The sequence below is a fragment of the Nyctereutes procyonoides genome, unplaced genomic scaffold, assembly GCF_905146905.1.
Source record: "Nyctereutes procyonoides isolate TBG_1078 unplaced genomic scaffold, NYPRO_anot_genome, whole genome shotgun sequence".
NCBI lineage: Eukaryota > Metazoa > Chordata > Mammalia > Carnivora > Canidae > Nyctereutes > Nyctereutes procyonoides.
Genome location: NW_026575082.1, coordinates 20812829 through 20871127, shown reverse-complemented (window position 1 = coordinate 20871127; position 58299 = coordinate 20812829). Strand labels below are relative to the sequence as shown.

At 38.9% G+C, this 58299-nt stretch overlaps 1 protein-coding gene across 5 annotated transcripts; it reads left to right on the top strand.

The window, feature by feature from the left end:
- The first annotated feature begins 23884 nt into the window (after nucleotides 1-23884).
- Nucleotides 23885-54273, top strand: LOC129514539 (DNA polymerase iota-like). Of its 5 annotated transcripts, XM_055333192.1 has the most exons (10): nucleotides 23885-24070; nucleotides 26067-26177; nucleotides 28266-28430; nucleotides 31280-31432; nucleotides 34305-34541; nucleotides 36319-36497; nucleotides 37690-37781; nucleotides 40380-40510; nucleotides 46858-47063; nucleotides 49068-54273. In XM_055333192.1, exons 1-10 carry the CDS (start codon nucleotides 23956-23958, stop codon nucleotides 49869-49871), a joined length of 2193 nt encoding a protein of 730 aa, XP_055189167.1. In that variant the 5' UTR covers nucleotides 23885-23955; the 3' UTR covers nucleotides 49872-54273. The 5 variants fall into 5 exon arrangements, with proteins under 5 accessions (XP_055189167.1, XP_055189172.1, XP_055189169.1 ...); XM_055333197.1 differs by lacking the exons at nucleotides 23885-24070; nucleotides 26067-26177; nucleotides 28266-28430; nucleotides 31280-31432 and adding an exon at nucleotides 32292-32414; XM_055333194.1 differs by lacking the exons at nucleotides 23885-24070; nucleotides 26067-26177; nucleotides 28266-28430; nucleotides 31280-31432 and adding an exon at nucleotides 32306-32437.
- Nucleotides 54274-58299: the final 4026 nt, after the last annotated feature.

Genomic DNA, 58299 nt, shown 5'->3' with positions numbered 1-58299 from the left:
TTCAAAGCCTATGATTATGCAATTCATGATCTATTAAAAAGAAAAATATTAAGCAGAAAGGAAAAATGATAAATTTTACAGTTTTTAAAATAAGTAGAAAAAACTGTATGGTTGCCATATAGATTAAAGATAGTTTTGTTTAATATTGTATCCATTTTGGAGAAAAAACAAAACAGATTTTTTAAAATCAGAATTTCATGAGAAGCACTTTAGGGATTCCTTAAATGCATACTTTCTTAAAAGTCCCAAAGTTTTCTGTGTACCTTTTATTTTAAAACAATCAAGCTTCCAGAAAACTTTTAAGAACATTTTTTCCTCACTTTTTGAAAGTAAATTGCTAACGTAGTGTTGTATAACCTCAAACACTTTAATGTGTAATTCTAAAAAATAAGGACATTTTTCTTTACAACAGCCACAATGAAACAATCAAATCAAGAAATTAACATTGATACACAACCATGAGCACACATGAGCATACACAACCTCAGCATTCAAGTTCTACCAATTGTTCCAGCAATGTCATCTACAGTAGAAAGAACTGGTCCAGAATCAAACAGCACATTTGATTGTCATGTAGTTTTGCTTTCCTTCAATTGTGTTATAGTTCTCCAGTCTTTTGCCAGCTTTCATGATCTTGTAGCTTTTGAAGATTTCAGGTTGGGTATTTTGTAGGATGTCCTTCAATTTGGGTTTGTCTGATGTTTCTTCACGATTAAATTTAGGTAACGTGCATCTTCAGTAAGAGCATCACAAAAGTGACACTGTGTTCTCATTACAGCCTATCAGCTGACACAGGATTTCTTTTTGTCCCATTACTGGTGATCACTTTGATCACTTATCTAAGGTGGCATCTGGAAAGCTCTTTCACTGTAAAGTTACATTTTTTACCTTTGTAATTTATACATTTTAGGTGTGTAAACTAAAATTTTTTAAATGATAATAAAACACACTTGAATATGTTATAAATCAGCTTTTAATTCATTGGAGGCCATTTCAAGTCGGTAGCTTAACTCATGTTTGCGTAGAGTTTAGGATGTTGCTTACTATATCACACGGGTCCCTATATAATTTTGAATACCTCTTCATATTGTTTTTTCTTTATTTGATTTGAGTTTTCTGAGCTGACCCGAGATTACTCTCAGCTACACTTCTGAGCTTAAAGAATTGTTAACACTGAATGATGGCCCTGAAATGTTCATGGTATTTATCTGCCTGGGAATAAAGTATCTGCATTTGTTTCCTATTGCAGGAGAATAAATTACCACAAACTTTGCATCTGAAAACAACACACACTTATTATCACATGGTTTTCATGGATCAGGAGTCTGGGCACAATTGAGCTAGGTCCTCTGCTCTAGAGAGTATTAAAGGTGTTGACTGGGGCCAAGGTCTCAATCTGCGGCTTTGGTCTTTTTCTAAGCTCACTTGGTTGGCAGCAGCATTCTTTCCTTGTAGCCATAGAACTCAGGGTGGCCTATTTCTTCAGGACAACAGAAGAGTCTCTGGCTTCTGTTTCTGATCTCTAGACCCTCTTTTAAAGGGTTCACTTGGTTAAGTCAGGCCTATCAGTTATAATCTCCCTTCTGATCGACTCAAAATAAACCACTCAGGGACATTCATTACACCTGCAAAACCCCTTTGCCATCTGGACTAGTAGATTCTTGAACTTCTTGTGTTACTTCACTGGCTATTGAGTCTGTTACTCAGTTCTGACTCAGCTTTTTCTTTTTTCAGTTTGAATTTAGATTCTCACATGTCTGAACACATAAAACTGTACAAGCAAAAGCACTGTTGCAACATGTGTGCACCATTGTGAAATATCAGGCGAGACTTGGATATGTGTGCTTTACGTGTGCTCACCACAGAGTAGAAGTTGTATGATAACAGGAAACGCACAGCACCTTGGGTTCTGATACTTTCATATTAAATAATTTTAACACTTACTGCAAATTTTTAGTGCTTCTAGCCTGCTTTTTTGGGGTAAGGAATGAAATCAGTTGTTAGATATTATTGGTGATTCAACTTAGAGGTATTTATTAACATCCTCTCCAGCTTCTGGATCAGTTCAGTTGAAGAGAATACTCAGCTTAAATTGGGCACTGATAAAAAAAAATGTTGTTTGAAACTGCTTATCTCTATGATTCTGGAATTTCTGAAAACCCCATAATCCAAACAAGATAAAGAAATAGATGCTGAGGTTGATATATGAACAACAATCATCCACTAACCATAGGTTGAATTCTTTAGTTGCATTGCACTAACTGATAAGAATTACAAAACATAATATTATAAAATAAACATAGAGTCATAAGTTTTTACTTTATAGCAGGGACAATGATTGAGGTGGTGTTTGGGGTGAAATTTTACTTGATTAAAGAGTCTTGCTTTTTTTAAAGTTTTATTTATTTATTTGAGAGAGAGGGAGAGAACAGAAGTGTATAAACAGGAGGAGGGGCAGAAGAGGGAGAAGCAGACTCTCTGCTAAGGAGGGAGCCTGCCATGGGGCTCCCCGGTACATGGGGCTCGATCAGGCTCCTGAGATCATGACATGAGCTGAAGGCAGACACTTAACCAACTGAGCCACCCAAGTGCCCTAAAAGTCTATTGCTTTAAAAGCAAGTTTGAAAATCACAAAAAAGTTTGAACAAAATAGTAATGGGAAAGCTGAGTCTACAGCTAATGAATGAATCCAGAAAATTCAGAACTTATTCAAGCAATAATTTCATTCAATGATTTCTTTAGAAGGACTAGTGGAACTGCTATATAATTTGACCATTTGTACATCCACCGCATGTAACAGGACTACCTACATCACCTCCCCCAGCAAAGGGCTTGTTGTATCCAAGCAAGACCCCGTTCATGCTTTCTTACAAAGATGTACAATAGCTCAACTTGTGTCCCTGAGTAAAGCCTATATCTGAATATATGAGTCTCCTACCACCACCTGACTATATGCATTTTATCAGAGAAGGCCAGTTCCCTCAATGGTCAGCTATGGTTTTACGTAACTGTAGGCTGCGTAAAGTCCACGATACAATTTTCCAAACAGAACAGATTCTTTGGTATATGCCTCCTAAATGACTAAGATTTCCTCTCCTGGAATGGGGCCAGGTAATGACCTAAATCTAAATGTCCTAAAGTGTTAGGTTTCTCAAGGTGTTTTTCTCTCTAATCTTATTGAAGTGTACCAGATCACACACGTATAGAGAGTACACTTTGGTCCATCTTAACATATGCACGTACTACAACCAAGATAATGAACATTTCCCATAGCCTTAGAAATTTCCTTTGCCCCTTGGTAATCCTTCCCTGCCTTCACTCCCTTCAAGAGAGAACCACTGATCTTTCTACCAATATAGATTAATTAACGTTTTCTGGAATTTTATATATGTTTTCATGCAATTGCTGTTTTTTTGCCTGGCTTCTTTTACTCAGCCATTCATTTTAAGATTCATCCATGTTGTAATGAATATCAATTGTCCACTCCTTTTTATTTTTCTAAAATTTTATTTATTTATTCCTGAGAGACATGGGGGGGGGGCGGGCAGAGACACAGGCGGAAGGAGAAGCAGGCCCCATGCAGGGAGCCCGACATGGGACTCGATCCCGGGCCCCCAGGATCAGGCCCTGGGCTGAAGGCATCGCTAAACCGCTGAGCCACCCGGACTGCCCTGTCCACTCCTTTTTACTGCTGAGTAGTGTTCCACTGTATGGATGTAACAGTTTTGTTTATTTATTCACTACAGATTGACATTTGGGTTATTTCCAATTTTCAGCTATTTCAAATGAACCTGATAAGAACTTTCATATACAGGTCTTTGGGCATCCATTTTCATTTCTCTAAAACAAATAGCTAGGAATGGAATGACATATGGCAATATTACGTTTAACTTTTTAAGAAACTGTCACACTAGGGGATCCCTGGGTGGCGCAGCGGTTTGGCGCCTGCCTTTGGCCCAGGGCGCGATCCTGGAGACCCGGGATCGAATCCCACGTCGGGCTCCCGGTGCATGGAGCCTGCTTCTCCCTCTGCCTGTATCTCTGCCTCTCTGTGGCTATCATAAAAAATTTTTTAAAAAAAACTGTCACACTGCTTTCCAAAGTCATTGCATCATTTTGCATTCTCATGAGTAATGTATGAGAGTTTGAGTTGCTCACATCCTTATCTACATTTGGTGTAGTCAGTTTTTAGAACTTGAGTTTTTCTAATGGGTCTGCAGTGGTTTTAAGTTACATTTCCCCAATGACTAATGATGCTAAGCATCTGTTAAGTGTCTGTTTAAATTCTTTGACCATTTTCTTGCTAGGTTGTCCAGTGTATTTTTAATGAATATGTCTGGAAAAGACTTGGACTTTATTTTTTTCTCTCTTTTTTAAGATTTTTATTTATTTATTCATGAGAGACCCAGAGAGAGAGAAAGAGAGAGAGAGAGAGAGAGAGAGAGAGAGAGAGGCAGGCAGAGACACAGACAGAGGGAGAAGCAGGCTCCATGCAGGGAGCCTGATGTGGGACTCCAGGATCATGCCCTGGGCCAAAGGCAGGCGCTAAACCACTGAGCCACCCAGGGATCCCAAGACTTGTGCTCTAAATAACCTATTTCCATATGTTGAACATTTTGGCTCTGCAAATGATAAGTCAATCGTTTTGATTTTCACCAACTTTGAGGCAACTGCTACTTTCCTCTCTTATAACAAGAATCTGTTCTGTGCTGCATGATCTGATCACTTAGTATATTAGATGTCCTCTACCTCTAGATTTATATCTTTCATATCTTGTAACATATATTATTATAGGAGATATGAGCTCTGGAATTGGTACAATCAATGTAGAATGAGAGAAGAGTTTTTGTGTCTGATTTTATGATTATCCCTCCAGGGAGAGTATGTCAACTTAAATGGAAAACTCTTCTCTAACTAGATCACCAAATAAATGAGGAGCACCTGGGTGACTCAGTCACTTGAGCATCTGCCTTCACCTCCATCATCATCTCCTAGTCCTGGGATGGAGCCCTGCTTGGGCTCCCTGCTCAGAGGGGAGTCTGCCTCTCCCTCTCCCTCTACCTTTTCCCCACTGCTCATGCTTTGTCTCTGTCTCTTTCTCTTGAATGAATAAAATATTAAAAATAAATAAATAACGAAATATTGCCAGTAGAAATCTAAGGGAAGCCTTATATTTACCCTTGAATTAGCACTATTTAAAACAAGAGAGATTGAAAACCAGTTTTAGCTCTCTTTGCTCACTACCCTCTTCAGGGTAGATATTTTCAACTCCATAGACAGTGACTGATAGCACTTTACTCTAAATCTTGAATACCTTAAATCTCAAAGCTAAGTTGTATGTATAATTGGACTTTGAAATCAATATTGCCTGATAAAATACAGATAAAAGAATGGAGTCACACCCAAAATAATAGTGGTTACCTATTTTTCCAACTATTATAGATTGGGAGGTGGTGTTAAACATTTGCTTCTAATATTTTAGTAACAAAAAGGACCTCTGCTCTACTCCCCCGGAGGCAATGTATTTACTTTCTCTCTTTTTCTTTCTTTATCCTTTCTTTGCTCTTCCCCAAGGCCAGAAGGTATTTACTTAATTAGTGAGGAGGAGGGCCCAGCAATCTTAAGGCCAGGTGGGGTTAACGTGCTAAGCCTTTAGAATCCCTCCTGGATCACCTCCCCTGAGGCATTGCTGGCACACTGTGCTTCCAGGTTCTAATCAGTCAACTGGCAGGTGAGTTGGGGCTCCTGCATGCCCCGACAGGCCTCTGCTGTCTCAAAACTAGCTTCTTACCCTGTTACTGGGTGGGAAAGTCAGGTTGGCTATTCACATGGGGCTATTTATCTTCAATTCACTGTGGGTAGGGCGATCTGGGAGGTAGAGGGGGAAGAAAACGTCTTTTCCTTCAAACCTCGTTTTGCCACTAATAAAGTTAAGAATGAAAACATCTTCTGTTTCCTCGGGTCTCTTTCTGAGTTAGTAGATTTGGAAGGAATTTGTGCTATGGGCTGTGAGATTTAAAAAAAAAAAGAAAGAAAGAAAAGCTTGAATTGACTTATGTAAATGTGTGACTCTGTTCTGTTGCCTTCATGGAAGTATTGCCCAATTCAGAGGACCCGTACTTGATGTGGTTCATGGTGAGCTCTGTTTTTGCCCCACCCTTTTGGTATATACCTTCAAGACTAAACTCTCTTCTCCAGGCTAATACTAAGGTATTGAGATACTTTGTAAAAAGACTGCGTGTTACACAAGCATTTGCGGAGACTTGTAGAAAATGAGGGAAAGCATAATAAACACAAGGATAAGTAAAAGAATTTTCAAGGTAGAAAGAGCTGATTTGAAAGCATTAAATAAAAGAGTTACAGTCTGAGAACATGATGTTAATGTGAGAATCTACTTAGCAATTTTTCCTAAACAGTGGATAATGGTGACACAGGACAAGGGTGACCCTACTGAAGTAGATATTTAATGCTAGCAAATCTGGTTTGTTGCTAAAGTAGATGCATTCTACTTTATTGAGTTAAACACGTGCATATTTCTTCGAGGTGCATTTGCTCCTCACGCTGTGTGTTCTTTATGATCAAGGTTGTAGCAATACTTTTTTAAATGGCCAGGTCAAAAATCGTGGGCTTTCAAATTCTATCATGTCTTGGAATTTGCCTGAGATATAGAGAAACAGAGCAGTACCAGCCTAAAACTAACTTTATCCTTCTCATGTTTAAACGTCCATGACTAGTGAGCCAGCTAGAGGCACTGACTCCAAAGAGGCCATCTGAGAACTCAATAATTTTCATTTTTATTCTGAATTTATTATCTATTAAAATATGTATAAAATTCTGGATCTGGTCATTGAAACTTCAGTGAGAACCGTGCATGAGATTACAGAAGCCCAACTGACAAAATTTGGGAGGCCTTCTCCATTCTAATATCCTAGGACAACTGTTCTAAACTTTGCCCACTATAGTCTGTTCTGATTTGACACCTAGTAATACTTCCTTATTCACTTGAATTAAAAGTTTGAATTAAATAAGTTATAGAGAGAAGACTTTTGTGGTCAGAATAGTTCAAAGATTTGACTGAGATATAAGAACTCTGAAGCTCACCAGCTCTATCTTAAATTCTACCAGTGAGATTCTGTTCAAAGGGACAAAGAGTGGATTCAATCCAATGTCCAAGAGAGTATGCTTCCAAAATTCAACACCGGAAACAAATTTAATCTGTTGTCTATTTCATCTAAAAATTATGTCAGTATCCCCTTCAATAATTCCAGGTCTAAATTTTTACATCAATTTGAATTAAACTTCAGGCAGGACCATTCCACTATTAACCTGTTACCCCATGTTTAACATCTTTGTAATGAAATCATTTGAAAATGATGATCATTGACAGCTTGTGTTGTCCATTTATTGACCCTGAAGCAAAGGCTAATCTGTTTAAACTTAACATAAATCCTTGTTGTTGATACTTTTATAAAACCTGCATCTCAGTGAGCAAGAATCATTTCCAGACAGATACTTCACAATAATGTCAAAAAAAATTCTAAGTTACCTATAATCCTTGTGCATTTATCTTTGAATTGTCTTGCTCTTTGTAAATTTGTATATTTACTTATGCCCTGCAGAATTGGTGCTTTAAAAGTATTTGGCTCTTAGGATTGTGCTTTTCACACCATCAAAGCATACAGCTGAACACCCTGAGAGGTACATTGTCTAGGAAGAGTTTGTTAAGACTTAAAAAAAGCACTGGTTTAGGAACCAGGAAACCTGGCTCTGCTAAATAGCTCAATGACCACAAGCAGGTTAGTTAATCTTTCTGGTTTTTACTTTCCTCATCTGTAAAATGACCCAGTTGGACTGGATAATTTCTATGATCTCTCCCAACTCGGAATGTTTGAATAAATACAGTTTTAAAATATTCTGGGATTTCTTTTAAAGCCTTTTCACTATACTTTATCATTGTATCCTTCAAAAAAATCACTAAAGTAGGCAAAGCAGGTCTTTACAGGATAGATAGAGGAGTGGGTATCATTTTAGATGTGGCAGCTAAGGTTTTAGGAAGATTGGTGATCAGAAGAGATTACCTATGTGATAAATAGGAGGACGGGAACATGAACTGGGGTCTTCTAGTTCCCACAAATTTCTGTGTAGGCCACAAAAAGCCCTAAGAGAAAGCCTATTTGGAATCACTAATTATATGCATGAATTACTTCTACCACTGATACTGCCTTTAGTTAGTGAGACCATGCTAAGCTCAAAGTAGAAGGAAGTAACACATAAAAGTAATAAAAATCACCAGTGCTCTACTGTAATATGAATATGGGGGTAATTATAAGAGATTGAGAGACAATAGCTGTGCTCTGGGAGGGTAAATTTGAAGTGGCAGTGTGGAGCAAAGTTATGATTCAGTTATGACCACTCCTTACCAGAAATGTAGAGATAAAGCATAGGAGGCAGTAGGAGAACAACGCCACAACTGAAGACAGGGAATTGGGAAACTCACTAGTCAGTGAGGTAAAATGGGAAAACTCATAGACTGAGAGTATTTGAAAAGCAAAAGCATGTGAAAAATATAAAATTTGTACCAGGTTAGAAGAATTGAAACCAGGAAAGGATATAAACTCAAGGGTTAGACTGCAATAAAAAAAGATCGGTGAATACATGCCAAAATGAGTTCCTTGATTTAGGAAATACACACTGGTGTGATAAGGGGTAAAAGAACATGACACATGGTTCCCCTTCTTCAATACAAAATTTTTCTCCCAAAGTTACCAAACCAGCTGAGCTTTAAGAATGATTTCAATTATGAAGTAATGGAGTTCAACTGTTGGGGGGCGGGGAGCTGTATTGTATCAGAGGTTTACAAAGAGGACCCATGGGCCAAATCCAGCTTACAGATGACTTTTGTAGGGTCCAGAACTAAGAATGGTTTTTATTTTTTTAGTTTAGTTTTTTTTTAAGATTTTATTTATTTACTAATGAAAGACACGGAGAGAGAGGCAGAAACATAGGCAGAGGGAGAAGCAGGCTTCCTGTGAAGACCCCAAGGCGGGACTCAATCCCGGGACCCTGGGATCACACCCTGAGCCAAAGGCAGATGCTCAACTGCTGAACTACCCAGGTGTCCCAAGACTGGTTTTACATTTTAAAATGTTTGAGGAACAAAAAGGGAATAATTTTATGACTCATAAAAATTATGAAATTCAAATTTCAGTATCCATAAATAAAGTTAGGAATATAGCTATGCCCATTTGTTTATATATTGTCTATGGCTGCTTTCACTTATAAAGGCAGAGCTGAATAGTTGTGTTAGTCATTAGACATCTTATGTCTAAAAATCTTAGATATCTACTACTCGGCCCTTATAGGAAAAGTTTGCCAACTCCCAGGTTATATAAAAACCAGTCTGGATTATAAATTTCAGGAAACTCAGTGACTTCTGTGCAGACATTCAGTTCAAAAGGAAAGTGGCCTTTAAAGTCAGCTGGATTAGCTGGGACAAGCCCTTGAATTCAATCAAGGGAGGTGACTATAAGCTGCATTTATTCATCCTTGCATTATAGGTATCATTTTTAAGTCGATTGTAATTGGGGAGTTAATCTTTGTCCCTTCCCACAAATCTTTGCCTTTCCCCACACAAGCACCCAAAGGAACTTCTCCTGTCAAATCTCTAACTTCGTGAAGGGATATTTGCCCTGAACAAAGGAAAGGGCTGTACCAGAATCCAATTTCAGGGACGCTGGTAGTACCGTGGAGATGTGAGACGGTGTGAATCCTTAGGTAGTGACCTTCGAATCTCACCATTTCCATACAAAGAGGTCCTTAGGTCCACTTCTCCCTTGATTTGCCAGCCAGACAATTTCTGGACAAACCCGAATAGGTATGTTCTGCTTTCTGTTCCTACCTGACACAACTATTCCCGACCAGGGTTGGGGGGCTGGGTACAATCCTACCCAGTTCCATAAGGATACGGAAGATCAGCAGGGTTTATAGACAGGACGTATTAGTGAAGTTCCTGGTACTTGACTCCATGCTTGAAGATGATGTGCTAAGCTCCCGTGTGGCTCAAGGTTTAACAAATAAGAAAATATTTTCCAACGATAATGAGATCACACAAGTGAAACCATTCCTGAACTGTGGCAGGTAATATGACCATAATAGGTACTATGGTGATAATAGACCTCGTTATGACTCAGCAAAAAGCAAGCCAAGGTTAGATGGGGAAAAAAAATCCTATGGGTAGTCTTGTTGTTTTATACTATAAGCACATTATAGTCAGTTTAGCCACCCTAATCCTGACTGATACAACATCCCTTGCTGTTTGCTCTTCCCAGGGACTCAGGAAGTGTCTGAGTTTGCTAGGGCTGTCGCAACAAAGTGTCACAGACTGGTGGCTTCAAATAGAAAGTTTATTGTCTCACAGTTCTTGACACTAGGAGCCCCAAATCAAAGCCTTAGCAGGGTTTGTTTCTTCTGTGCAGTACAAATATGTCCCAGGCCTTTCTCCTTGACTTGATAGATGGCCATCTCCACCCCATGTCTCTTCACAGTCTTCCCACGGTGAGTGTCTGTGTCTAAATTCCCTCTCCTTAGAAGGACGCCAGTCATATCGGAGTAGGACTCACCCTAGAGAGCTCGTTTTAACTTGGTTACCTCTATAAAAACCCCATCTCTAAGTAATGTCACATTCTGAGGTGCTGAGGGTTAGGACTTCAACAAAGGAATCTGGAGACAATACAATTCAACCTATAACATGAAGGACGGTTTAATTGGTGAATTTAGGTACAAGACCCTTTTAGTTGAAGACCTAATTCTTTGGTGATCCATTGATCCTAGTGTAAGATGTTCTCCCTAACTTTCTCAATTTCTAGACCTGTCTGGCCTCACTACTGAATCTAGCCAACCAAAAGGGAAGAGGGCAGATGAGCTTGCCCTCCACAACACTGCAAAGGATGGGTAGTGATTTCAAAGACCTACATGTGGAATTCAGGAATACTCAACTTAGTATTCAGGTTTTGAATATATGGATCTTTCCCCAAGAACTTAAGAACAACAGATAAGAATGCATCTACCACTCTCTGCAGAGCATAGAAAATATGAGAGGTGTGCTCCTGCTTGAGGTCAGTCTGCAGGCTTGGCTGGAGTATAGTGTAAGCAGAAGCCACCAAGGATGGGCATTCACCTGTGTCACCTGTGGGAAAATCAAAAAGACTATTTTTATAAGAACATAGAAGTGATAGGACACAGATAAAGACCAGGGGGCACCTGGGTGGCTCAGTGGTTGAGCATCTGCCTTTGGCTCAGGGCGTGATCCCGGGGTCTTGGGATCGAGTCCCAAGTGGGGCTCCCTGCATGGAGCCTGCTTCTCCCTCTGCCTGTGTCTCTGCCTCTCTCTCTCTGTTTCTCATGAATAAACAAATAAAATCTTAAAAAAAAAAAAGACACTAGCAAAGACCAGATTTCACTAAGTTCTGTTGGGGAGCAAACTTATGAAGAAACATAAGGCACTGAAGAGGACTTTCTTTTTGTGGCTAGAAAACTATATACATCTGAAAAATAGCCTATTTATTTTTAAACACTAAACTAAGTTTATTTACAGCTTTAATAAAAAAGCATTCCAGCTAAAATGTTAATTGTAGCAGCCGGCCTTTTCCATTGTTCCCTGAGTACACCCCTGACATTTAAAATACAGTCTTCATTTTCATTTGTCATGTACTAACATGTGCTGCTGCGCATCTTAATGCAGGCAATTACTGAAAATGTCTTTGATGCAGTAAGACAGGTTCTACCTAATTCTCCTCTTCTGACTCTGCAGGGTTCAATGACAAACCTGGAATGAAAAAAAAAAAAAAAAAAAGAAGAAGAAGAAGAAGAAAGAAAGAAGCCCCAAAACCTTTGTATGAAACCTTCCCCAATTTCGTATTCAAGCAGTGACCAGTTTAATCATTAACTTAATAGGCCTCCTCCGCCACCAACAATTGCTAAATGGTAGCAAAAAGCTGTGCAGGAAACTCTCAGTGAGGTACACTCGAGAAGCTCTGAAATAATACTTAGGAGACACTGTAAAATGCCTGTTGTCAGCTTCGTGCCTGGGGAAGTGTGAAGGAGCAAACACAGAAATCCTGAGTTACCTTTTGCAGTAGCCCAATTTTAGTCCATGCATTTGTTTATTTACGGATGCCTTTCCACCGGGCAAGGGATGGAAGTGTAGCTGCTGGGCTGAGACTAGCAACAAGAAACGGTGGTGACAGTCACTGAGCCCCAGCAGAACTGAATTATTGGTACGACTGTAACGAGAAGAAAAGAATCTAGCATTTCCTGAACACTCACTCAGTGACTAGGCTCAGAGCTTCACCAACTTTAATGTGCTTATGAATCACCCAAGACATCCTCTTAATAAGCATATACAGATTCAGCAGGTCCGGGGCAGGGCCTGACATTCTGCGTGTTTAATAAGTTCTCAGTGACTGCTAACTGCTGATCACCCCGCCCCCCAAAGAGTCTAGAGCCTGAGCAGGAGCTCGGATCCTTCATCTTTAATACTTACTATAAATTTAAGAGGTAGATGTTATGATTGCTTTTTAAAATAGACATTGGATTCGACATGGATGGAACTGGAGGGTATTATGCAGAGTGAAGTAAGTCAATCGGAGAAGGACAAACATTATATGGTCTCATTCATTTGGGGAATATAAAAAATAGTGAAAGGGATCATAGGGGAAAGGAGGAAAAATGAGTGGGAAATTCAGAGAGGGAGACAGAACATAAAGACTCCTAACTCTGGGAAATGAACTAGGGGTGGTAGAAAGGGAGGTGGGCGGGGAGTGGGGGTGCCTGGGTGACAGGCACTGAGGGGAGCACTCGATGGGATGAGTACTGGGTGTTATTCTATATGTTGGCAAATTGAAGGCCAATAAAAAATAAATTAAAAAAATAGACATTGGAGGAGAGGTTAAAAAATCCATAAACGAGGAAAACTGAAATTTGACAAATAGCCTAAGTTCTACTATCCCTAGGGTGCCGATAACACCTGATAGGGGTACCAGATGCTTTATTTTATTTTTAAAAATTTGAGTCTCAAATATGCCTTGTCATCTGTGATGTTTGTCTAAAATTCAGAACCGTAGGCCCCACTACAATCTATTAAATTACAATTTCTAGGGGCGCCTGGGTGGCTCAGTTGGTTAAGCATCTGCCTCCTGCATGAGTCATGATCCCTTGCTCAGTGGGGGAGCCTGCTGCTCCCTCTCTCTGCTCCACTCCCCCACCACAAACCATCCCCTACGCCCCTCTCCCACCTGTGCTCTCTCACTTCTGCTCTTTATCTCTCAAATGGGTAAATAAAATCTCTCAAGTGGGTAAATAAAAATCTAATAAAAAAATCAGAATTTTTAGAAGACATGCCTAGGAAAAGGTATTTTATTTTTATTTACTTTTTTTTTTTGAAAAGGTATTTTAAATTGGCATCTAGATTATTCTTGTGCTCTGGAAAGTTTAGGGAACCGTGATCATCCAGGTCACATTGTAGTTTTGAAAACTCAGGTTGGGAGTACTGGTGTTCTTTGTTTCTTACATTCCTTGGAGAGAATGTGATCTGATCAGGCAAAGAGGATCTCAGAACCCCTTTACTGCATGTCGACTTCACTGAGAAGGGCTGCTGATGCACAGGGAATGAAACGTGTTGGTTTTTGTGATGTAGGGGATAGGTTTAAACCTGTATCTTATAACAGGGTGCGAAGGTACAGTATCTAATTATGTCGCTTTAATTGTAAGGTGAAAGCCGCAACAGGCACAACGTTTTCCTTCCCTCTTACATCAAGTAAATGATCTTTGTCTACCAATCCAATTATAGAGCATCTGTATTCTAGAATAAAAGCTCAACTGAATAATATTTCCCATGTCCAAAGTCCATAATTAAATTTTTTAGTTGGGACTTTCAAAGAGATCAGAGTAAGCTTGGTTATTTATCTTTGCTTTGAAAGGGTGACTTTGTGCCAAGGAGATTACCCATACATTTTTCACTATAGTTCTGAGTGGTAAATAAAGGGCTAAAGAAGTAGAGGTTTTAAAGTAAACATTGAGTTATTTCTTTTAGATCACTGACCTCTTTTCTAGCTTTTAAAAAACACATTTAAAAAAAACACATTTATTATACTGCCATCCTATACATTATTAAAAGTCACTCTAGGATCTTGATATAGTTAAGTTAATGTATTTATGAAATACATAATTTATTAGCTTAATACATTCCATTACTAATAGAACCTTATAACAACTAGAAGACCTAGACCTTGGATTTCCTCATGTATTTCTACATATTGAAGAAAATATAAATATATAAGACCATTTTCAACTATCACATTTCCTCTTAAAATTAGCAGAACATTGCCAATATGTCATAGTGAAATCTCACTATGACACAACTACACTAAGGGTAGAATTTGTTGCAGACAAATATAAATAGTGAGACATTTAGAGACAGCCCAATCGGAGGTCAAAGCCTAGATTGGGGCAGTGACTTAACATTTCTGAACCTCCATTTCCCTTCCTCTGTAAAATAGAGATGTTTCTTCCTGAGTTATGTATTAGACTAGAGAGAGACAAGTGCGTAAGCACATGCTAGGTGATTACTGAATAGTAATTAGAAAATGGTATATATTATTGCTGAACTGCCAAAAGGACTTCTTTTTAATGATTATCACTTACAAGATGATCTCAAAGAGTAAACTCCCCTAGCACTCGACTAGCAAAATTCCTGGGTATTTACTTCCTCCACTGGACCACAATGAAGTCAAATAATATCTACACTTTACTTATTCAAATTCAGCTATATGCACTTGACAGTAAAGAACAAAATGGAAAGAGGAAAAAAATTTCCCCAATGTTACATTGTCTAGGCAATTTAGCTAAATAACCCACTCAATGAGCCAAAATCTGGCATAAACACAAGATGGGAAATGTGGATCTTTCTCTCAGTTGGTCTTACCTCCAGTGGGCCTCTCCAAGTAGGGACATTTTGCAGTGCAAAGTATAAATCTGGTATCTTGAAATGTGTATTTCTGTACAAAATATTCCTAAAGCAAGTACAGCAGTAACTGTCGTTTATCTACTGCTCAACCAAAGAAACGATGCTCTGTTTCAGAGCTGGAGGGAAAACCAGCTCTATTGGAACTATTGAGAAATAGTATGTCTCTCTCTGAAGTAACAACTTCCTGAGGAATTTTCCAACACAATTACAAAAAAAATTATTTTGAAATAATTTTAGACTTACAAAAGTTGCAACAAAGCTGCAAAAATAATTCAGAAAATTGTTGTCTCCCCTTTAGTCAGTCTCTCTGATGTTAACAGTGTACATAAACCATGATAAAATTATTAGAAGCAGGAGACAAACACGGGTACAAAACTACTAACTGCATAGCTTATTCAAATTTACTGGGTTCCGCCCCCCCAACCTCCTTTTTTCTGTCCCAGGATCTGATCCAGGATCCTAGCTCTCATTTATTTGCTACATTTTCTTAGTCTTCTCCAATCTGTGACATTTTCTCATCTTCCTTAGTCTTTCCTTATTTTGATCTGTGCCTCCATGTAGGAAAAAAAACTGAAGTTGACATTTTTATAAATGTCTCAAGTAAGAATTCTTAGGTAATGCTGTACAAATCCAAAAGTAGGATATTTTCTACAGTGGATTTTTTATTAATTTGTCATTATACAAGTGAATGTAGCAGATGCCACTATCTGAATGAATATAACTGCCTGAGTGACAACAAAAGTAACAAAGTGCTTTTGCTCTTGGGTAGTTACTACCTTATAGTAAGAACCATTCCCGACATTGGAGAAGAATCTGCTGGCAGTACTCCATGTCCATCACCTTAGATGGATTGCACATTCAGCAATTCTGACTTCAGGTTCTCATTACCACTGATTTCTTAATAATCTTGCTGGCTTTTATTCAAAAGAAAAATAAGCTAAAACTTATAGACAAGTAAGAATCATCTCATGTGGAAACTCTTTTTATGGAGTGATGATTTTAACAGTAGTAATTATCTGTCAGGTACCAGTATGTTCAAAAATATCCTTCAATTATAAAAATTAAATGGGCATTAACTACACAGATAGCATCTTTCAAGGAATCTTACATTATGGTAATAGAAGTGGAAAACAATAGTTAAGACCTAGGAGGCTTAAAAATTTTGTAAACATAATTCAGAAGACGGTAGTTATCAATTTATACACATGCTAACTAATAAACAAAGTGTTCATTGCACTTTCGAGTATCAGCAGCGACATGTAATATTCCCCCCCAGCTTTATTGAGGTATAATTGTAAATAAAAATTATACATATTTACGGTATGCAACACGATGATTTAATATATGTACACATTGTGAAATGATGACCACAATCAAGTTAATTAACACAACCATCACCTCAGAGTTAGTTCCCTGTGTGTGTGCGTGTGTGTGCGCGCTGAATCTAGAGGACTGTCTTTATCGTTTTTGTGTTCTTTTATATTTAAATATTTGAAATTCTAGTTTGTGATTTTTTAAAATAAGCCTTTTATTTTGGAATAAATCTATGCTTAGGGAAAAGTTGCAAAGATAATAAAGAGGTCTTGCTCCTTACCAGTTTCCTCAGGTGTTCACATCTTCTATTACTACGGTACTTTGGCCAAAATTAAGAAATCAACATTGATGTATTTCCACAAACTTGAGGTTTTATTTTGAAAGATTTGTCTATGCAGGACTTTTAAAAATCTAACATCATGAAAAGTTAGCCAGCTGATGTCGAAATAATGCCTTTCATTTACTGCATATATATTTTTGGCAAGTATCAGTAAGGTACAAGATATACTGGGTCCCTGCTGCAATGCAATTTATATTCTAGTAGGAGGCAGAGATTAAAATCAAGTAAAGAGGGGATCCCTGGGTGGCTCAGCGGTTTAGCACCTGCCTTCAGCCCGGACTGTGATCCTGGAGACCGGGGATCGAGTCCCAGGTCGGGCTCCCTGCGTGCAGCCTGCTTCTCCCTCTGCCTGTGTCTCTGCCTCTCTCTCTCTGGGTCTCTCGTGAATAAATAAATAAAATCTTAAAAAAAATAAAATCAAATCAAGTAAAGAGCAAATAAAATGTTACATATTTGGGTGTTATAAATGATACGTAATATGTCATAAGAGAATGTGATTCTGGGGGAGGCTATCTGAGAGAATGTGGTTTGGAAAAGTCAGTTGGAGGTGCTGACATTTGAATTGAGAACTGGAGAAAGAGAATAAGCCAGTTAATGTGAAAAAAAACTTTTGAATGATAGAGTGGTCTGGAGGCTGGAGGTTGTCCGGTGGCTAATTTCATGCATCAATTTGACTAGGCCACAGGATGCTCACATATTGGTTAAACACTATTCTGGGTTTGTCTATGAAAATGTTTCTGGATGAGATTAACATTGACATTGGTAGAATGAATGAAGTAGAGTGCCTTCCCCAGTGTGGATAGCCTTATCCAGTCTGCTGAAGGCCTGAATACTGCCAAAAAACGAACTAAGGAATATTTTTTTTTTCCGATACTAAGGAATAATTTGCTTTTTCTACCCACCAAATAGTTAAGACACTGGTCTTCTGCTTTCAGAGTTGTACTCAAACTAGAATTTGCACCACTGGCTTGCCTCATACTTAGGCCTGTGGGCTCAGACTGGAACTATATATCCAGCTCTCCTAGGTCTACAGATTGCTGACTGCAGACTAATATTTACCCCCAGAATAGAAAGGAGGCTGGTGTGGCCCAAGTGCAAGGAAAAATGATAAACAGCTATGAGAAGAAGTAAGGAAGAAAGGTCAAGTGTGCCCCAGTGGTGCCATGAAGACCATGGCAAGCAAGGCGTTTGATTTTTACTCTAAAGGTTGTGGGAAGCCTTTGAAAGGTTCATAGCCAGCAAATGAAATTATAGATCATTAAAATATCATTCTAGGGCCCATATATGGTAAAAGGAAGATGTTAGGAGGCTACTGCCATAGGCTAAACCAGAAACAACTGTATGTGGTCTGGACATGGAGTGCATTGGTGCAAATTCAGAGGAGTGGAGGGATTTCAGAGCATGTCTAGAAGCAGAACTGATAGGCCTCATGTATCACGGTGTGCTTTCACATGGTGTTTTATTAATTTAAAAAGATAAAAATAACATTCTTACTAGATCTTGAGGTTAGATTTGTCCTAGGGAAGGGTGGGTTCACACTCCTGAAGAAGGGCAAAGACAAATGTACAAGGATGTTTACTGCAACAGAAAATCAGAGATGAGTGTCTATCAATTTGGAATTGTGAAATAATGCAGCCACTAAAAAGAATACAGCATATTTGTGTGCATGGAAAATAAATGTTCAACAGATACTAATTGAAAAAACATAGTTCAGAAAGTCTGTATGGTGTGAGCCCACTCACATAAACTAGAAATGATTATCACTATGTCTATCCTATCCTAAGCATTATAATAGAAAGTCTGATGCAATATATATCCATATATATATATATATTTTAAGATTTTATTTATTTGTTCATGAGAACACACAGAGAGAGAGAGAGGCAGAGACATAGATGGAGAAGCAGGCTCCCCATGGGGAGCCCGATGTGGGACTTGATCCCAGGACCTGGGTCATGACCTGAGCCAAAGGCAGACATTCAGCCACTGAGCCCCCCATGCGTCCCTACATCTCTATATTGTTAATAGTGGTTAACTGTTAACAGTGGCTAAATCAAGGTGCAGAGGGGGTTATGGAAAGATATGTAAAGATTTTCACTTTACACCTTATACTTTTTAAAAGAAAATCTTAATGAGAAGAAAAATAACTTTAAAAAAATCAGTCACAAGCAGTACATTTAGGATTAATAGGTACTTTAATAAAGTCTTTGAATCAACTTTAAGAAGTCCTAAACATATAAATATTATTTTTGTTTTTGAGTTTATATTAAACTCAAACCAGGAACATGGAGGTTACTGATTAAACTGAAATTATTAACATCTCCAAGATGATGGTGAGACCATATTTATTCATTTCCTTCAAATTAATATCAAAAGCAAATAAATGTATAATGTTTTTCTATGTCATTTGTTCTGACAATACATCTCACAGTGGTTTTTGTGGTTTGGTAAATAAATAGATGCAGAAATATATTTGTTAAATTAAAAAATATCTTTCTAAGTTGTGCTTTATGAAAAGACTATTAAAGGACGGTTATTTCTGAGCACCCAAATTATGGATTCTTATGGATTATTTCTATTTTCTTCTTACCTCCTTTCTATATTTTCCCAATTCTCCATAATAATCATGAATTACCTTTGCAATCAGAAACAGGGTTTCTTTTTTTTTTTAAAACTGTTACATTAAGGGTGCCTATAAATATAACATAGTAAACATGATATATTTCAAGCTGCTTGCACTTTCTATATGACATCCAGTAGTTCTCTTTCCCACAGTGGCTGAAGTTTGCAGACTTTATTTACAAACTGGGACCAAATCACTTGCATAGTGATCACCTTGATCCCCATCTCTCTCCAAAATGACAAAGCAAGGTCCACTGAGCACAACCTGACAGTGTTTTAAATGGCATTACTAAAACAACTATGCAGGCTTTTCATTAGAATTCTACAGAACCACAAAGAAAGGTCAAAGCAAAGAGAAGCTGACTGTTAGAAAAACTGTAGCCTCTTACACCTTCTCATAGCCACAATCACATGGTATGAAGCAAATATTTTTAGGTTACATGGAGAAAATCTGAAGCTGCAGCCTTGGTGTGCAAAGAGAGACAGAGAGAGAAGAGGGTTTCTTAGTGATTAAAGTTTTTGTGCAAAGGGTTTGAGATCCTTGGATAAAAGTTGTTAAGTAAATACAGCATGACATGCACATTGTATGACAGCAAGTCATAATTATAGTTTGCTTTCAACCAACTGAAGCCTTTCTGTGTTTTCTGGTTTCAACTTCTAAGACTTATAAATTATTTCTGACTCATCAGCTTTTCACCCTAGGGGCAACTCACAAGCTCCATAAAAATGTCGATATTTTTCTTAAATCTCTTTTCTAGCAAATGCATTCATTTTTTTAGCCTCAGAATGTAAATTCCCACAATGAGGGGCAATTAAATAATACTTCTCTCCCTCTCTTATCTTCTTTCTCTAAAAATGTCTATTTTTAATTAAAAGCACATATCCAAAGATTGGTTCTTCACTATAACTGGGGACCTGAAGCTGAGGAGACAGTTGGGAGCAGGATGGTAACAATGCTACTACTAGGTCAAAGTGCCCAACCTTGGCCCAACCGACACTTTGGGCTGGATAATTCTTTACTGTGAAAGGCTGTCCTGCACATTTTAGGATGTTCAACAATATCCCTGGCCTCTACACACTAGATGCCAGTCCCCAGATGTGATCACCAAAAAGTTTCACCAAGATATTGCCAAATATCTCCTAGCACCAAAATCAATCCCAGTTGAGAACCACTGCACTAGGCCCCGAACCCTACAAAACCAAACGCTTTGTACCTTTGCGAATTCAAATTGTTCCTTTGACCTCAGAGTCAACCTCTACGTACCTAACTACCAAACATACAATGAAGACACTCACAAACACCTTCACACTTTTCAAGTAGAGGCCCTTGAACATTGTCTAGAGCTCTTCCTCTGAGCCCTATGTAGCCAATTTGGCTTGGAGGAGAGAAGCAGGCACTGGTAACTTTCCCACCCTCCACAGACATCAGTGTTCATGCTTGTCACTTGCAATGAGCCTAAGTTCATGGTGTCTTGACTACTGAAGCTTACAAATACCCAGGTTTTTTTTTCATCTGCTAGTCACACTGAGACCCCAACCCATGCTCCCATGTGAATATTGTTTCAACCATAATTTTAATTCAATATGTTTATTTTGCCTTGCAATTCTCTCATTTGGTCCTTAAGTAGGCAGTTATGATCTAGGCTCAACATATTTATTTCCTGAAATTATCCTAGATTAGAACTAGGTAATGAAAACTGAGGATGGGATTTATAGAATAAAAAAAAATCACTTCCTAATTCATTGCACAACAAAGAAACACATATCAGCTCGAATAAACTGTATTTTATGCATCTTAATATATGCAATGGATGTTTATTTTCCCTACTTCAAGTTACCTGGTATTTGAAGCACCAAGGAAAATGGGCAGAGGAAGTGATTCCTGTATGGAAGAAACATTATTAGCAAATTCTTCTCTATGGGTAGCCCGGGTGGCTCAGCGGTTTAGCCCCGCCTTCAGCCCCAGGGCGTGACCCCAGTGTCCCGGGATAGAGTCCCGTGCGTCCAGCTCCCTGCATGGAGCCTGCTTCTCCCTCTGCCTGTGTCTCTGCCTCTCTCTCTCTCTCTCTGTGTCTCTCATGAATAAATAAATAAAATCTTAAAAAACAAAAACAAAAACAAATTCTTCTCTATGGAGAATTGTGACAAGTTGATTTACCATTACTAAATTAATAATCTTGAGTAAGTAAGCAACTTAGTCTCTGCTGTCCTGTTTCATTTTTGGTAAAACGTGAATGATGATACCTACCTTCAAGGGCATGTTGAATGAGATCATGTTTTAAGCTTTTAGCCTTGTGCCGGACATACAGGTTTTGTTTTGTTTGTTTTTTTATGATAGTCACAGAGAGAGAGAGAGAGAGAGAGAGAGGCAGAGACACAGGCAGAGGGAGAAGCAGGCTCCATGCAGGGAGCCCGATGTGGGATTCGATCCCGGGTCTCCAGGATCGCGCCCTGGGCCAAAGGCAGGTGCCAAACCCCTGCGCCACCCAGGGATCCCCCATACAGGTTTTTTATTAGTGTCATTTCTATACCACTTCCCGCCTTTGTTCCTAGCACCAAGATAAATAATTTGTGAGATTCAGTGCAAAATAAAAAATTCTTGCTCAAGAATTATTAAGAATCTCAAGATGACAATACAAAACATTAAACCAAGTGAGGGGCCCTTGTGAGCAGGGGGCTCTCTGTGCTACTGCACAAGCTGTACTCTCATAAAGCCAGCCCTGCTTACTCCCCTAGGGTTCTCAACCTTCCCTTTGTTTATTCCACTAAATTAAAACCCCCTCTTCAATCTGACAATTGACAGGGAAATAAATGTCACTAACCAAATAGGGCTTGACTGTGTGTGTTGTTTTTCAATGCGGGCTCACTTTTACTCAAGCTATTGAGTGTCAGTGAGCCTAGTGCTATTATGAAGGACCTATTTTAATTTGCCATAGCATTTTAGGGGTTTGTTTCATTCTCAACACGGAGGAATTGAAAAAAAAAGGGGGGGGGGATCCCCGGGTAGCTCAGCGGTTTAGTGCCGACTTCGGCCCAGGGCGTGACCCGGTAGTCCCGGGATCGAGTCCGATGTCGGGCTCCCTGCGTGGGGCCTGCTTCTCCCTCTGCCTGTGCTTGTGCCTCTCTCTCTCATGAATAAATAAAATCTTTAAAAATAAAAAAACTTCAGTTGTCTATAAGAAATTGGATGCTTGATGAGAGCCCAAGACGTACTTAGTAGCTTGAGAGGCACTTACTTGAAAAGCTCTTTATCCAAATTATCCAACAGCTTTCGCAAAGAAAGCGGCACAGCTCGAAATATTTTAGATCCTGGACTGGAGACTTTTAAGGGATCAGTGTGGCCCGGATGTCTTAGAGTGAAACACCCACAGAGGAAGAGCTGGTCTGCAAACCAAGCCCCAGTTCTGTGGGTCATTCCTTCTTATGTTAAGGATGCACCAGCCTGTCTAAAGGATTTGTCAAGGGTCTCATACCCTATTTGAAAGAACAGAATCCTGCCTTAAATAGGAGAAAAAAGAAAGGCAAAACGAGTGTGTGAACGTAAGCGCAAATACGTCCTCAGCAGACAGAAATGCCCCACCCCGTCTCTTGGAAGTCACGCGGGCGCTCGGGCATCCTCGGGGCACCCTCGGGCATCTCCGGGCATCCTCAGGGCATCCTGGGGCATCCTCCGGCAATATTCGGGGCATCCTCTGGCATCTTGGGGATATCCTCGGGGTATCCTCGGGATATCCTCAGGCCACCCTCGGAGCATCCTCGGGTCACCCTCGGGCATCTTTAGGGCATCCTCGAGGATCTTCGGGGCACTCTCGGGCATCTTTAGGGCATCCTCGGGATATCCTTGGGGCACCCTCGGGCATCTGTGGGGCATCCTCGGGCATCTTCAGGCATCCTCGGGATATCCTCGGGGCATCCTCGGGCATCCTCAGGGCGGCAAAGGGAATCAGCATTTGCGGAGCACCTGCGGGGCGCCCGGGCTTTGCAGACACGGGAATGCGCAAGCATGTGTAGCTTTCGTGAGTTCATTCAACCTCCCGACACTGAAAACACCTTTTTTTCTGTTTTTGATGCCGCGTTGGCCCGGGAGGGCCGCGCGTCGAGCCCACGGCCCGGGTCGCCCAGGTCACGCGCGCAGCGAGGCGGAGGCGGGTTCGGAAACCCCCAGCTGCCACCCGACCTGAGCCGCTCAAGGATTCAGGCCTGACCCGCCGCCGGCGCCTTGACCCCGCGAGGGGCCCGCGAGGGACCCGCCCCACCCCAGGGCTCGCAGGCGCCGGGCGGCTGGGCCGAGGCCTCCTCCTCCCCGGGCTCCGCGGCCTCGCGGCTCCGCCCAGCACCCCACGGGGCCCCAGTTCGCTAAGTTATCCGGGGAGCGGGCCGGCCTCTTTGTCAGACTAAAAAAGGTTAAATCTGTGGGATGGGGCTGACTCCAAAGATCTCACCAAAAACAAACAAACAAAAAAACCAAAAAAAAGCTGTTTCGGCCTGAAAGCCCGCCCTTCCGGCCTGCCCGGCACGTGGGCCCAGCGCGCGCCGAGCCCGCGGCGGCCCGGACTGCGCAGGCGTGGCAGCCGGGGGGGCGGGGCGCGGTTTCCCTGGAGACCGGGCGGAAGCGGCCGGAGGCGGCCGGAAGCAGCGCGGCGGCGGCCCCGGCGACATGGAGCAGCGGCGGGCGGGGCCCGCGGAGGAAGCGGGCGGCGACGAGGCGGCGGAGGCTGGGGAGGCGGGCTGCAGCCCCGCGGCGGCCGCGCCAGAGGAGCCCGGCGGCCTCGGTCGGCGTCAATGAGGAGGGCGGGGCGGGCGCGAGGGAGGGTGCTGTCCGCGGCTGGGCGTTGGGCGGCCCAGACCCCGACGCCGGCGGCGTGGCCTCCTCGGGCTCGAGTGGGCGTGCGCGCTGCGATGCCGCGGGGAGGGGCGGGCGGGAGGCTCGGACGGGCGCATGTGCGGGGCCGCCTCCGACCTCGGGGACCCCGCCTCCTCCGATCTCGGGGGGGGGGGGCTCCGCCTCTGACCTCGGGGACCCCGCCTCCTCCGACCTCGGGGGGCTCCGCCTCTGACCTCGGGGACCCTGCGTCCTCTGGCCTGGGGGGGGCCCCCGCCCCCGACCTCGGTGGGGGGGGGACCGCCTGCGACCTGGGGGTTCCCGTCCCCGACCTCGGGGACCCCCGCCTGCGACCTGGAGGTTCCCGTCCCCGACCTCGGGGACCCCCGCCTGCGACCTCGGGTTGGGAGGGTCCAGCCTCCGACCTCGGGGCTCGGGCGCATAGCGCCCACCCGGCCCGGCGCCAGGCTGCTCTCCCCACCCCCTACCCGCTCCCCCTTTACACGTTTAACTTTTTTTTTTTTTAAACTTTTTTTTTTAATTTATTTTTTTTTTATTTTTTTATTTATGATAGTCACAGAGAGAGAGAGAGAGAGAGAGGCAGAGACACAGGCAGAGGGAGAAGCAGGCTCCACGCACCGGGAGCCCGATGTGGGATTCGATCCCGGGTCTCCAGGATCGCGCCCTGGGCCAAAGGCAGGCGCCAAACCGCTGCGCCACCCAGGGATCCCAAAAAAAAAGCTTTTTATTTACTTATTCGTGGACACACACACACAGAGGCAGAGACACAGGCAGAGGGAGAAGCAGGCTCCATGCTGGGAGCCCGATGTGGGACTCGATCCCGGGGTCACGCCCTGGGCCGAAGGCAGATGCTCAACGGCTGGGCCACCCGGGCCGCCCCGCTGGTTTTCTTTTAAGATTATTTATTTATTTATTCATATGAGAGAGAGAGGCGGAAGGAGAAGCAGGGTCCCTGCGGGGAGCGCGGCGCGGGACTCGATCGCGGGACTCGATCGCGGGACTCGATCCCGGGACCCGGGGGTCGCAGAAGCGCGTCCGCCTCCTGCAGCGCGCGGCCGGGGCCGGCTGCGGTGCGTGTGGGCTCAGTTGGCGGAGGAGCGAGCGCAGGCCCCACGCGGCGAACTGAGGCACAGACGCCACGCAGCCCCGCCGGGTTCCCCGGGAAAGTGCGGGATCCCGTTCGGGGCCACGGTAGCGCGTCGCCCTTGAACCGGTTAAGAGCTGCACAGCCCTGCACCCTCCCCGCGCCTCCCCACCCCAGGACATGAGCTCCTTTTTAAAATTCAAATAATAGTTATTTTTGTGTTTTTTTTTTTTCTTTTCCCATTTAACGAGTTCTTATCGGCAGCCTGTTAGATGCTAGGCGCCGTCCTAGACCCTGCGGATTCAGCCCCGAACTAGATGGCCCTGTTCCCCTGTGGTCCCTAAAGAGGCCTGGGGGCCATGGCTTGGCTTTTTTTTTTTTTTTTTTTTTTTGATTTAAGGACATGCTACTTAGAATGATTTTTTTAGTTGGTTGAAATCAGCGTTTGAACTTCTCTGCCCCTTAGGCTTTAATCTAGATGTTTTGTTTTGTTTTGTTTTACCATGAACTTGCAAACGACGGATTGCCTCTTGGATCTTGCGTTATCAACCAGGATATGATTTTCGGCCTCCAGGTAGCGGGGAGCCTGAGAGCAGTAAGAGTCCGCAAAGAAATAGGAGCTGAACAGGACTGGAGACCCGACTGCACGTGCAGTTTCATCTCTATGATTTTTTTTCAGATGCATTGACCCATGAATCCAGGAAAAAAAAAAAGTCATTCTGCATTCTTCTTTCTCAGTTACAGTTTTTTTTAAAGAACTGCCGGTTACTCAGACACGACCAGCAGCCTGAATATATTTATTTCTGTTTCTTTGCATGTGGCACGTTGCTTCATGATCAAGTGGTGCCCGAAGGAGGCCCTCCAGCCAGAGTCATAGTTCACGTGGACCTGGATTGCTTTTATGCACAAGTAGAAATGATCTCCAACCCCGAACTGAAGGGCAAACCTTTAGGTAACTCTGGGCATTAGCAATAATTCCTTTTTGTATAAGAGTGCTAGCTATTCATTTATGTTGATTATATTCCGATTTATTAATCCTATTAAAGATTTTGGAAGCAGTTCTTGAGGTACTTTGTAAACTCTCACGACCAGGTGTGAAACTGATAAGCCCTATTTAATAAATGCTGGATTTTATACAAGTACTATAGCCAACTGAACGTGAACAGAAAGACCATAATAAACTTGCAGTCTTGTTCTCAATGAAATTTATAATCCTCTTGTCTCAAAGTCTTACTACATTCTAGTGGAGTTTTCATCTATCCAGTTTTGAAATTAACTCTTGAATTGCACAACAGTTGGATTTTGAACAGACCCCTAAATACTTAAGGCATATAGGGCGTAAGCTTTTCACAAAAATACAAGTATCATTTTGAATAAAAGGCAAAGAGAAATTTTATGTTGAGGATTTACTTATTAATATGTTGGGTTTTTTATTTATTTATTTTTTAAGATTCTATTTATTTATTCATGAGAGACACACAGAGAGAGAGAGGGAGAAGCAGGCTCCAGGCAGGGAGCCCAATGCGGGACTCAATCCCGGGATCCTAGGACCACACCCTGAGCCGAAGGCAGGCACCAAACCACTGAGCCATCCAGGGATCCCTATGTTGGCTTGTATTTGGAAAAGTCATTTAAATTTCCAAAAATTTATTTTATGCATGTAGTAAGACTTTATCTTTTAATAGAAACATAAAGGGCAATTTTGGTTCACTGGCTGCTAACCTCTCGTGCCTGGTTTGGTTTTGATAAATCCCAGTTCAACCCAGCCTGGTTGAACAAAGGGATGATTAGTTTTTAGTATGCCAGTACCGGTCTAAGATATTTAAACTTTCCCAAGGGCGTCAAGGAGTTAGGATTGGAGGTTGTAAGTTTTCTCGTAAAGGCATTTGTAATTAGTAGTAGTATAAAACAAAGCTGCTATGTAGATAATGCTCAATAAAAAATTATTGTATGATTAAGACACAGGAATGAATGATTATCTGGAAGTGAGAAATGTGATGCTAAAAGTTTCTAGGAGAAAACAAAAGTAGTCTTTCAGTTATGCTCACCGAATGTGTGACTTTTTGGGCTGGTGACATACAGTGGTGAGTCTACCTTAATTTAATTCTGTATTAAGAGACTGCTTTTTTAGTTGAGCAAGTTACCAGTCCTATTTTTTATATAGTTCACTAATGAATCTTAAATTACTTTGACCCAGAGATTCTGTTTTGGGGCACAATCTGATATATCAAAAATCTTTATGTGAAATAACGTTTCTTGCCCTGTTTATAATATTTTAGAAACAAATGTCTGACATTGGTGGAATGGACGTAACCTTTTTCGTTCTCCCACCTGTTTGCATTTTATGTATGTTAGATGAACATTACTTTTATAATGGCAAACAAGTGGTCAACTTGTGTAAAGAGAAAATTAATTAATTTCATCAATCTTAAGCCACCACTAGTAAGCTAGAATTTTTATGATCTGTAGATCATAATTTAATCATTTTTGATAAGGAGGAGGCCTATTAATGATGCCTCACTGTCTAATATTTTTAGCTAATTACTGTGAAGAATAGTTTGATAATTATATTTATTGGGGATGGGAGAGATCTTTAATGATTACTGTATTTTGACACTTGTAACAGAACATTGCTTTATATTCTTTGGAAAGTTTTTCTAGCAGAAACCAGTAATTAATTGTACTCAGTTATTTTCTTCTGCCTTATTTTTTTGGTGAAATATGGCATACACTTTATATAGAGTGAGTTAATTCAATGTAAATCAATCTGGTTTGTATTGTCTGAAAAAAAAAATCCTAGAAGGGTTTTATTTGTATCTTTTCACTGAAGATTCCAGAGAATATACTGATTTATGATAATTTTTGTTGAATTTTACTTAATAAAACTTTGATGAATGGAGGATTTGCTTTTTAAATGAGTAGAGCTTTTTATTCTTAAAATAGATTGCATTACAACTTATAATATGGAATTAGTAGATTTTATTTTAAAATATTTCTTTAATCCTGCTCAATTTTCTCATAAAATATTTACTTTTTATAGGCGTTCAGCAGAAATATTTGGTAGTTACCTGCAACTATGAAGCTAGGAAACTTGGAGTTAAGAAACTAATGAATGTCAGAGATGCAAAAGAAAAATGTCCACAGCTGGTATTAGTTAATGGAGAAGACTTGACTCGTTACAGAGAGATGTCATATAAGGTTACAGGTACAGATCATGGGCAATGTACTTTCAGCATTAATTTGTATATAGGATGCCCATTCACTACATGAGTCTTTTAATTAGTAAAATGCCATAAATCACTTTTGTTTGCTAATGACTTTTTTTTGGATCTTGCCTGGTTTTAAAAACATTTTATACACATAAGAGGATGACTTTATATGAGCAATATTGACAAAAAAATGTATAGTTGGGAGAAATTTGGAGACTCTTATGACTGATATTTATATACTGTGAGAAAAAATGTAAAATAAAATTTGGAAACAAGATAATGGAAAGATATACCAAAGAAAGTAAAATACTTTTATTTTAAACTTAAATATGAAATTTATTTATTATTTATTTTTTAGATTTATTTATTCATGAGAGAGAGAGAGAGGCAGAGAGGCAGAGGGAGAAGCAGGCTCCATGCAGGGAGCCTGATGTGGGACTCGATCCCAGGTCTCCAGGATCACGCCCTGGGCTGAAGGTGGACGCTTAACCACTGAGCCACCCGGGCTTCCCTTTAAATACCAAATTTAAATGAATTATGAGGAAATAACTGTACTTTCATGCACTGATATTTGGGAGAGGCTTCTCTGATATTTGATTAACTTAATTAAAAACTAGATTTGTGGGATCCCCGGGTGGCGCAGCGGTTTGGCGCCTGCCTTTGGCCCGGGGCGCGATCCTGGAGATCCGGGATCGAATCCCATGTCAGGCTCCCGGTGCATGGAGCCTGCTTCTCCCTCTGCCTGTGTCTCTGCCTCTCTCTCTCCCTGTGTGACTATCATAAATAAATAAAGAAAAAAAATATTTAAAAACTAGATTTGTTAACTATTAGACAAAATAATGATGAGTATATTAATTTTTTCTTGGATTGTATACATACGTGTATATGTACACTAAATATTATAGTATAGATAAACTCTTCCATATTAAGATTTGGGTTTGAATCTTAAGAGTTTTAGTAAAGTATAGGAAAAATGAAAATGCATTTGTACTGGCATATTGCGAATATATAATAACTTAAAAACGTATAAGAATCAGCTGTTCATCTTTTTTGCTATTGTTTTTGCTTGTTCTTTTATAAATTGGAGCAGTTTTCAGATGAAAGTGTTAAATATAATATCCAAAGCCCTTTCAAATTTACAAAAAAAAGATAGTTAAGAAAAATGGATGAAAGATATAAATAGGCAGTTGACAGAAAGAACAAACCCAATGTCCACAATTATGTGGGACAAAAATACTCAAATTCATTAGTAGCTAAGGAAATTTGAATTAGTGAGAGATTGTTTTATGTCCATCATACTTGCAAAAAATAAAGAACGTGAGAAAAAGTAGAAACAAAGCATTATACTTTTATAAAAAAGTACATAAAAACATTTTTTGAAATTAGAGATATATATTGTATGGTGAATTCAAGCCCCATGTTGGTGTAATTGCATAATGACAAATATTCTAAGCATGATTTGTGCATTAATAAAAAATATTTTCTTAATTTTCTCATAGTATTTTCTGAGTTGAAGTAGGAAGATGACTTAATAGTCCTATACTGAATTTAGCTCTGAGCTATTTATGATATATAATCTTGTTTATTTTATATTTTTCTACTATATATATTATATTTTTATATGTTTTGGTCTAGATAGTTTTTTCTCTAATTACAAACTGCTCTCTTTGGCCTTGTATGTTTAATAAATGCATCTTGTTCATGAAGTTTGACAGCAAAAAAAGAGATTAACTTCAGGAATAGGTTAATGATTTATCCCTGTGACCTAGTAATAGAACCTGTATAATCAGTCAGTGCTCAGTGATCCACCAGCTTTGTGCATGGTCCCGTGTTTAATTTGCTTTTCTGCTTACTTAAAAATTATCCATTATTTTTCTTATATAGTATATACTTTTGAAACAAATTGCAGAAATTGATGAGGGAAATGCAGTAGAATCCTTTTATGTGATCAAATATTGTCAGTCTCAGATAAATGGTTTTCTCTAGGTAGATTGGAAGGGATTTTTGGTGGTCACCAGGTCACATTATTAATCATTATTGTTTTCCCTGGATATTATCAAGTTGGCATAAATAAAATGGAGATATTTTTGCTATTTCTGTAAAAAATGATCTGTATGTACTTTTATTTCTGAACTTTCATATTATATAGGACTTTGAGAACTGCATTTTTATATAAGAAGGGACTAATAGTTTTCTGCCATCCTGCTGGTATCAGTAGATGATTCAGAGAGAAGTGAAAATTCTTCTCAATGATTTCAGAGTTAACTAGTTTTAATCCGAAAAATAAGAATTAATTGTCATTTTGAATTTATTTCAAATTTTGGTTCAGTTCAGTTCAGCAAGCATTTGACTTAAGGACAAGGTATTGTGTGTTAGGTGCTGGACATTTGAAGATATGTAATTCATGATTCATATCTACTCTTAAGTAATAAGTTGGTAGATGACTAATCAAAATTTTGCATTGTGTATTTTGAAACTTAAGTGACTTTTTTTTATTCAGTAATTATTGGAAGTTTTATTTATTATTTTTTAACTATTTTATTTATTCATGAGAGATGCAGAGAGAGGCAGAGACACAGGCAGAGGGAGAAGCAGGCTCCCCGCAAGGAGGCCAGTGTGGGACTCGATCCCGAATTCCGGAATCACGCCCTGGGCCAAAGGCAGATGCTCAACCACTGAGTCACTCAGGAGTCCCAGTGGAAAACTTTATTAAAGATATTGTGGAAGTGTGAATATACATAAAACCTTTAACATATTTGATGTATTTTTAAGCACGAAATAGTTGAATCTATATTTTAGTTAGGACTTTAGATAACATCTGTGTGCCAATATTATTTCAATTTAGAGTTGTTGGAAGAATTTAGTCCAATTGTTGAGAGACTTGGATTTGATGAAAATTTTGTGGATCTAACAGAAATGGTTGAGAAGAGACTACAGCAACTTCAAAGTGATGAACTTTCAGCACTGACTGTGTCAGGTCATGTTTATAATAATCAGTGTAAGTGAATTTTTCCTCTGTTTAATAACTAAAAGTACCTACTTTTAAATTTTTTCACTGAATTCAAGGAGTTCAATGAGTTGAATTTATCTTTCTGAAAATTTTATGGCTTTTGTTGTAGGTACAGCATATTTCAGTGATCAATCTCAAATGACTAAAATTAGGTATTGCTATTCCATATTAAGTAGGCAGAAAGTGAGATTTTGATGATCTGTAGCTTAGGGCTCCATGCTCTTTTCATTTCTTTGACACATTTGGTGTTACCATTTCTTTTTTTTGTTTTGTTTTTAAGATTTTATTTATTTATTCATGAGAGACCCACAGAGAGAGAGAGAAGCAGAGACACAGGCAGAGGGAGAAGCAGGCTCCATGCAGGGAGCCCGACGTGGGACTTGATCCCGGGTCTCCAGGATCACACCCTGGGCCAAAGGCGGCGCTAAACCGCTGAGCCACTGGGGCTGCCCTGTGTTACCATTTCTTTTTTTTTTTTTTTTAATTTTTATTTATGATAGTCACAGAGAGAGAGAGAGGCAGAGACACAGGCAGAGGGAGAAGCAGGCTCCATGCACCGGGAGCCCGATGTGGGATTCGATCCGGGGTCTCCAGGATCACGCCCTGGGCCAAAGGCAGGCGCCAAACCACTGCGCCACCCAGGGATCCCTGTGTTACCATTTCTTAAGAGCCATACCTCCTTAGGTCATCCTTAAGTTATAAGAGTTGCCATGATAATAGACTTTTTAGAAAAATTTTTGATTCTCCTCAAACTGTCTTTAAGCAAAAATTTGAAGTAAACTAAATTTGTTTTTTGTTGCCTCTTCTGCTTGTTCCCTTCTATTCCCCCAGGCATCAAGACACTTATGTTGCTCTCTGAGTTCTTGAGTTACCCCTGTGGAAGCTTGTCCAGGCCTACCTGCCATCTTTTGCAAGCTCATATTCAGTCAGTTTGACAATCTTCGCCAGCTCTTAGCAAGAAAACAGAATGGTCCATCTCCTTCACATATTAAAGTATAAATGACTAATGGTATTTCCAGAGATACTTGCATTTGAAAATAAGTGTCAATAAGCCCCAGTGAATATCTGTTAAACTTTAAACACCTTGTAACTCTGCTGGTGACTTCCAAATCATACTACCATGGAAAACATGCTACTCTGCTTTTGTGTAAGACTTGCCCTGACCTTCTTGCTCCTAGGTCTCAGCATATGTGTCCTCTTATCGCTTTTTTGAGAGCTGGTGATCAATCTCCAGTCTAGTTTTCTGCCATTCTGATATTAAAGAAGAAAAGGGGTAGAGCTACAGTTCTCTTCTAGCAGAGGACATGAAGCTTTTCACATCTTTTGTACCATGTCACTTATAAGGACTGAATAGAAGAAGGTTCTAAGTAGGTTTCCGTATAATTTTTAAAGCAAATACAGTATTTGTTAGAACATATTACAGAGAGCTAGGTTTTCTTCTTCTTCTTTTTTTGTTTTAAAGATTTTATTTATTTATTCATGATAGACACACAGAGAGAGAGAGAGAGGCCAGGCTCCACGCCGGGAGTCCGACGCAGGACTCGATCCTGGGACTCCAGGATCACGCCCTGGGCTAAAGGCAGGCGCTAAACTGCTGAGCCACCCAGGGATCCCGAGAGCTAGGTTTTCTATCCTAAAGAGAAAATATCTAATTCTTTATGAATCTTTCCTCACAAGATTCTGTTAAAATTTTTTTTCAAACCTACAGTAATACAGTGAGAACACTAACTATGCCCTTCCTTGTAGATACACCCATTGTTATTTTCCTACATTTACTTTATCTTGCTCCTTCTTTATTGATTGGTTGGTTGATTGATGACCTGTTTAAAGGTAACTTGCAGACCTCATGACATTTCATCTGTAAATACTCCTGAAGATAAGGACAGCCTCATATAATCCTAATACCATTTTCACCCTGAAGAAAATGTTTCAGTATAATTTCCCTATACCCTTCATAAAAGATAAATTACATACAGATTAAGAATTGTTTTCAGTAGCACATATAGGTAGTGTGTGTAAAATTTAGATTCATACCTTTAAAGCTGTAATGTTAGCTCTTATTAATGTAATACTTCTACTTTTATGCTTGCTTATGATTAAACATGAGTAAAAGTTTTACCAATGTCAGTAGGGACTTTTTTTTAATGAGAGATCAGTTTTCACAATCTGTTAATCATTAAGCACTCCCAGCATGCATTCACTATCCCAGGCACTAGGAATTCACTTCTGGAAGTTATTTACTTTACAGGATTTCTATGAAGAATCAAAGAGATGTGTTAAGTGGGTGACAGTATGGTGGTGTTGGAGAAAAGGGTTGGATATAGTTTAAACCCTGTGCCCCCCGCCTTTTAAAGATTTATTTATTTATTCATGAGAGACACAGACTGAGAGAGCAAGGCAGAGGGAGAAGTAGGCTCCCACAGGGAGCTTAATGTGGACAGGATCCTGACCTGAGCCGCCTGCTGAGCCACCCAGGCATCCCAAGCCCTATGTCCTTTTTTTTTTTTTTTTTTATAAATTAATTTTTATTGGTGTTCAATTTACCAACATACAGAATAACACCCAGTGCTCATCCCGTCAAGTGTCCCCCTCCGTGCCCGTCACCCATTCACCCCCACCCCCCGCCCTCCTCCCCTTCCACCACCCCTAGTTCATTTCCCAGAGTTAGAAGTCTTTATGTTCTGTGTCCCTTTCTGATATCTCCTACACATTTCTTGTATGTTCTCACTCATTTGGGGAATATGAATAATAGTGAAGGGGAATATAAGGGAAGGGAGAAGAAATGCCCTATGTCCTTTTTAAACTCATTTGTAAAAAAAAAATTTGTGGTGACTTTTAATGATATTTGCTCTTTTTGTAGATATAAACCTGCATGACATCTTGCACATCAGATTACTTGTTGGATCTCAGATTGCAGCAGAGATGCGGGAAGCCATGAATAATCAACTGGGTCTCACTGGCTGTGCTGGAGTGGCTTCTAATAAATTATTGGCAAAATTAGTTTCTGGTGTTTTTAAACCAAATCAACAAACAGTCTTACTACCTGAAAGTTCTCAAGTTCTCATTCAGAGCTTGAACCATGTAAAGGAAATGCCTGGTAAGACATTTATATTTGAAAAATATACATTAGTTTTCTTAAATTTTTTTTAATTTTAAAAATCATGCTTAAATGTTATTAATTCTTAGAACCTGTATACTTGGCTCTTGGAGAAAACCCAAAACCCTAATGTTCTTTAGGGAATCTGGGTTAAGAAATCTATGAAAGTACTTTTCTAGTTTCACCACTTTTTGTATACTTTGAATATGATCATGAAACTTATAACCTGGAAACACAGTCCTTTATTTTCAATCCCTGCTTTGTATCCTTAGACCACACGCTGCATCTAGAGGGGGCATTGGCCTTTTACTAACTACTTTGGGATTATATGGAAAATATTAGGGCTATAAGGGGCCCTTCAAAGCATTGAGGCCAAGTTCATGTCTTAAAGATGAGGAAACTAATTTTCTTGAGGGGATTAGTGACCTCAGGTCATGGGGCAAATTTCTGTCTTTGAAGGCCAGATACGGTTTTATAGACCATTAATAAAGGATATGTTAAACTTCATTTCTATGGCACTGCTAGGGCGTAAGATGTTAGAATTCTGTGGAAGTGAATTTCTAAGATGGTTGAACTTTCAGATGTCATAACTTCATTTATTTAACCCATGTTTGTGTGGTTACAAAATGTTTTGTACACTGCCTTGCTGTCATTAATATTGTATACCTTGAAGTTTTCTGGATGACACTGAGTCTGTGTTGTGTTCTGACTACATCAGGTTGTAATAAATTGAGGACTGTATACCGTTCATATGACATTATTACTTGGCTTTACTTTTTGAGTACTTGCATTTATTTATTTTTATAGGCTTTCTCTTTTCTTTCTTATTGCCAGATTGCCAGCTCTCTTTTATTTCAGCTATGAAAATATCTGACACACTACTTAATTTCCCCTCCACGAGGGCCTGGGGGGCTCAGTAGGTTAAACCTCTGACTCTTGATTTTGGGTCAGGTCGTGATCTCAGGATCATGAGATCAAGCCCAGCATGGGGCTCCATGATCAGCATAGAGTTTGCTTGAGATTCTCTCCTTCATCTTCTGCTCTTCCTGCTCTTGCTCTTTTTTTCTCTTAAATGTTAAAAAAAAAAAAAATTATCCCTCCACATCCATTGCCTTTCTGTTACTTCTTTTACTGTGGTGGGAAATCAAAATACTGTAGAATTTTTCTCTTTAATGAGAAAAATAAAGGAGCACTAATTACCTGAGTATCTCAGGGTGCTAAAGTATTGGCTGAGTTTTAGTGCAAGAACTTTTGATAAGAGTTTTGCTAATGAGTAGATTTTTTTGTTTGTTTGCTTCCTTAATCTTATTTTGGGATAGTAAATATTGCCAGATATGTCTTGTGGATAAATGTGTGATATTATGTGTAAGAATCAGGTTAGCTGACTAGCACATGCTAATTAATTTTGTTGCTGTAGTGACAGTCTTCCTTTGCATGAATAATAACCATTATTCTTGAATACTTCCAAGGTGTTATGTAACAGGTGGTAAACATTTCATTTTATCAAGACAGCATTTATTGGTTGTCTCCATATTTATTACGTTGTACTAGGGTTGTGAGGTTTCTGAAGTGGTTCATATAAGAGGTCCTGAGCAGAAGAAGGATAGCCTAATTTTCAATAAAATTTAATCCTAGTGAAATATTCATTATGGAATTTAAAGATGTGGGGTGTGTGTGTGTGTGTGTGTGTGTGTGTGTGTGTGTATGTAATATTTTAAGTAGCTTTATTTTAAGGAGAAAAGCTACTCTAACACTGTACGTATTTCTTTTTGTCTAGGTATTGGCTATAAAACTGCCAAACGTCTTGAAGCTCTGGGTATCAGTAGTGTGCATGATCTTCAAACCTTTTCATCCAAAATATTAGAAAAAGAATTAGGAATTTCAGTTGCTCAGCGTATCCAGAAGCTCAGTTTTGGAGAGGATAACTCTCCTGTGACACCCTCAGGACCACCTCAGGTACCTGATAATGATTTTATTTTAATTGGTACTGGTTGCCACATTATTTGAGATAAAGATTTCTGGCTTTAGTACTATGTTCTTACTATTCTAATTTGCTTACTAGGTTAGTATTGGTCTCTATCCTATGAGTTAGTAAATTTTTTTTTTTTAAGTAGACTCTATGGTGGGCTTTGAACTCATGACCCTGAGATCAAGTGACCTGAGCTGAAATCAACAGTTGGATGCATAACTGACTGAGCCACATAGGCATCCCTAGATTAGTAAATATTTTTAAATTGAATCTAAGAATTCGTATTTCTGTCTCAAGTTAGGTACCTTGCTTAAATACTACTTACAGCCCATATTGCATATATTAGGCAAAATATTTTAATTTTTAAGAAATCTTGTTTTCCAAGTAGTCTAATGATTTAGGAAATGAAGACAGGTATAATCACCCAGTTAACACTGATTTTTTTTTTTCCTATGTGACAGGCACTTTACTAAGTGCTTTATGTACCTTAGTCCATTTAATCTTTACAACAAAGCTTCGAGGTAGGTAGTGCTATTATTTGTTCATACCTTTTTCCCACTCTCCCGTTCTTGTTTTAAAGATGAGGGTACTGTACTTCAGAAAGGTTAAATAACGTGTCTAAGGTTAAACTCAAATTCAAGTGCTAGGAGATTAAGAGCCTCACTGTAATTGTAAAGTAAAGCTTGGAGTTGGTACTAGAGCTTTATAATTTTCTTGACTTTCTGGATACTTTCTAGTGGAGTGCAGTAACTTGCAGATAAAAAGAGTTAATATAAAAGTGAACTAGGGACACCTGGGTGGCTCAGCAGTTTGGTGTGCCTGCCTTCAGCCCAGGGTATGGTCCCGGTCCTGGGTTTGAGTCCTACGTCAGGCTCCCTGCATGGAGCCTACTTCTCCCTCTGCCTGTGTCTCTGCCTCTCTCTCTCTCTCTCTCTCTCTCTCTCTCTCTCTTTCTCTCTTTTTCTCTTTCTCTCTCTTTCTCTCTCTGTGTGTGTGTGTGCGTCTCATGAATAAATAAATAAAATCCTAAAAAAAATAAAAAAATAAAAGTGAACTAAATGGCTGAAATTAAGCACAAGAAGGAAGTTAATAAAGAATGTATTGAATATTTGGCATGCACACTTATAACTGGATATGCTTATTGGTTTACAATAATCCCTATTTGTGCTTCTTTGGTAGTCCTTTAGTGAAGAAGATTCATTTAAAAAGTGTTCATCAGAAGTCGAAGTTAAAAATAAGATTGAAGAACTACTTGCCAGTCTCTTGAACAGGTGATTTTCCGTTTTGCCATATCATTCTATATATTCTGTATAGAGTATATAGAAAGTATAGTTGAAATTTCTATCTTGAAATTTATAGATTAACTGGAGACTGAACAGTGTAAAGAGAGATCACTTATCATTGAATTTCTCTACAATATAAACTGTTGCAAAAAATAGCAATAGATGCTCATAACTAAATATAATTCATTTTCATTAGTCTTAATTTTAGTAACATTGTGGTTATACTGTGGCTCTTAAGCTGCTCAGTTACCTAAGAGGGTTTTTGTTTTTTTTTTTTTTAAGATTTTATTTATTTATTCATGATAGTCACACAGAGAGAGACAGAGAGGCAGAGACACAGGCAGAGGGAGAAGCAGGCTCCATGCACCGGGAGCCCGATGTGGGATTCGATCCCGGGTCTCCAGGATCGCGCCCCGGGCCAAAGGCAGGCGCCAAACCGCTGCTCCACCCACGGATCCCACCTAAGAGGGTTTTATGGATATTTAGAATCTCTACACTTATAAATTTGTGATGATTGAGGATAGGAAATTGTGAAGAGCACCAGTGATGGAGAAAGTAGACGAACCCTCATATCTCCTTTGCATCAGACTATGTGAAAGAAGATAGACTCAGACAAAGAAATAGCTAAATGAGGCTATGTGTGTGCAGCCAGAGTGTGTTGTGTGCAGGGCCCTGGTCTGTAAATACATGAACGTGTCGGCTGCGTTATGAGTATACAAATAGCATAGCGTAAACCAAACAAGATGTTTAGTTTTCTGATGCTCCTTTACTATCATATATCTATTTCTCAGTATTCCATAGAAGAGTATTGTCTGTCTTCCTCCTATTTCTTAGACTTCTCAGTATAAGGTGGCAGGGGTCTAACAGTTTTGAGCAGCTGTGCTTCTGTAAATGAGGGTAGGATGGCTAACTATGACTGAGGAAAAAGGATTTTAGATGACTCTAAGTCTCAGTAAACTAATGAGGTAAAATTTCCTACAGCGTTACTGTCACATGCTGTGTGGTTCTCAAGTCTTGAGCAGAGCCATGCACTCATCATTTGCTGCACACGACTGGGGCTGGCTGAGTGACCTAGCTTCGGTGATATAACTCAGGCTGGGCCTGTGAGTATGCTCCTGAAACTGGGTCATCTGCTTGGCTTCAGTTACTATGAGACTACTATGAAATGCCTGGCCCTTGGAAAGAGTTCTGCCCGTAAAGAAACCACAAAAAAAATTTTGTAGGCTCTTATATTTGTAGAATCGACACAGAAATGAGGCTAGGTGCTCTAAACCTGTAAATTACCAAGTATGAACCATTTATCCGTGTCTCTGTTTTCTATCCCCTCTTCTTCAGTAACTGAGGTATAATACCATCTAAGTGACTGGCCAAAAAAAAAAAAATTGTGCTTGTGTGAATGTATTTTCCCCTCTAGTTTACACTTGCTTAGAATATAACCTTTTCCTAATAAGTCTTAATTAGTTATACAAACCAAGTCACACTCTAAATTATATAAGGACTTCATAGAAGTTGTTTAACTGGAAGATATTTAAACTAGTAACACATTTATAGGAACGATGTAAGATATTTTATTATTTTAGTAAGGCAGCAATCAAGACGTTTTGTGATAAATTATCACAAAAATCCAAATTTTCCAGTTCAAAATATTTGAGTATGTTTAACAGTGTACAATATTTTTATTTTATGTTTGTGATTTTTTAATGCATTGCCATATATATAAAAAGGAAAATATTATTTTTTAATGACATTCATTCTAGTAATTAGATTTTCTGCTTTTTAAGTGAATTTCTTTCTCATTAAAACCTTTGTTTCAATGCTAAGACCAAGGCCATTTAAATGGAACACTTTTTAAGACACATGTACATATACGTCTTCAGTATATAATTGGTTTCTTTTTTTTTTTAAGATTTTATTTATTTATTCATGATAGACACAGAGAGAGAGAGAGAGGCAAAGGCAAAAGCAGGCTCCATGCAGGGAGCCTGATGCAGGACTCAATCCCGGCACTACAGGATCATGCCTGGACCAAAGGCAGGCACCAAACTTCTGAGCCACCCAGTGATCCCCCCTATAATTGATGTTTCAAGTCATTGCTCTTATTTGCCATATAATGGTGATATTCCTGTTCCTTGTGTCTGTTCAGGGAGTGCTGTTTGACAAAAGTTATCTCATTTAAAACCTTTTTTTCCTTTTTTGTAATCTTATTTTTTTTCAGTATAAAAATTTCACATATTTGCCTCTGCCAGTGAACGAGTCTCTTAGTTTCTTAAATTTCCTGCTGATTTTTAATATGTTTTAGTGGTTTGTATTTGATTATAAAATGACTTGTTATATCTTATTTCCATTCTTTTCCTGATTTCACTCAATTCTGATTAAGGTCTGAGAGCTCTACATTTAAGATTTTAGAGCTTTGGTGCATACGCTTGGTGTAATTTGTTTGGGCCATTCAGGGCCTTTTACTGCTTACTGCCTAGTTATCAACCATGTTTATAATTGTTACAGTTACTAAATTTGATACCTCTATAGATTAAAAAAATCTTTAGGTAATACTTTACTTTCCTGTTTCTCCTTTCTCTTAACTTTTAGAGTATGCCAAGATGGAAGGAAGCCACATACAATCAGATTAATAATCCGTCAATATTCATCTGAGAATCACTGTAGCCGTGAGAGTCGTCAGTGCCCTATTCCATCACATATAATTCAGAAGTTGGGAACAGGTATGGGCTAATTTTCTAATAATTTAATTGGCAGGTTGAACTCTTAAAAGAACTAACTTTGAATTAGAAATATGATCCAAAGTTGTAGGGTCTTCACAGAGTTAGTGAGCTATTAAATACCTTCATTCTATCAGGAATTTTCACAGGAAAACTGTGTTGGTTTTTATAGATAGTAAAAATGAAGATACAGGGCGGCCCGGATGGCTCAGCGGTTTAGCGCCGCCTTCAGCCCAGGGCCTGATCCTGGAAACCCGGGACTGAGTCCCAGGTCAGGCTCCCTGCATGGAGCCTGCTTCTCCCTCTGCCTGTGTCTCTGTCTCTGTCTTTGTCTCTCTCTCTCTCTGTGTCTCTCATGAATAAATTTTTAAAATCTTAAAAAAAAAAGATGCAGTTAATAGAGTTTGCCAAGTTCAGAGAAAACAAAACTATGATAATGTATTATATGGCACAAGATAACTTCTTTATGGACATTTAGATTGTTTCCCTTTTTTGACTCTTAGGAAAATGATGCTATGAATATTTGCATTTGGGCAGATACATGTTTTTATCTTGGGTAGATTACAAAGACTGGAATTGCTGAGTTATGTGGTAAATTGAACTTTAAGAAACTGCCAAACGTTTTCCCAAAGTGAGTATAACAGTTTATATTCTTAGCAAGAATGCATGAGGGGCCCAGGTTTTCATGTTCTCTCTCCCACTTAGTATTGTCAGTTTCTTTTATTATAGTCATTCTTGTGGCCTAGTAGTGGTATTTCATTGTATTTTATGGGTTTTTTTCCTCCTCTTTTATGGATAATGCTTTTGATGTCCTATCTAAAAATTCTTTGTCTAACCCAAAGGCCATAGATTACCCCTCCATGTTTTCTTTTAGAAATTTATAGTTTTAAGCTTTAAAATTAGATCTAATTTGAGTAAATTTTTGTGTGTGGTGTATGATAAAGGGCTTAATTCATTCTTTTGTATGTGGATATCCACTTGTTCCAACAGAATTTTTTTTTAATTTTTTTAAATTTATTTACGATAGTCATACAGAGAGAGAGAGAGAGGCAGAGACACAGGCAGAGGGAGAAGCAGGCTCCATGCACCGGGAGCCTGACGTGGGATTCGATCCCGGGTCTCCAGGATCGCGCCCTGGGCCAAAGGCAGGCGCCAAACTGCTGCGCCACCCAGGGATCCCCAGAATTTGTTAAATAGATTATTCTTTCTTGAATTGTCATGGCACCTTTGTCAAAAAACTAAGTAGTTTATTTCTTGATTTTCTTATTCCTTTTTTTTTTAAGATTTCATTTATTTATTTATGAGAGACACAGAGAGGGAGAGAGAGAGAGGCAGAGACACAGACAGAGGGAGAGGCAGGCTCCCCATGGGGAGCCTGATTAGGGACTTGATCCCAGGATTCCAGGATTATGCCCTGGGCTGAAGGCAGCACTAAACCACTGAGCCACCCAGGGATCCCCTTGATTTTCTTATTCCATTGATCTGTATGGTTATCCTTATATCAGTTCCACCCAATCTGATACTTTGTTATGTTTTGAAATTAAGTAGTGTAATTCCTTACCTTTGTTCTGTTTTGAATTGTTTTGGCTATTCATGATCCTGGGCTTTTTGTTTGGGGAAGATTTTAAAATAGGAATTTGATTTTTTTTTATTTATTGTAGGTTAATTCAGATTTTCTATTTATTTTGAGTCAGTTTTAGTAATTTTAATTTTTTTAGGAATGTGTCCATTTCATTCAAGTTGTCTAGTTTGTTGGCATGAAATGGTCAATATTCTTTTATTACAAGTGCCTGGGTGACTTAGTTCCCTTCAACTTGGGTTATGATCCTGGAGTCGAGGGATCAAGTCCATATTGGGCTCTCTGCTCAGCGAGGAGTAGGCTTCTCTCTCTCCCTGCTCGTGTTTTCTCTTTCACTTGCCCTCTCTCTCTCTCTCTCTCTCTCATAAATAAATAAAAATCTTTTTAAAAAAAGATTCTTGAACCAATAGAGCATAATGGTATAATTTATCAAAGCTGGGAGATGGGTACATAATCAATATCTCATCTCTATTTTTTAAAAAATTTCCCCTTGTAATCCTTCTAATTTTGGTAGGATCTGTAGTGATGTCTCTTCTTTCATTCCTGATTTTGGTAATGAAGGTATTCTTTTTTCTTTGTCATTCTAGCAAAGTTTATCTGAGTAAGCCTCACTCAAAGGTTTTATTGATTTAAGATCCAACTTTTGATGTCATTGGTTTCTCTGTTGTTTTTCTACTTCCAATTTCATTTAACTCTGCTCTTTGTTTTGCCTTCTTCCTGCTTGCTTTAGGTTTAATTTTTCTTTTTCCCTGGTGTTTCATTTATTTTATACTCCTTTTATAATAATTCAAGTTTAACATTACACATTTCTTTTTAGTAGTGCTTTAGATGCTTTAGATTTGATGATTTCCCAAAATTCATTCTGTTGTTTTCTACCTTAATTTCATGTTGATCAGAGAACATATTTTGAGTAATTTCAGTCTGTCTAGATTTCTTGAGTGTAATTTTATTGCCTAGCATGTAGTCTATCCTGGAAAATTCACTATTTATATTTGAAAAGAAGAGTTGAGCAACACTATCAAATCATTCTACCTAACTAAAATTTGTGGAAGACTCGACCAATATGGCATTTTTGAATGACAGTTTGTCTGGATATAATTTTTTTAATGATTTTATTTATTTATTTATTTATTCATGATAGACATAGAGAGAGAGAGAGAGAGGCAGAGACACAGGCAGAGGGAGAAGCAGGCTCCATGCCAGGAGCCTGACATGGGACTCAATCCCCAGACTCCAGGATTGCGCCCTGGACCAAAGGGCACCAAAGGCAGGTGCCAAACCACTGAGCCACCCAGGGATCCCCTGGATATAATTCTTGACTGTTTTTCTTTCTGTACTTTTTTTTTTATTTTTATTTATTTATGATAGTCACACAGAGAGAGAGAGAGAGGCAGAGACACAGGCAGAGAGAGAAGCAGGCTCCATGCACCGGGAGCCCGACGTGGGATTCGATCCCGGGTCTCCAGGATCGCACCCTGGGCCAAAGGCGGGTGCCAAACTGCTGCTCCACCCAGGGATCCCTCTTTCTATACTTTGAATATACCATTCTGTTGTCTTCTGGTTTTCATAATTTGTGATGAGGAGTCAGCTCTTAATAGTTTTATCAGTCCCCTTCTAGTCAGGAGAGAATAACCACCAAAAATTTGAATAGAGAAAGCTTCACAGAATTATTAAACTGTGATAGGGGAGTGATTTTAAAGGTATAAAGAAGACTCTTAAGAGGTAACCAAGGACTGAGGAAAAGTACCTAGTAAGGAAGAACAAACTTAGAAAGGAAAGTCCCCTACCCCTCAAGGAGAAGGAGTGGTTGCAGAACACTGGATGGTGGAGAAATCTTTGGAATTACCTGGCCCAGAGCTTGTCCATAGTTATTGAACAGAGAGAAAACCATCCTCTGATCTGTGGATGAGCTGAGACTGGTTGGTAGGCACACAGAAGGAGTTGGGATATTGGGAGTTTCCTTATTGATGAGGCAGTGCATGTGTTGGAGTATGCAGTGTTCGTGTTGGAAGATTCTGTTAACAACCCTTTAGGATACAGGCAAGCTGAGGCTCATGGATAATTGTGCTGAACATATCTGTATTCTGTTAATGCAAAGGCAGAAGATACGGTGCCTGCATAGGAAGACCTGGAGGAAACAGCCATCTGAGGTTAGAGGCAAGTCAAGGCTGTTAGGTGGGTGTGCAGAATGAGTGGGAGCACTCTCCTGGTATGTATGGTATTTGAGTGGGTAGTACCATAGTACATAGTCACTAAGCTCAGGTTAGGGCTTGAGGTTACTGAGTGTTCCACATGTGTGTATTATTGAAAACACTATTAGATGTTCTCACACGTATGTATTACAAACCATGTAATGGGAGAAAGAAAAAGCAAATGGTAGTACATTGGAACCAGGAAGAGAAGCCACCTTTCTCCTTTAATAGTCTTCCAGTGTTCTCTAATGACAATGTGTAATGTCATATTCAGTGTGAAAAATTTTATAATCCAGTGCATTATCACAGAGCAGGTACTGAAGGGTGAATTTGGAGCTGAGTTGTGGTATAACAATAGTAGTTGTATTGTTATTCTCATTTATGTGATGAGTTTTCTCTGTTTTTGTCTTTCATCAGTTTGACCATGATATGTCTAAGTGTGGAATCTTTGTATTTATCTTTCTTGGGATTTATTGAATTTCTTGATTCTGTAGATTTATTTTTTAATGAAATTTTGGGAGTTTTAGGCTCTTATTTCTTCAAGTCTTGCCCTTTTTTTCCCTACCATCTCCTCTGGGACTCCATTGTACATATGTCACTATGCTTGATAATATCCTACAGGTATGTGCAATTCTGTTCATTTTTCTTCAGTCTTTTTTCTCTTCTTTTTAGCTTGGATAATTTCTTTTTCCTTAAGGATTTTATTTTTTAGGTAATCTTTACACTCAATATGAAGCTCCAACTTATAACCCTGAAATCAAGAGTTGCATGCTATACTATACCAACTAAGCCAGCTAAGCACCCCAAGATGGGATAATTTCTATCGAGCTGTCTTCAAGTTCTCTTGATTCACCTCTTAATCTCAAAACGGCTATTGCCCATCTAATGATTTTATTTATTTTGGTTACTGTACTTTTTAACTCTAGACTCTCCATTTGGCTTGTTTGCATATTTGAGTCTGTTTCCTTAATGAAATTCCCCTTTTTTGGTAGTTAACATATTTTACTTAATTTTTAATTTTTATTTTTTAAATGAGAGAGAGAGAGAGAGAGAGGTGTTGAGCACAGGGGAAGAAGCAGAGGGAGATAATCTTCAAGCAGATTCCCTGCTGAACTTGGAACCTCTAAGTAGGCTCAGTCCCATGACCCATGAGATCATGACCTGAGCCAAAACCGAGAGTCACATGGTTAACTGACTGACTGGTCCCTAAAATACTAGGCACTCCTCGTATTTTACTTTAATTCTTTAAAGTGGTTTTCTTTAATTCTTTTTTTACAGATTTTATTTCTTTATTTTAGAGAGAGACAGAGACAGAGTATGTGTGCACAAGTGGAGGGAGAGGGAGAGAAGCAGATTCCTTGCTGAGCGTGGAGCCCAACTTGAGGCTTAGTCTCTTGATCCTGAGAGATCATGTCCTAAGCTGAAATCAAGAGATGGAGGCTTATCCCACCGAGCCACATAGGTGTCCCTTTAGTTTTTTGAGCATATCTATAGTAGCAACTTTGAAGTCTGCTAAATGCAACTCAAAGTCCATTTCTATTGACTGCTTTTTCCTCCTGACTAGAATCACACTCCTATTTCTTCATACATTGTAATATTTGTTGAAAAGTGGACATTTTAGATAATGTATTTTAATAACTCTGGATTTGGATTTTTTTTTTTTAAGATTTTATTTATTCATTCATGAGAGAGAGAGAGAGAGAGGCAAAGACACAGGCAGAAGGAGAAGCAGGCTCCATGCAGGGAGCCCGATGTGGGTGGGACTCAATCCCAGAACCCTGGGATCACACCCTGAGCCGAAGACAGACGCTCAACCGCTGAGCCACCCAGGCGTCCCTGGATTTTCTTCTTGTAGGCCTTTTTCCCCTCCCTTTTCCTTTTCTAACTTGTCTGAATTTAAGCTGCAGAATCTCCCTCCCCTATGATGTGTAGCCTTTGATTTCTCTGCATACCTTTCTTTTTTTTTTAATTTAAATTTTTTATTTTGGCTTCCTAGGTTATCCATGTCTGCATAGTTTAGTGGTTAGCCAAAGAGTGGTCAAAGCTTTTGTTCAAATGCTAGAGCCTAAAAGTCACCACATTAGTCACAAAGTCCAGTTGTTCTTTTTTTTTTTTTTTTAAAGATTTTATTTATTTATTCATGAGAGAGAGAGAGAGAGAGAGAGAAGCAGAGACACAGGCAGAGGGAGAAGCTCCATGCCGGGAGCCCGACGTAGGACTCCATCCCAGGACTCCAGCATCACGCCTTGGGCCAAAGGCAAGCGCTAAACCGCTGAGCCACCCAGGGATCCCCACAAAATCCAGTTTTATTGTAGTTTTATGAGGAGAAGATTTTCTGACCTGATTACACTTGCATAATCAGAAGTCCCATATTTCAAACCTTTTGAAAACTTAAACTCATTTGGCCTTTAGTATTGGTGTGAGATTGTCCCAGTTTAGTATGTAATGTCAAGATATCCCAATGATATCTGTTTAGGATTTTAACTTCTTAATGCAAGCAATATAAATTATATTAAGCTTTTAATGTTAATTGTGATATAATGTGCTTAAATATGGTCTTCTCAAATAATTTTGTTTAGGAAATTGCGATGTGATAACCCCAATGGTTGGTATACTTATGAAACTTTTCCGAAATATGGTAAATGTGAAGATGCCGTTTCATCTTACTCTTTTAAGTGTGTGCCTCTGTAACCTTAAAGCACTAAATACTTCTAAGAAAGGGACTATTGATTATTATTTGACACCATCATTATCAACAACTTCACGGTCTGGCAAGCGCAGTTTTGTAAGTACACTCTTGTTGGTTTTGTGTGGTTAACTTACAAATTTTTTTTAAAGATTTTATTTATTTATTCACAAGAGACATACAGAGAGAGAAAGGCAGAGACATAAGGAGGGGGAGGGGAAGCAGGCTTCATGCAGGGAGCCCGATGTGGGACTTGATCCTGGGACTCTGACATCACACCCTGAGCCAAAGGTAGATGATCAACCACTGAGCCACCCCGGCGTCCCTTAATTTACAAATCTGTTTATGTTCCACTGATACAATTCAGAGATCCTTCTGGATGATATTGTTTGAATTTACTTGTATATATTACCTATCATATCATGGTTGCTAGCCATAAGTACTGTACTGTGATCTAAGAAGAAAACATAAGCATCACTGAATAAGAGAAAACCATTTTGGAAGTTCCTTGTTTTGGAAGTATTAAAACATTTTATAGCAACAGGAATATGATGAATATGAAAATATTGCTAGATATTGGAAATAAAATCTGTTTGTCTGTTAATTGAAACATAAGCTAGCAGCATTCCATCTCTCAATGTTTTTGTTAAAGTATTTGGTTTTGAAATTTGAAATTGTTTTTTTTTAAGATTTTATTTATTTATTCATGAGAGACACAGAGAGAGAGAGGGAGGCAGAGACACAGGCAGAGGAAGGAGAGAGAGAGAGAGAGAGAGAGAGAGACAGACACAGGCAGAGGAGAAGCAGGCTCCACGCAGGGAGCCCAACGTGGGACTCTATCCCTGGTCTCCAGGATCAGGCCCTGGGCTGAAGGCGGCGCTAAACTGCTGAGCCACCTGGGCTGCCCTATTTGGTTTTGAAATTACATTGAATTTTGATAGCAAGATTGATATGACTACTCATTCTAAATTGTAGAAATTAAGAGTGTGGCAGTAGAGAAGCAGAGGCTGGTCATACTTTCAAGTGACTAAATAAAACTCTATGTATGGCCATTTAGCAAATCTCTACTTACTAAATGTGGGATGCTTTAAGAAATAATCATATTTTACTAAATTGTACTTGCCTGCAGTTAACTCTTAATTCAGAATGTTATTATTTTCTTTGTTTTAATGTTTAATCAGTATATCAGTAATATCTTCATTAACATTTCAGTTTAAAAATGAGAACAGAATACTGTTACAGAAATAATCAGTGTCTCTTCAAATTACTTTTTTTCTGTAGTTTTTATTCCCTTTATTAACTGAAATTTTAAAAAGTTACTTTTTACTTCTTATTTGGTAGAAACAGAATTAGAGTCTTTATAATGGTTTTAGGAAGGTAAACATAAATGAAAGTACCTTGTACATGTCTGGCATATGGTAAATACAGTGTCTCAGATCTCTTCTCCTTTTAATTTTTTTGCAGTTACTGTTGTGTTGATGTTTCCTGGGTTATTTATGACTGTGTATATATTTTCATGGTGCTTAAAACTAGAGGGAAAATTTAAGTGAAAATTTTTATACAGAAAAATTATGCTAATTAGAACTGAAATTTAAATTTTTATTTTATGTAAATATAAATAGTACAATATCTTCATATCGATACTGGATTTTTACCATAGAAATATATATATTTTTTGTTAAATGTTACACTTCAGAATAGAGATTTTCAGAAAACTAGCCTTTGATGTTCTGTGCATATATATATTTTTAAGATACTTGTAGGCAAATCATTTACTTTTCTAGGCTACTGTTCCTTTATTCACAGAATTGTAAATTTGAAAACATGATTGTTAAGGTACTTTCCAAGTTTCCAGATGCATACCTATCTTCTGGCTCAATACTATCTAGGAAGGAAACCTCTCCCTAGAATAGTGAATAAAGATGCACACAATAGTATGACTAATGTGGTGGATTTATCATCTCTCGTTGTTTGGAATTGGCCAAAAGGATTGAAATTATTGAGTAGGACAGAAACGTGTTGGTCAGGTAATAGTCCTCTTCAGCATCATGAATATTTAAAAAATAACAGATACCTTTAATTACTGTTATTCTTGTGTCCTAGAAAATGAAAGACAGTCATATGGAAGATTTTCCCAAAGACAAAGAAACAAATTGGGATTTTCTACCATCTGGAAGAATTGAAAGTACAAGAACTGGGGAGGCTCCACGAGATACTGCAGACAGTGATGAATTCCCACTCTGCTCACTTCCTGAAGGTATTGACCAAGAAGTCTTTAAGGAGCTTCCAGTAGATATTCAAGAAGAAATCCTTTCTGGAAAATCTGGAGAAAAAGTTCAAGGCAAAGGAAGTTTGAATTGTCCATTACATGCCTCTAGAGGAGTATTATCTTTCTTTTCTACAAAACAAATGCAAGATAGTCCCTTAAATCCTAAAAATCATTTATCCAATAGTAAACAGATATCGTCTGTATCTTCCTGTGAACCAGGAACATCAGGTTTAAATAGCAGTAATTCCTCTTCTCCATCTAGCCAAAAGAATTATTCACATTATATAGACAGTAGATTACAAGATGAACGAATGAGTCAAGGACCTAAAGAATCTCAAGGATTTCATTTCTCAAATACAAACCCTGCTGTATCTATTTTCCATTCATTTCCAAATTTGCAGAGTGAGCAACTTTTCTCCAAGAACTGCTCTACAGATAACCATAAGGAACCAGTAGTGACAGTCTCTCATCATGAAGGACTTAAAGAAAATAGAGAGCAAGATTCTAGTGATGAGAAAATTACCTTTCCTTCTGACGTTGATCCTGAAGTTTTCTATGAACTACCAGAAGAGGTACAAAAAGAGCTGTTGGCAGACTGGAAGAGAGCAGGATCAGATTTCCACAATGTACATAAATAAGCACGTTCAGAAAAAAGGTCTAAAAAGCAAAGGAAAGGCCATTGTTCTCAGATTTAGCAGTTTATTAAGCGCCTCTAAATTAAACACTAATAGAGATTCAATAATGTAGAAATTCCAATATAAAATGTTCCAGATAAAAGCAAGTCTAGTTATGGGAAGTAAATTCTGACAAAGCATAACAATATTCATAACAGAAGAAATAATGTAAAATTATCTTATTTCTAAAGCTGTTTTATATTGCTTTTCAATAAAAATAATATCATGGTTAGTATTAGTACATTTCCCATAAATCGGGAGGGGTGGTGGGGGAAGACATACATCTGTGTGTAAAACATAGACTAACAAATCATTGCTGTGACATAGCAAAGAACAATTTTTTTTTTTCTGTGAAATAGGGAATGGCTCAAGAAATTCAGCCCGTTAGGAAACTTCCAGATAAGAAATTCTGCCAACTACTAAAAATACAGATATCTATGACTGAAGTATTGTGTACCATTTAATAATCTGATTTAAAAAAAAATACCAAAGCAATGTATATGCAACTAATGCTTCTGAGTATACACCAGAATCTGCTACAGTGACTAGTACAGAGGAGGCACTCAGTGAGTATCGAATGCATGGTGTGGCAGGGGCCAGTGCAAAGTTGGGCAGGAGTGTGTATGTTGTAGACAGTTAGAAGGAACTCTCCATCCAGGAAATTAAGGGAAGGATGGACACCAGAAAGGCACTGTGATAGGTTTTTCAGAATGTAGGTAATAGAAGAAGTCCATTTCCTTTGGGCTGGTCTATAAGGTTTTCAAATAATGATTAGATGTTTTTGCATCTTCTTATTTTTGGAGATGAGATTAAGGATGTCATACCCAAATCAAATGTATACAATCACTAAATCGATAGGTGTTCTCTTTTTCCCAAGTTTCTAGAACACATCAAAGTATACCTCAGCACTGATTTAGAAGAGTCCTGTTCTCAGGTTTATAACCTTGCAGATATAATCTAGTTGCAGATATAATCTAAAGAAAAGACAATAAAAATGAAGTATACAAATGTGAATAAATAGTAATGTAAAGATACCTTCTTTTAGGTAAGAAGTTTTAATTTAGTTTTAGATTTCTTGAAATTTGAAAATTCCCTAACCAAGGATTTTTAACAGGGAGTTTGGGGTTATCAAAAACAGTAATTTGGAGCAAGAGCCTCAAGAGTTATTTATATGCAAATATTTAGTACTCTGGGTCAAGGATTATGAATTCTCTACATGTTGCATACTGGTAAGGTTGTTAAACTGATAAAGTATATTACTTTAGATAATATATTTAAATTTTTTTCTAAGAATCCTTGTATTATTTCAGCTGAAATTATTAAACAGAAAGGTGTTTTTTTTTTTTTTAAAGGTTAAGAGTAAAACAATTTTGGCCAGTTTAAAAAGAGAAAAGTGGAAGTGCAGTTTCTGAAATGAGGATGCAGAGGTATTATTACAGCCTTGTCACTCATCCTGTGGCTTTAAATTACCTTTTCAACATCTTTGTGCCTTTGCATTCTGACAGTTTACCTTTTATTTCCATCTCCTTTTAATCGTATTATTTTCCTTTGGTATTCCACAGATTAACTATAGTGTTTGGAGATGTGAATTTCCTTTTTTCCTAAGTATATATACTGGCTTCCACTTTCTTTCAATTCATGTTAATTCTTTAAGATATTTGACTACTGGTTCCTCAGATACTGCTTTTCTGTTCTTCTAGGACTCTGCACAAATGATGGACTTTCTTATTCCATCCTTCACATCCCTTAATCACATCATTCTCGGCATCTTGTTTATCTGCTGCATTTTGGTTAATTTCATCAGCTCTGCTCTTGTTCATTAATTTGTTTTTCAGCACTATCCAATCTACTGTTTATTTTTTATTTTTTAAAAGATTTTATGTATTTATTCATGACAGACGCACAGAGAGAGAGAGAGAGGCAGAGACACAGGCAGAGGGAGAAGCAGGCTCCATGCAGGGAGCCCAATGTGGGACTCAATCCTGGGATTCCAGGATCAGGCCCTGGGCTGAAGGCGGCACTAAACGGCTGGGCCACCAGGGCTATCCCTGATCTACTGTTTAAAATCCTAATGATGCTTTTAATAATTATATTTTCATTTCATTTTTTTCTGATCTTCCCATTTATTCATTGTAGCCTCTTATAAGTCTGTTTCTAATTTTTAAAAACTCATTCTGTTTTTGATCATTTTAATATTTTCAGTGTTTGTAAGTCTGTTTTTGGATATTGTTGTGTGCCATTTTAGCCTGTTTCCTGGAGTGTGCTGCTGAGCTTAGTTTGTGGGAAGACAAAAGACCTAATCTGTGCATGCTTCCCTTCAGATATGATTTGCATCTGCTTCCAGTGAGTCAGTATGAACTCATTTGGTATCACTGGAGCCCCTTGAAGGGTCCTTCCTGCAGGCAGTTGTCTTAGTTTGTCTTATTTTCAGCTCCCCGACCTTGCTCCTGTCCCAAAGTTTTGTTTCCAGAGGTCAATTGCAGGCTGCTGTCAGCATTTGCGGTCAGGTGAACCCCGCCTTTCAAGTTTGCTTTTTGCCTGATACCTTCCGATGTTTTCCTGCTTGTTTCAGCTCAATTTTTGCCCCTTTGATTGTAGGGGATTGGGACCTGGAGATTTCCTTTGTATAGTTCAACCAACAATGAATTAAAAAGTCTTTTTTTCTCCAGAATCTAGTGTTTTGTATTGGAGGAACTCTTTTTTTTAGAATTTTATTTATTTAATTGAGAAAGGGAGAGCACAAAGCAGGGGGAGCAGCAGAGGGAGAGGGAAAAGCAGACTCCTTGCTGAGCAGGGAGCCTGATATAGGACTCGATTCCAGGACCCAGGATCATGACCTGAGCTGAAGGCAGATGCTTAATCCACTGAGTCACCCAGGGGCCCCACTATTAGAGGAACTTTTTTTTTTCTTGGTTATTTTAAACAATTTTTATATGTACTTTTTTATTGGAGTTCAATTTGCCAACATATAGTATAAACAATTCAATCATGAAATGGGCAAAAGACATGAACAGAAAAGTCACCAAAGGAGACACACACATGGCCAACAAGCACATGAGAAAATGCCCCGTATCACTGGTCATCAGGGACATACAAATCAAAAGCACCATAAGATCCCACCTCACCCCAGTGAGAATGGGGGAAATTAACAAGACAGGAAACCACAAATGTTGGAGAGGATGTGGAGAAAGGGGAACCCTCCTGCACTGTTGGTGGGAATGTGAACTGATGCAGCCACTCTGGAAAACTGTGTGGAGGTTCCTCAAAGAGTTAAAAATAGACCTGCCCTACGACCCAGCAATTGCCCTGCTGGGGATTTACCCCAAAGATACAGATGCAGGGAAACGCCGGGACACCTGCACCCCTATGTTTCTAGCAGCAATGTCCACAATAGCCAAACTGTGGGAGGAGCCTCGGTGTCCACCAACAGATAATGGATAAAGAAGATACAATTGGAGGAACTCTTAAGAGTATTTGTCCTACAATAATGCAAAAGTGCAAATCTGGTGGGATTCATTTTTTCCATATTTTCTACTTTTTTCTCTTTTTCTATGCTATGCTTTTTCATCCTTTTTTGGATTACTTGAATTTTCAAAATATATTTTCCCTTGACTGATTTAAAATGTAAACATTTTAAGTACTTCTGATTACCCTTTTAATATGTGTGGGTGCTTGTTTGGCTGAGGTCATGATATCCGGGTCCTAGGATCAAGCCAGCATTGGCTCCCTGCTCAGTAGGGAGTCTGCTTCTCCCTCTGCCCCTCCCTCTGCCCCTTTCTCGGCGCCTGTGCATGTGCTCTCTCTCTGAAATAAAATCTTCAAAAAAAAATTTAACATGCCTAACATCCAAAAATAGCAAACATATGTGCTTTCTTTCTAAACAACATAAAGATGTTAAAATATGTTAATTTTAATCAATTCCTCTACTTCATTAGCTTCCAAATTGGATATTATTGGTATTTTATAGAGTTAATGTTTAGGTTTGCACACAGGATTATCTTTTTCTTTTTTTAAATTGCATCTCAGGCATTCATTCCTTCAAAGTAGAATTCACTTTCTAAAATTGTGTCTTTAAAACTGGATTTTGAACTGATTTCTTTGGGCTGGGCTGTTTTGAGAGGTTCACTTTTATCTTTGGAGATCTGCAGTTCTTATATGTCTAGCTACAGATTTCTTATGTTTGGGATTTAGTTGCTTTCTGAATCTGCAGATTTATGTCTTCATCAAATCTGGATTAATTTCAATATTTAAAAACATTTTATCGTGAAATTTATATACAGAAAAGTGCATACGTAAGTTAATGGGTAATTATAAGCAACAACTGTTTAACTTGGTCGAGAAATAAAACATATCAAGTGATCAGGAAGTCCAGAGGGTTTTTCTGTTTGTTTTTGGTTATGTAACAACTCAAGGGGTTCCCTGTTGGGGGTACACCACATTGAACACAGCGCAAGGAAATGTTGAAAGCAAAGAACTTTTTATTGCTTGTCACAAGTAAGAGGACAGGGAGCTCACAAGGAACTGTCTCACCATGCTACTAGAGCAGGAAGCTTTTATTCAGTGTAAGGGTGGGAGGAGGGAGCTTCCGAAGGCACTTTTGTTTGAATTGTGCAAGCCTAGCATGTCAAAACGGTAATGCATACATCATGTGTTCAAAAAATGGCAGAAAACTCCACCCATAGAAGGAGATCTTATTATCATAATGAGATATAGGTACTTTAGGACAACTCCAGAGGGCTTCTGCCCTGCTCCAGCTCCATCCAGTCCAGCTCTGACTAGCTCAGATAGGGGGCTCCCAGGGGACGGATAACCTAGCAAGACACCTAGCAAGCTATCAGGCCAAACACCTGGTTGAGCTTCTACTTGGCTGGAACTATGGGTTCTGCAAAACAAAACCCCGTTCCTTCCCTACTTTTGTGCCTTCCCCCTCCTCCCTTCTGCCAACATTCAGGCCTCTTCTTTGGGTAACTCTGTTGTATCCTAGCTAACAGTTGTTTTCTTGTTAAAATTAGATACAATTGGCATAACATCATTTCAGGTGTACAATATAATTATTTGGTACTTGTATATATATTGCAAAATGATCACCATAGTAAGTCTAGCATCTGTCACCATTCATAGTTAAAATTTTTTTTTTTCCTTGTGATGAGAACTTTTAAGATCTTAGGAAACCCAGAGTTTTTCTTAGGATTTCAGTATGTTGGGAAGGTTTAGGAAATTATTGACCTTGTGGTTAAAATCAGTCTCCAGGTCCCCAGGGCCCCTCCCCTCCCTGAATGTCAGGATGGTTCTAAGTCTCAACATTCTAATCATGTGGTGATCTTTCTGGTCTGGACCACTGCATCCTAAGCCTGCTTCCTGTTGGCATAGGTATCTGGGGCTCCTCATGAGTCACATCATTTAGCATACTCTATGTAGAGTAAAAAAGACACTTAGATTACTTGGGAAATTCTAAGGGTTTTAGGAGCTCCATGCCAGGAACCCCGGACAAAGGCCACATAAATTCTGCAGAATATTTTGAAATAAGTTTTGAGATGTTTTATGGCCCCAAATGTGCCCTACCTTAGTAGATGTTCTGTGTACACTTGAATGTGTGTTTTGCTGTTGGATGGAATATTATTGTATAAATATCAATGAGCTTTATTTTGTTAGTGCTCAAGTCTTCTGTATCCTGATTTTTTGTCTATTAATTATTGAGAGAAGAGTATTCAAATCTCCAACTATAATTATAAATATCTTTTTCTCCTTGCGGTTTATCAATTTTTGTTTCATGTTTTTTTATTTTAATATATTTAAAAAATTCTATTTAAATTCAGTTTGCCAACATACAGTTATGATACCCAGTGCTCATCTCATGCATCATGTTATTTGAAGATACATTTAGGGCTATCATGTTTTGATGAATTGGCTCCTTTGTCATTCTGAAATGACCTTCTTTAACCCTGATAAATTCTTTGCTCTGGAAGCCAGTTTCCTGATAAAAGCCACTATAGCTTTTTTAACAAGTAATGTTAGACTAGTGTCATTTCCCATCCTTTTAACCTATTTGTTTATGTAAAAAATGATGTTTTGTGGGGGCTATACAACTGAATGCTTTTTCATTCAGTCTGACATCTTTACCTTTTTTTAAGATTTTATTTATTCATGAGACACAGAGAGAGAGAAAGAGAGAGGCAGAGACACAGGCAAAGGGAGCCCGATGTAGGACTCGATCCCAGGACTCCAGGATCACACCCTAGGCCGAAGACAGATGCTCAACTGCTGAGCCATCCAGGCGTCCCAGTATCTTTGCCTTTTAGGTGAGGTTTTTTTTTTTTTTTAATTTTTATTTATTTATGATAGTCACACACACAGAGAGAGAGGCAGAGACATAGGTAGAGGGAGAAGCAGGCTCCATGCACCGGGAGCCCGACATGGGATTCGATCCCGGGTCTCCAGGATCGCGCCCTGGGCCAAAGATAGGCGCCAAACCGTTGCGCCACCCAGGGATCCCTAGGTGAGGTTTTTGATTTATATGGTGACTGATACAGTTTTGTTTAAATATACCAGTCCACTATTTCTTTTTTTTTTTTCCCGTGTTCTTTGCCCCTTCCCTCCCCTTTTTTCTCTTCAGGCTTTTACTGGGATTATTATTATTTTTTTAATAATTATTTTATCTCCTTTATTGGTTTGTTACCTGTAACTCTTTGCTTGCTGTCTTGGTGGTTGCTTTAGGGTTGATACTAAACATCTCTAACTACTACTTTGTGTTTAGGGCCCTTACACTAATATACTTCCATTTCTCCCCAATCAGCCTTTGTGCTTTTTTTTACCATACATTTTACTGCTCCATACATTGTAACCCCAGAGTAGATTTTTAATTATTTTTATTTTTGCTTTATACAAAATTAAATTTTTAATTTAAAATCAAATTTTAAAGATTTTGTCTTAATGTGCATGTCTTAATGTGCATGAGAGGGACAGTGGAGGATGGAGAAGGAAAGGGAGAGAAACTCAAGCAGACTCCACACAGCGTGGCACCCAACACTTGGCTCAATCTCACAATCCTGAGCTCATGACCCAAGCTGAAATCAAGAGTCGGACACTTAGCCAACTGAACCACCCAGATGCCCCTATAAAATCAAATTTTAAAGAGATTTAAAAATAGGGAGAAAAATGCTGTTAAATATACCCACATTTCTAGTCTCCTCATTTGTGTAGATCCATATTTCCATCTGGTATCTTTTTTTTTTCTGCCTGTTAGACTTTCTTTAACATATTTTTGTAGTATAAATCTGCTGGACATGAATTCTTTCAGCATTCTTTTGGCTTATGTCTTATGTCTTTACTTTATATTTTGAAGATAGTTTTGCTGGGCATAGAATTCTAAATTGTGTGGGTTCTTTTGTGGTTTTTTCCCCATATTTTATTTTATTTGTTTTTTTGTTTGTTTTGTTTTTGTTTTTGTTTTTGATGGGGGAGGTTAGGGGTCTGCTTGCCTTTAAGGTTTTCTCCTTATAACTGGTTTTAAGAAATTTGATGACTATTCTTTGGTATAGTTTTATTCATATTTATTGTGCTAAATATTTGTCAAGCTTCTGGAATCTCTTATAGTTTTCATCAAATTTGGAAAAATTTCAGCCATTGCTTATTCAAATATTTTTATACCCCCTACTGTCTTCTTTGGGGACTTGAATAAGATATTTCTAGGGTGCTTCAAGTTGTCTCCTAGCTCACTGATGCTCAGTTGTTGTTTTTTTTTTGTTTTTTTTTTTGTTTTTTTGTCTTTTCTATCTCTCTGTTATCCTTTAGATAGGTTTCATTGCTCTGTCTTCAAGGTCACTATTTCTTCCATAACAATTTGTCTGCTGTTACTTCTATTCATTATGGTTTTCATGTCAGACATTTTATTTCATTGGATATCTGATTTGGGTTGTTTTTGTATCTTCCATGTCTCTACTGTGGAATACTTATAATATTAACTAAAATTGTTTTAAGGTCTTTTTCTACTAACTGATATCTGTGTCACTTCTGCAACTATTTCTGTTCATTTGCTTTTCTCCTCATTGTGGGTCATATTTTTCTGCTGTGTGCTGCTTGGTTATTTTTTTCTAATGAAGTCTTTAAGATTTTATCTATTTATTAGAGAAAGCAGAAGCAGAAGGGAAGGGCAGACGGAGAGGGAGAAGCAGACTCCCTGCTAAGCAGGAAGCCTGACCCGGGGCTCAATGCCAGGACCCTGAGATCATGACCTGAGCTATCCAGGCACCTCATAAAATGTTTTGCAGTAGTTGTGAATTTTGCCATGTTGCATAATGGGTGTCTTGTTTTTCTGTGAATATTCACGAGTTTGGTTCTTAGTCACTTTAATGGCTTATTAGGCAAAACCAGAGCAGCATTTAGTCTAGGGACA

Excerpts from the sequence above, each read along its gene's own strand:
- LOC129514539 (XM_055333192.1), top strand. The coding sequence starts at position 23,956 with ATGGAGCAGCGGCGGGCGGGGCCCGCGGAGGAAGCGGGCGGCGACGAG. Across the intron at positions 36,498-37,689 it reads CACCCTCAGGACCACCTCAG|TCCTTTAGTGAAGAAGATTC; the intron begins GTACCTGATAAT and ends CTTCTTTGGTAG. Across the intron at positions 47,064-49,067 it reads GGTCTGGCAAGCGCAGTTTT|AAAATGAAAGACAGTCATAT; the intron begins GTAAGTACACTC and ends CTTGTGTCCTAG.